Raw genomic sequence first — 72,089 nt, 5'->3', positions numbered from 1 at the left:
TTGGTTTCATGTTAGTACCCATCTGATCATAGCAGAAAAACGAAATAAAATTACATAATTAAGTAATTAAAAATAAAATAAGTTGGAACCTTGAAAAATAAAATAGATCAATGTGCGTTTCTTAGTTACCTGTGTAACAAGGGCGTAAAGAGGGAGTGTGACGTAGCTGCAAAGAATTTGAATAAGAACCCTAATAACAAAACATGTGCCAATTAGAGTTTGGAATAGGAAAAAAATTGATTGCATAAATTAACTGCCAAAACCCTTATTTCGATTAAGAGTAAATATATATTTTGATACGTGAATTTCGATTCAGCTTTAATTTAGTACTTAAGTTTTTTTAGTTTAATTACATATTTGAGCTTGACTTAAAGGTTCAATCTAGTACTTCAACTTCTTTTTGTTCAAATTTATACTTGAACTTGACTTTTTTATTCAAATAGATAGTTATGATTCATAAGCTTATTTAAACCAAAAATCTAAGTTGAGGTGCCTAATTGGATAAAAAAAAAGTTGAAGTACCAAATTGAACCTTAGAGTCAAATTCAAGTACCTAATTGAACAAAAAAAAACTTGGGTAAAGTAAACAAATGGTCACTAAACTATGCTAAAAGGGTCTTTTTGATCACCGAAGTTTTAGAATTCACAAAATGATCAATAAACTTCCCAAATAGTTACAAAATGATCATTAAACTTAAAGGAGGGTCCTTAAATCATCAAAACTTATCACTATTTTATAACATATATCAACTATTTCATAACAGTTTAATAACCATTTCGTAACTACTAAATCTTGAAACCAAATTTAGATATCAAAATATATATTAATGATTTGTATTGATTAAAAATTTGAGGAAATCAAGGAGTGATGAGATAGTTTACCCCATTGAAATCCTGATGACAACATCTTCGACATGCTCATGGAAGCAAGATTTCAATCCAAATTCATACTGCATTTCAGAAACAAAGACAATAAATTTCATTACAAAATCCCATCCAAATCATCGAATAAAGTTTGTGAAGAAAAGTACCCAAGTCCATGCAAAGAATGCAAGCTGGAAAGCATTCTGAAAAAGAGGGTGAAAAAATGTAAGCAGCAGATCATTTATGGAGCCTTGAACAAGAAGAATAATAATAAATACCTGAAAAAGAACGAAGTTGATAAGATAGAGAATGAGGCGGGGGCGGTTGAACCAGAAAAGGTCATCCCCGGGTTGAACCACCGGCACTCCTTTCACCACTTCGCCTCTCTCATGAATTCTTAGACCCATCTTTGTTATAATCACCTGCAGCTTTGTTCCCACTAGCAGTATGACCTGCCCCCACAATCACAGCCGTTAGTCTATATATTTAACTTTTATTAAAAAGATTTAACTGCATCAAAAATCCTCAAATTATGATTCTTATTTTAAATTGGTCATTAAACTTTTAAAAATTCCAATTTCATCCATAAATATGGCTCCCATTCTAAATTAATCCTCAATCTTTTGAACATTTTAATTTCATTCCCAAACTATGACCCTCATTCTATATTTATCCTCATACTTTTGAACATTTCAATTTTATCTCAAACTATCTGTATATGCTAATCACATACACTGTTAATAAAACCGTTAGACCAAACTATATTATTATATGTTTGAAAAAATTATGTTAAATTATGATTGAAACTAATTTCATATTTAGATGAAATTGAAAGATTCAAAAGTTTGGTGACCAATTTAAAATGGGGGTCATACCTTGGGGATGAAAATGAAAGGTTTAAAAGTTTGATAACCAATTTAAAATGAAGTAATAATTTAGGGACATGTGTTATAATTAACTCTTGTAGAAAAAATAACGTTGAATAGAGTAATTTAGTACGCTTACTTACAATCAATGGAATAAACGGCAGCCACAGGTAAGAATACCACCCTGCATCATATAAATAAAATTGAGTCAATTATACTATTATTATATGAAATGAAATGAAATGAAAAGGAAAAGGAAAATAATTTACCCACCATGAGTGTTAAAGAGTAGAAAGAGTACAGCCAAGAACCATATCGGGGGGCTGTAAAATTGATGGGAAAAGAAAGAGAAATTAATTTTGAATAAAGAATAAGGAGAAAGGAAAATAGGTGAAATTAATTAATTACCTAATGCCCACAACAACATTGAAATCTTCTTCCAGTGATCTGTTAATATATTTTTGAAAATCAAATTTGGTGTCGCTGTTGGGTGCCAGGTGTGCCTGAAAATATATAGTACTCAAAATTATTGAAATTTTAATTAATAAATAATAATTAGATTTAAAAATTAAAATAATTACCGTAATAAATCCGTGTCGAAGAGTTAAATAGTCAACTTTCGGAACTGACCTTACAAACTGTCTAAAGAAACAAACCTGGAAAAATCCAAAGATAAAAGGTCAAAATGTTACAAATTTGCGCATTGTTTTGCACATAATTGGATGACTTTGCCATGTGATCCTTGGCAGTTAACGACTGTAATATGCAAGTAGACAAAAGAAGTAAATATTAAAAACCAGTGATGGATAATTAATTATATTTTAGATTTATAAAAGAAGAAAAATAAAAATATTATTATTTTTAATTATATTAATTAAACTAAGATTCAATCAGAAAACGAATTAATATAACAAAATAGAAAGAAAATAATCTTACAATCCACATGAGAACGGGGTTTTTGGTCCAAAAGCTAAGATGCCTTCTTCCGAATGATGTTTCTCTGGTAAATCTGAACCGTTCCGGATCTACATCAAACCAAAATCATTTCATATCTAATTATTTTCATAAATTATTAATTTATATCAATAAATAATATTAATCACTTATATCAGTTGTTCAAAGATAATAAAATATACATGCATGGGTAATCCATGGAACACGTTTTCGGTACACTATTACATAAATCAAAATAAATCTTGGATTATATATTTATAGTTTGTACTAACCATGTGAGAACTGATATTCGATTGTTCTTGTTTCCTTTTCCCATCTCTTCCAACTCCTCATCTAAAATTAAAAACAAAAAACAAATCATTTATATATTAAAAGAATACTCGAACGACGTTATCAATAAAATAAATAATTAATAATAGAAAATTAGATTTTAGAATAAACATCGTAATACCTTAGCTCGACCCAATGCGAGTGTAAGAACACAGTAGAGGACATGGAATACAGCTAGGACGAAGATAAAAATGTGAAGTTGGTGGATTCCATCCGATGAAACAAATGGTACTTTATCCTGCAATATTAATCAATTTATGTAAGCTGGTGTCCAAAATGCACGGTTCCACGAATTTTGAGTCGGTCATGTACCTGAGCTGCACATTTGTCTTCAGAAGCTCCGGCCAATGAACGGCGGAAAACTCGACCGGTATTCGAGATCGCGAGAAGTCTCCGTCGATGTTCGGTATCAGTGTTATCTTCATGACCAGATTCATTAATCGACTTCTCTTGTTGCTTATTGCATGGATGCCAAGTAGCTGCAATTTCCTTTGATATGCATATATCTGATATTAAACCTTGTCCTACTGTTAGAAGCAAGGATATAAATCCCAGCAACATAAGCTCTACACAAACAACAAAACCAATACATATCAGTTTCTTTTTCTCTGAATTAACAAAAATTCATTAAAATAACTAGTTTACCTGATTTGATCTTTTCCAGTGCTTCATACAGTGCTCGTTTGTGTTTCTTCCTCAACCACTGCAAAAAAAAAAGTTGCAGATTCGAAGTTTAAACTTCCATTAGAGGACCTAAAAGATGAGCTTCAAAGAATTCGAGATTTTCATACGCAACTGCTTTCGTCAGTCCCTCCATCCCTTCCTGAAAACATACCTTTCCGATCATATGGATCATGTATTCAATGATTACTGAAATCAAAACCAGAACAAAACAAACAACAGCAACAGCCCATGTTGGCGTTTCCTCGAGGGATCTTCCTCGACTTGCTCCAGCCATAATAGTTTTGGAAAGAGAAGAAGAAATGAAGTAAATAGAAATAGTTCAATACATATATATAGGGGGAAGGGAAAGGAGATGTGAATAGGGATGATTCAACCCAGTGGGATGGAAGAGACTTTAATGAATTTATTGTAGTCATTTTCTTTAATAAAAAAAATGGAGATCAAAGAAAGTTTGGAGGAAGATGACTTTGACTTTGTGGACGCATAGGGGGATTGTTTCATAAAAGACGGGTTAATATATAGCGTTACCGGATACATTATAATATATTTAACAAATTCGGTTTAACACTACTGGAAATGCTGAGTAATAATAATGTAGTAGGTCTAAATCATGAAGAAATATTAAAAAATTTGACAATCTGTAAACTTAGCTTGTCGGTTTGTGTCGATACAAATGAAAAATGTATCTCTCCATAGCAATATTACAGGTAAAAATATGACAAAACCGGTAAAACTCTACCGGATATATTGAAAGTGTCGATAATTTAATATAAGTATCGACACTTTCCTTTCTGAATTTAAAAGAGAAGAAGTTATAGCGCCTAAAAAGTGTCGACACTTTATGAAATTGTATTGATCTATAACAATATAACAGCTAAAAAAATGACAAAACCAGTCTCAAAATGACAAAACAGGTAAATAACTACCGGATATGTTGAAAATGTCGATACTTTAATATAAGTATCGACACTTTTGGAATTTAAAAGAGAAGAAGTTATAGCATCTATAAAGTGTCGATACTTTAAAAAATGTATTAATCCATAACAATATTACAGATAAAAATATGACAAAATCGGTCTCAAAATGACAAAACTGGTAAAACGCTACCGGATATGTTGAAAGTGTCGATAATTTAAAATAAGTATCAACAATTTCTGAATTTAAAAGAGAAGAAGTTATAGCACCTAAAAAGTGTCGACACTTTATGAAAATGTATCGATCTATAACAATATAACAGATAATAATATGACAAAACCGGTCTCAAAATGACAAAACAAGTAAATAACTACCAGATATGTTGAAAGTGTTGATACTTTAATATAAGTATCGACACTTTGGAATTTAAAAGAGAATAAGTTATAGCGCCTATAAAGTGTGGATACTTTAAAAAAATGTATCGATCCATAACAATATAACAGATAAAAAATGACAAAACCGATCTCAAAATGACAAAACCGGTAAAACGCTACCGGATATGTTGAAATTGTCGATACTTTAATAGAAGTATCGACACTTTCTGAATTTAAAAGAGATTAAGTTATAGCGCCTAAAAAGTGTCGACACTTTATGAAAATGTATCGATTCATAACAATATAACAGCTAAAAAGATGACAAAATCGGTTTCAAAATGACAAAACAGATAAATAACTACCGGATGTGTTGAAATTATCGATACTTTCATATAAGTATCGACACTTTTGGAATTTAAAATAGAAGAAGTTATAGCGCCTATAAAGTGTCGATACTTTAAAAAATGTATCGATTCATAACAATATTACAGGTAAAAATATGAAAAAATCAGTCTCAAAATGACAAAACTGGTAAAACGCTACCGGATATGTTGAAAGTGTCGATAATTTAATATAAGTATCAACACTTTCTGAATTTAAAAGAGAAGAAATTATAGCGCCTAAAAAGTGTCGACACTTTATGAAAATGTATCGATCTATAACAATATAACAGCTAAAAATATGACAAAACCAGTCTCAAAATGACAAAACAGGTGAATAACTACCGGATATGTTGAAAGCGTCGATACTTTAATATAAGTATCGATACTTTTGGAATTTAAAAGATAAGAAGTTATAGCGCCTATAAAGTGTCGATACTTCAAAAAAAATGTATCGATCCATAACAATATAACAGGTAAAAATATGACAAAATCGGTCTCAAAATGACAAAACCGGTAAAACGCTACCGAATATGTTGAAAGTGTCGATAATTTAATATAAGTATCGACACTTTCTGAATTTAAAAGAGAAGAAGTTATAGCGCCTAAAAAGTGTCGACATTTTATGAAAATGTATCGATCTATAAAATATAACAGCTAAAAATATGACAAAACCGATCTCAAAATGACAAAAGAGATAAATAACTACCGGATATGTTGAAAGTGTCGATACTTTAATATAAGTATCGAAACGTTTGGAATTTAAAAGAGAAGAAGTTATAGCGCCTATAAATTGTCGATACTTTAAAAAAATGTATTAATCCATAACAATATAACAGGTAAAAATATGACAAAATCGATCTCAAAATAACAAAACCGGTAAAATGCTACCGGATATGTTGAAAGTGTCGATAATTTAATATAAGTATCGACACGTTCTGAATTTAAAAGAGAATAAGTTATAGCGCCTAAAAAGTGTCGACACTTTATAAAAATGTATCGATTGATAACAATATAACAACTAAAAATATGAGAAAATATTTCAACATAAAGTATCGACATTTTTTAAATTTGTGTCGATACACTTGTCCAGACGAGGTATACCCATAAACTGTCAATACATTTATAAAAAGTATCGATCCCAATACAATGAAATCGATAATTATTAACATGTTACAATGTAACCGGTAAAATTATACCGGTTAATTAACAAATATGTCTACATTATGTATCGACAATCTTTAAATATGTGCCGATACATTTAAAATTGTATCGATCCTAAAAACATTGAAACCGATAATTATAATGTAAAAGGTCAATTTACAATGTAACCGGTTGAAATTTACCGGTTTTATGAGATAATAGGTCAATATAAACGCTACATATTACATTATATAAGCGCTACCTAATATGTTATTGTACTTGATAATATTTCTGGTTAAATGCCTATTTTATTATATAAGCGCTACCTAATATGTTATTGTGCTTGATAATATTTTCAGTTAAATGATATAACATAATCGATCTAAATTTTAATCAATTACTTCTTTTATCGATCATATTATTTTTTAACAGTTTTTTAAGCGTCACACAACATAAATGCCCCGCGTGGGGGCAAGGGAGAGAGAAAATAGAAATAAATAATGGAGCCATGAGTCATATCTTATCAAATAATGCAGACCCCAGATGATCACTCACCTGTCTTCTTTCTGTTCAAATGCCAGAAACTATTTGTATGATATTATTTGATTCCTCAATCCCCTCCCGATATTTTAAGATTTTATTCTGATAAATTTGAATAGACCTTTGTGGTACACTTGATTTTAAACGTTTATGTATAAGTTTTCCAATAGAATTTTTTTTACACACATAAGGTTCTAAACTTAAAACATGCTTAAATTATATCAACTTGATTATCACTTAAATCAATTCGTTTAGTAAAAACTATTTGTATGATATCATAGAGTAAAATTGACTCATACTATATTTTTTAAGTTGATTTAGACTTTCCAAATGTAAGTTTATAAAAATGTAATTATTATTTTAATTATATTATTAAATTTAAATTATTTAGATTTATTTAAATGTAATTACATTTTAATTCTACATGTCATGTTTAATAATAAAATTATAAAATATAGTTATATAAATTTAAATTTTAAAATTATTCAAAATTACAGAAAACCCTTAAATTTTTAAAGACAAAATCAATTTAACTCTTGAAATCTTTTGTACCAAATTAAGCATTTGTAATGAAAAATTAAATTAAGCCATCGAACTATGGAAACACATCAATTAAGTTTATTGATCAATTCTTACTATGAATTCTTAGTGATTTTAAGTTATCTGTCATGCGGCACACTCTGGTGTTGATATATGACATTTTAAGATTTTTTTAAAAAAATTATAAAAAAATTATTTTTCCAAAAAATAAAAATAAAATTCTGTGAAAATTTTATTTTCTTAAGTTTTCATAAATTCTTTCAAAAGCCAATTTCGAGATTCATGATTCTCTCTTTCATAAGTATAGTTTTCAAGGTTCAAACAAGGGTTCTCTCCTTGGGAGTTCAATGGACATTAACATTCTACTCAACACTTATTGGTATATATACTTGAACTATAATATAACATAGTAGAATTTAATTTGATTGTAATTAAAGATATTTATTTTGTATAACCGCTTAATATTGAACTCTTTTATCGTCAATCCATATTTGAGTACTGCATAGTACTTTTATAATAAGAAAATTCTTGCAGTTTTATTTATTAATAACGATAAATATCCAAACTTTTGACATTGTTTAAGAAATATAATTCTAATCCTACCTAGAAGGGAGGGGAAGAGGGACTCTAGGGAAAGGAAAGAGTGTTTCTAGTAAGTCTAGAAACCATAACCTAAAGAAATATGAGAGAATAAAGATGAACAACTTAGCTAACCGGTCAAATATGCTTACTCAATAGATTGATCATCTTAAATTATCTTATCGAATAACAAAAAATAGGTTGTTCTTAACAAATCTTAATAAATGTATGTTATAATTTAAAGATTAATAATAATTGTACTTTACCCAAAAAATGGTCAAAGAAATTGAACGAAAACAATAAAAGATTATCTAACTTTACACCTAAAATTTAATTAGGGTGCAATTTATACAGCCAAAGGCTATGAACTTAGTTAAAAGAATGAGAAAATAACCTCAGTGACCAAAAATCCCAGATAATATACGATTTTGACCAATTTTTTTTGGATTTGCGAAAATGACCAACAAAATCGCAATGCGATCTTTAATTCGCATTGCGATCTCCACTATTGCAAATTCGCGTTGCATTTCGCGTTGCGATTTTTCATTTCGCGTTGCGATAGTTGAAAATCGCGTTACGATTTTCCATTTCGCGTTGCGATAGTTGAAAATCGCGTTGCTATTTTCCATTTCGCGTTGCGATTTTCTACAATGTCGTTGCGATTTTCTAAATTCGTTGCGATAGTCTACAGTTGTCGTTGCGATTTTCCAAATTCATTGCGATAGTTAAAAAAAAAGATTTTGTTTCTTAAGAATTTTCTCTAAAAAGATAGTATCCGCGCGGACGTGTCGAAGACACGTATTACCACGACCACGACCACGACCACGACCACGACCACGACCACGACCACGACCACGACCACGACCACGACCACGACCCCGAGACGAGACGAGACGGCGGCGGCGCGCGAGAGTCCTCCTTGTTCTCTATCACTCAACAAGGAAGTGGGAAAGCCAAGCCTTAAATACCATTCTCAATAGTGTTTCCAATACTATGTGGGATTTGAGCATTACCAACACTTGTTCCCAATACTATGTGGGATTGAGCCTTAAATAGTGATATTATTTTTGAATGTTTTGCTTAAAATTGCAATAATTGCGATTGATTGTAGATTGACTTTTAATTATGACATATTTAATCGTATAATACTAATGCAATTGGTTGCTGATTCAGTTGTTTTAAGGTGCATGATTGTTAATTGTTTCCTGAATAATCACATTGTATTGGAAACAAGTGTTGGTAATGCTCAATCCCACATAGTATTAGAAACACTATTGAGAATGGTATTTAAGGCTTGGCTTTCCCACTTCCTTGTTGGGTGATAGAGAACAAGGGGGACTCTCGCGCGCCGCCGCCGCCGCCGTCCGTCTCGTCTCGTCTCGTCTCGTCGTCGTGGTCGTGGTCGTGGTCGTGGTCAAACAAAATCTTTTTTTTTAACTATCACAACGAATTTGGAAAATCGCAACGACAACTGTAGACTATCGCAACAACATCGCAACGCGAAATGGAAAATCGCAACGCGATTTTCAACTATCGCAACGCGATTTTCAACTACCGCAACACGAAATGGAAAATCGCAACGCGATTTTCAACTATCGCAACGCGAAATGCAACGCGAATTTGCGATAGTGGAGATCGCAATGCGAATTAGAGATCACATTGCGATTTTGTTGGTCATTTTCGTAAATCCAAAAAAATTGGTCAAAATCATATATTATCTGAGATTTTTTGTCACTAAGGCTATTTTCTCTAAAAGAATTTAATATTTACCGAAAAATAATTAAAGAACTTTCATACTATTAAACGAACTAAATGTCGCAATTTGTATATGTTTAACAGAACTGAGATGAGGTCACTGAAGAGGACTTTTGTTTTTACGTTGGCATTTTTAAATTCAATCAATTTAGGATACAAATTCAATTAAAATTGCAACTTGTTCATCAATAAGTCAATATTAACCCAATTTATCGATTGGGTCATCATTCCTAGAAGCTAGATTATAGTACGCTATGAATGTTTTAAGTTTAATCTAAGAGTAAGCTACGCTAATGGTCATTGAACTTTTAGAATGCTTATACTTTGGTTATTGAAATCAAATTATTTTATTGGAATCAATGAATTTAAGGAATGTTTTCATTTCCGTCACTACCATCAATTGTTGTTAATATCAGTGACTAAAACGAAAGTATTTTGCCCTTATTATTAATTAACTAAATCAAAAATTCCCTATCACACAACACATTAGACGAATTAGTAATTTTTATATTTATTATAAAAACAAAAGTAATCACTTTAGTAAGTGTACATGTATAGAATAAACCTTGTTCTTTGTGCACTGATGATAATTGTGTGTTGTCCAAGAAAGGGGTATGTACAAATGGTAATTTTTGTCAAATTTGATGGATCAAATGTTTGCGGTAGAGATATGATTTAAATTAAAATTTCCCCTTCTTGTTTTAAGAAAAATTGTGGGTAGAAATAAAGAATCATAACTCATGTTCTCGGATAGGCTTATAAACGAGCCGAAGCAAGTTACTTAGTACCCAACTCAAAAAGCTTGCGAGTAATTGGGAAAAATAATATATTAAATTTTTAATTTTTAAAATTAAATTATTATTAATATTAACATTTATATGTTCTTTTTTAAATATATATATATATATATATATAACATAATACTTTCATATTCTTAAGGTTTAGGTTTAAGCTCGGGTTTAAGCTTCAATTGAGTTAAGTCTGAGAATATTTTTAGTTCGAGTCGAGCTTCAATTTTTGATTTCAAGTTGAGCTTGACAATTTTAAGCTTGCGAGCTTTCGAATCGAGCTCAATTTTACACTTTTCGAGTCGAGTCGAGCTCAACACAACTCGAACTCAACTCGACTCATTTATGCCCTAGTTAAGTTCATCATTTGACAAATTGTTCAATTAGTTGTTTGTACCATAAGTGTTGTAACAAGTATGATCCAATCTAAAAAAATTATTGTTTCAAAATCAATGAACTAAAACTATGAACTATATAATTGACTATATATTGACATTTTGGCAATTTTGCTATTAAAATTTCAAAAGTAAAATAATATTTTCAACTATTTAATCTCCCACGTTTTGTCTTTGCATGGGCTAATGATGTGAAGGCCAACGCAAAGCAGTCGGCTTAACATTATTTTTCCCTGCTAATTCCACCATATAAACCGTACGTAAAAGTCTTCTAAAAAATAAATTTATCTTTCATTTTAGTAGTTAATTCCAATGTTTCACCCAATATTATTTAATTTTTTTAATTAAATTGATGTCATGGGTTAATAAGATACTAATTCACTTGAGATACTTATTAAATTAACAATGCATACACATTCTGTAAAGATAACGGTACTTCAAATACAAAATTACTGTAGAAATCAATACTTCTTTTTACCACTAAAGACACTTAATAAGTTTCGATGCTTGTAATGTATATATGTATATTTCTTGTATCGTTAATATACCTAAAATTTTCTCTCAAAAGGTCTTTCATAGCATCAATGATTTTTTATTTTTTTTAAACAATTTCTACCTAGAGGGGAGAGAAGACAAATTTTGTTCCTGACGGGTATTAAACCTACAACCTAGGATAGATAGAAAATGTCAATGAAGAACTTTTAACTACTTGATCAATAAATTATTGAAGAGACAACTAAAAATTTAAATTTTTTTGTAAATATTTCTTTAAAATATATCGATTAATGTTATTTGAACTCACCCCTAAGGTAGATCAAACCAAGTTGTTCTGATTAAAATATAATAATTAATATTATATTAAAATGTATTAAATTAATATTATAATTCTTGTCATAGTTAAAATTTAAAATGTCAATAGTTGTGCTTGGGTTCGTATCCATGCATGGCAACAAATTTTTATCTCATTTTGTGACGTATTAAATGATCAAATATATCATCAATTCCTATAATTACTGAGATCACTTAATAATTTAATAATACTATAAAATTTAGGTGATAATTTAAGTATGTTATTATAAATTTAATTCTAATCTTACTTGGAAGGGGAGAAAAAAGAGATTTTATGGAAGGGAGAGAAAAAGGAGATTTTATGGAAGGAAGGGAAATACTCATATTTGGTCTAAAACCCGTGACTTAAAAAATACGAAAATATAAAAATGAGCAGATTGATTAACCGACTAAACGTGTATATTCATAATTTGAGTACGTTTATCTGCTATATATATTGACTTGATTAAAATTAACTAATCTAGTGGATGTAAAACCGTGGAAAGGCATTGAAATAGTAATTAAGTTGTTTTGAAAATTTAAGCACATCAGTCGGAATCTAAAGACACACGATAATCGTGAATTATATAATAAATGAAATACAAGTTGTTATGTGTAATTAAATTACATTGAAACATATTGGGAAATGATTGACTTGATGTCATGGCACATGTGATACTATTGGACAAGTTTTCATATTTTAATTCATACAAATATATATATATATAATTATCCACCTAACTTTGTTAAGTATAGAAAGGTTAAAAATTTTATTTTATTTTTATTTAATCGATTGGTTAAGCTCTCATATTCTTTTGGATCATAAGTTTTAGACTCATTAGAAGCATTTTCCTTCCTTTCACTAGTGTACCCTTCCCGTCTTCCCTAAGTAGTATTAGCATTAGATTTATAATTTATAAAAAATAATAATTAAATAAAGTCAATGGTACGTTGTTTTTAGGGTAAAATATATCTTTAGTACCTAAATTATTACTTTGGTTTTATTTAGGCACCTAAACTTTACTTTTTTCAAATCATACATAACTTTTAGTTTAGGTTTTAATTTGGTACCCCACCGTAAAAAAATTAACAGAATTGCAACGTGGTATTATTTTTATTTTTCAATGAAGACATGACATTATCTTATGATGACACGTTAACATCACCGTTAAGTTTTTAATAACGGGGTACCAAAATGAAACCTAAACTAACATCTAGATATGATTTAAAAAGAATAAATTTTAGATATCAAAATGAGAAAAATAATAATTTATGCATTAGACGTGTTGTTTATTCTATTTTTTATAAAGTCAGAGCCCTAGCTAGAGGGCTCTGCCTATAATTTGTAAATAATTTGATGCATGTGGTTGTAATGTTAATTGAGGTTTGTCAACATTAAATATATATATATATATAAGGTTAAAATTCACCTAAGAATTATTCTTTTTTTTACATGTTATAACTGAGTATTATTTTATATCACATATTTATATTACATTCGTATTATTTCCTTTATATTATGCTTTTAAGTATTTTTTGTATTGTTCTCAAATATTTTATATTATCTAACTATGAGATGAAAAGAACATGATTATGAAATCAAATTCACATTTGAAGAAATATTATATTAATAATTAATATAGGCAAACTTGATAAGTTAATAGAACTGTTTAATTAGATTGTATTTTAAAATAATTCACTTAATCTCATTTATCAAATAATAAAACCTTCAATTATTCCTAAAATTTTAAAAATAAAAATAAAATAAAAATCAACTAGCATATGTATAAAATCTAATTTCATAATCATAACAAATACATAAAGAAAGTTTGATATCCTTGCATGTTAGTCTTGTTGAAGCTGTATTTACTTATTTTGTGTTATTCGAATTTGGGCTTGTATGTTGATGTTTATTGCATTTTGGTCATGTGTGTATGTTGCCTAATTAAATTATTCTTTGCGTGATTGTTTCTGTTTTTCTTTTTGTTATTTTGGCCTCATTTTCTGCTATTTATTCATTTAGATCCTTGCATATTCATTTAAAAGTTATCATATTTTTATTTTAGTCCAAATTAGTATAATATTATCCTATGCATTTATATTCTTAATATATTGTATTTGTATTTATATATTATAGCTTTAATATAAGTTTATATATATATATATATATATATGTATAGCTTTAAATATTATATGTAGTATTGATATTTATAAATATATATTATATGTATATTTTTATGTATTAAGTATATTTATATATTCTAAATATTTTACACCAATAAATCGAGACAATCATCTTTTGTAAGAGAAATTCGTGGAAAAGTCTTTAAATTTAATGGATGTGCATTTCCGATTATTGTTTGTACGAAATAATACTATTTTATTCAAATGATTTTCAAAATTAATAAGAATATTATTTTTATAAAAGCAAGACAATGATTTTTTTAAGAGAAATCCGTGAAAAAAATATTCAAGTTTAATGAAAGTGTATTTTTGGGGGAAAATTATTACATAATATCCTTTTATATTAAGATGATTTTCAAAATTAATAAGATAATATTGTCTAGGAACCCTAACATTTTCTTTGGTATAGGATCGCCGACCAACAAGACAATTACATGTATCCAAAGTGACATATCTAATAGTTCAGATTCAAAGCCCCACGTAAGAAGAAGATAGCCTCGTATTTTCTTACATCTTTTAGTATTGCATCATAACTTCATATAATGGATCGAAAGGGACAATTATAAACGATCGACCTCTCTAAAAATTTAAAATTATTATTTTTAAAAAATTATATCTTTTATTGATAATCAATTTTGTCTATTTTAAAATTCAATAAATTTATCTACTCCTAAAATTCTAAAATTTCATTTCTCTTAATATAAAATATTAGATCGGTATCTGTTTGCATACGTTATAATGAGGGATTTTTCAAACAAGTTCAATAAAAGCTAAAGCAAGAAATTCCCGAGACTGAAAGAAGTTTGCAGTTCATGCCACTATCACATCAAAATTGCCGGTCCATCCGATTAATACAGAATTTCAACAAACTATTGAATCCAATGATTGCAATCTCTTTTTTTTTATTATTATTATTATTTAAAAGAAATGTATTGGGATAGGATTCTGGTGTTTACATTTGTCCATTTGGATTCCGTGTTGGTTATGAGTTACGGCATTGCTGAAAACTTAAAATACACTAACAAACTATGTTCATTTCAATAAAATCTATTGTTGTAGAATATGACAGCTCCTCTCTCTCTCTCTCTCTCTCTCTCTCTCTATATATATATATATATATATATATATATATATATATATATATATATATATATATATATATAAGGTTAGAATCTACTTACACATGATAAAACTCTTTAATTTATATAGATTTAAGATTGTTGGATAAGTGAAAATAAATTATTAAAATTGACTCATTATTATTTTTTCCAATAAATATATTCTCATTTTCTACCGTTAATCTCAATCATTTATTTCACTCATCCAATGGTCCTAAATCTGTATAAAACTAAAATAGTTTTACTAAAAGAGTTTTACATTGTGTAACATGATTCTATTTTATATATATATATATATATATATATGATGTTAGTAATCAATTTTTTTTAAATAATCCAGTGATCAAAATTAAAAAGATGATAATAATTGGATAATCAAATGAATAATTTATCCTAACACTTATATATTTTAATATTAGACAATAATATTATTAGCAAATATTTTATTTAAATACTTAATAAGTTTTTATTTCAATTTATAAATTTTTGTCTCAAACGCTATACAAATATGTACTCCACAATATTACGAGCAAATATGTATAACATAATAAAATTCTAAGATAAGATATCAATATAGCATCTGAAAGTGCTCTACATAGAACCATTGATCAAACCCTTGACATGATGTTTTGAAATATTATTTGAAATTGATAAAATATAATTAATTATATTTAGATAAAGTGTAAGGTCATCAAAAGATTTTTTTTTTCAATTTTGAATAATTTAAAATAATTATAATATATTTTTTATTATATTGATACAACTACTTGAATCCACATCTTTTAGGAAGAAAAATATCCTCTCCTCTATTTACAATGATTGAAAACGCAAATCCGGACAAATATTTAGATAATATAAGCTGCTGTTAACGAAGATATATTGATTATATTTCCAGGCAAGATTCATTCCGAAGCTCATCAATTATAACTAAATTTTCTTCAAATGTTTTAATTAAAAATGTAGAATCTAAGAGCATAATAATGCTGCAACCTCAACCAAAATACTTAAAATAGGATTAGGTAATGTAATTACTAACCACAACCCCTGACAAACAACACAGAGAGACAACAAGTACCTAAAGCTGGCTGCAAGTCCAGTGCATCAAATACAAGATGGGGCTCATCAGACACTTGACACCAAAATCTTCCCCAAAATTTCACCCAAATTCATCTTCCTGAGCTAGGTGAACCATCATCGTATGAAACCAGGCCCTTTCTACCATCAGGACTTCCAGAAGATGACCTTGACTTAGCTTTGTTCGCCTGCTTTGGAGACGGAGACTTCAATGAGGACCTTGATCTTGATCGGCTCCTGCTCTGAGAAGTTGACCTTCGCCTTCCAGCTTTTGGAGAATCAACTGGTGTACGTCTGCGAATAGGGGTCCGACTTCGACTTGGGCTACGGCCGCGGCTATGAGCATATCGACGATTTCGATGCCTTGGGTTAGGGGATACAGATGGACTCCTTGTCCGGCTTCTTCTGCCTCTATACCTGAAAAACATATTTTTATTAGGAATCAAGTAATCAAACCACTCAATGAAAAACGTTTAGGAAGATAGAAGAGATACTTGGTATACAGCATATCAGACCTTGGAGGAGTTCGTCCTCTTGGTGGGCTTCTATAACGCCTGGGTGAATACCTCCTGTAGCTTGAATACCTAGAATTGGCAATTAGATAAACGACATATTGTTAAACTACAAAGGTTTACCAAGAAAAAATGAGGGTCGGATAACTTAAAAAGAACCTGATGGGATGTGTACCTCTCACGATCAATCCTGCCTTCATAACGATGAGACCTAACAGGAGAATGATCCGGAGAAGGGGTTCTGTATCTTCGTGCATAGGAGTACCGCTCACTGAAACCCCGGCCCCTTCTAATACGCTTAGGTGATGCATCAGGGGAAGCACTTCTTGATATACTTCTACCTTGATCAGGTGGTGACATTACCCGTCTAACAGGGGATGGGCTCCTTGAATAACTACGACGGTAATTCCTTCTTGGTTCCCTTAATGGACTTCTGCTGATACTTCTCTTAGGAGGAGCCCTAGCAGTGCACCTACTTATGCTTCTCGGGCTTCTGCTAATGCTTCTCCTAGATCTTACGGGGCTTCTGCTAATGCTTCTCCTAGATCTTATGGGACTTCTGCTAATGCTTCTTTTTGGAAGTCTAACAGGGCTTCTACTAATTGATTTTCTTGTTGACCTAGGTGGGCTCCTACTTGAGCTTCTTCGAGAACGAGACCTTACAGGGCTTTTACTAATGCTTTTTCGAGAATTTCCTCTAACTGGGCTCCTACTGCTTCTGTTCTTTCTAGCCCTCAATGGACTTTTGCTTACGCTTCTAACAGGAGTCCTACTTACACTTCTTTCTGGAAAACGTGCGGGATTCCTACTCACACCTGGACTCCTGCTCACAGTCCGCCTCGGGCTACAACTTGGGCTCCGGCTTTGACTCCTGGGACTCGTACTCTTACTCATGGACCTTCTAGGACTTCTGCCTCTGCTCCTGCTCATCAACTTTATATAAAATACCAGATTGGGAACAACCAGTCAGTATAAAGTATAACTGAAGGAGAAGGGAAAGTAGACCTAGATTTGCTTGGGCGATCATCTACCACGTCAGGTTGTCTCTGTGCACTGCTTTCAGATTTAGCTTCTTCTTCAATGCCATTGCTCTTTCGCTCTCCATTCACCTTAGGAGCTTCACGTTCCTTCACAAGAAAATCAGCCTCTTTTATCTTTCCGTGAGGAATTGCTTTCTCTGTAGCCGAAGGGGATTGGCTCCGAACTGCAAAACATAGTCAACCTTATTAATAGTGTAGTAAAAATCAAAAACTTTAAAAACAAAGAGAACTATCCAGATCAGAAGGCTTTAGTAAACAAAGCAAAAAAAATTGGAAGCAGAAAACAACAATATCCAGATTCCACAACTCTAATATGATAGCATAACAGGGAGATTGGTGAGGCAGAATAATGTAGAATGAAGGGCATGTAATTTGCATATGAATTAATAGCAACATCAAGGGAAAAAGGGAAGGAATAATTTAGAACGACAGGTACAACGTATTCATGACCATGTCAAGAACTTCAACTCTTACCACTTTTCTGAGAAGGCTCTTTATGCTTCTGTGGTTTTCCTTGAACATCATTGTCAGTGCTGCTTTCGCTGCTAGTTTTGCTGTCCTCATCTGTAAGGCTATCAGAAGCCCTGAAACCAAGAAAGATGCAATAATTTTAAGTTCTATAAGATGCTTAATAACTAATCAGCTTATCCATGACCTTGAAGCATTTTAATCATTTTTTCATACATGGATTGCAAAAGGTTTCAGAAAATACCACAAGATACATTTGCAAAATTAATTACAGGGGGCAAAAACCATGACAATTTGTCAATAAATCACCAAGCATATGAGAAAACATGCATGCACCTACTTCAACAAAGAAACAAGTGACAACTAAATTTCAAAACTAGTATAGGAATACACAAATAAATTTTGCATCATATTTACAATCATGCATTTTATTAATTTACATACGCAACTCAAATAAAAAAAATATCAAAAAAGGAAAAAGAAAGTCTCCTAACACATGCCACAGAAGGCCAACGAAAAGTAACAGGTGAAAAAAATTTCCATTACATCTCCAAAATATTTGAGTCTCTTCATACACAGCTGATCAAATACAAAAATCAACAAAACATGCTCAGGAATCAGGTGAATTAAAAGGGTATAATTTGCCAGAAAAGAAGACACTGCTATGAAGAAAAAGAGAATAAGCAAAGAACCTTAATTTATGCTTTGATCTCTTATCACTTCGTTTTCTCTTTTTGTCACGTCGTCTATCTCTTCTTTTCCCTCGCCTATGTTTTTCTCGTTTGGAATATCTCTTCCTCTTCTTGAGCCCATCATCACTTGAACTAATATCCGAGGATGATGAGAGATATGAATCAGAATCACTATCAGACTCGGATGATTCTGTCTCTGAATCTGAAGAGCTCTCCAAATCAGATGAATAGTGTCTCCTCTTCTTCCTTTTCTCTCTTGATTTCTTATTTTTCCACTTCCTACGCGCTTCATAACTGTTAGCACCAGAAGAAGCATCTTTTCCCATTCTCAACTTATTTTTCCTCTTGTCTGCAGATAAAATAAAAAAAGTTGAAAGGCAAAATTAAAAAGGAATGAAGGTCAAGCCACATGCAGCATCATAAAAGTGCAAATTTGGCAGGTCTACAAAAGATTAGATAATTATATTCTATATTAAGAAATATAACCAACCAATAAAGTCATAATAGCCTTTACCTTCACTGAATTCACCACAATTAATAATTTTCACTGTCACAGTCGGTATTCCTTCCTCATCACCCACATTTTCAATTTTCTTCAGCACTTCAATTCCTTGCACAAGCTGTCCAAAAACAACATACTTTCTGCAACATGCCACAAGGACAAAAACTCAGGATCCAAGATGGAATCACATTTAACTGTGCAAGCTTATATTAGAAAGGTGAGGAACCGAAAACATATGCTTAAAGAAGATAAGAAACTACCTGTCAAGGTCATGTTTAGCCTTGAAGGTGACAACAAATTGTGAACCAACAGTGTCACGATCAGCAGTTGCCATGGATAAAAGACCAGGTCCATCATGCTTCAGCCTAGGTGATTCATCTGAACAAGAGTTTACATTACCCCTTGTTACTAATCAATTATCAGTGAAAAGAATAGTAACCTACAGTCACACTCTAGATGAATAACCGTAAGCATGGAATCGGTAATATCAATGGATTTCCAACAGTAAATATTCTTTCTTTCAATGCTGTCACTAGATAGTTTGTCGAATATCATAAAATGTAGTTATAATGCAGTTCTTAAATCATTTAGCCAACATGTCATTATGTTAGCACCAACTGCTTCTCAAGGATCTACAGATCATTAAGAAAAAATGCTATAAAACAAACATTGATGGTGCAAAATAAAACTTGAACAGCAATTTGGAAAATGCGTATTACTTGTCAAAAAAAAAGCTTTTCAGAAGAAGATAAGCTCACATCAAGAGTGATGAAAAGCACCTATACAATCTTATGCAAAATAAACTTTAGCAAAGATTATGAGAATGTATATGCTCTCTCAGAAAACATTTCAAGAGGCAATTATGCCCAAATTTAAAGCCAAGGAAATACCTTAATACAGTGTTCATCCTGGTACAAATAACCCTAATACCAAACCTCAAATTAGCTCCGAAAGCAAATTGATAAATTCAATACTATATAGCAAGAAACAAAAAATTGAAAATAGAGATTTGAAACTTTGACCGGTTCCAAAGAGAATATAAGAACAAACATTAAACACATATATTAGAGAACAATTATAAATTGAAAATCAAATTAGAAATTTTGACCACTTATGGAGAGTACAATACTGCGTATATTAGCATGTAAGAGCACTTCCATCATGTAAACGATTATATTCTAATTAGAATATTATTTCATGAACAAAGAGTAATTACGAACAGAAAAAGCATGTGCATAACAAAATGATTTAATTTTTAAAATATTAAACAAAAGGAAAATCTTACACCTCTTCTCTATTCATTTCCTAAACTATGATTGTAACTACAAAAGGTTGGGAAGAGATAATTCACCTGGAAACTTCCCATCATATATGCTTTCCCCACTAGTTCCTGAAAAAAGAAAACAAATAAAATATCAAATGTGGTTTTCAAGAGCGACTTCAACCAGCAGCTACATAGACTGCTCTCTCAAAGTGATCTTATCTCAAGTAACAATTAACAGACGCAAAAATAATAAAAATAGAAGTTCTGTAAGGAATACAACATACCATCCCTTCTTACAAAATCACCACCCTGCACAAAAACAAAACACTTCAGTCCACAGGTATGAAAAAAGAAAGGCATTTATGTGCAAAAAACTAGGTTGGACACGGTGATGTTTTGTAAAATTCTGAGGATTCACAACTTGGTAAATACAACCTTAAACACTACATCACAAGAAAAGCAGTCGTGACCATCAGCCCTGTTTCCTACAGAATAAACAATAGTAACAGACCAAACAATATACCACTTCTAAGAGATGTTCAACAAGAAAACAGCAAGAGAAAAATCCCAATTTGAAGTAAGACAAAACAACAAACCTGGGCCAAGGAACCTTTAATGACACGATGGAAAAAGGAACCCTTGTAGTGCAGCGGTTTTCCAGTTTTAGGACCAATTCCCTTTTCTCCTGTAGATCAAGATATCTTGAAAATCTCAGAAAAATACAAACATATAAATATACATGCATCAATATTTGCATGTATGCATCTATATGGTAAACAATTATAACCCAGAAATTATCTTGCCCCAAACCAGCAATTCCTGCTTCAAATTGAATAAAAAAAATCATAAACAACAAAACTCAAGGGTCAAGATGAAGATTTATTCTTAATACAATATTTTTTTCCAACGTGAAATCAAATGCAAAAATGAGTTGCATAAGAAATATCATAACTGTAGGAAATTAGAATATCGGAACACATTTATAACCACCTGTACAAAGGGCACGGAAATTTTCTGTAGTCTTGGGAGCAATATCAGAAAAGAGCTGAAGAATGAAAGAAACAAATAAATATAAGGGAAAAATGATCTCCAAAAACAAAACTATGTTTAGTAATTCAAAACAAAATACACAGGGAAAGAATAAAACAAAAAATTATTAAAGGTGGTTGGATTTCTTATCTCGCTCAAAACAATACCTCAAAAACCATTCTTTCAACAGGATCACCATCTATTGACACGTCCATAAAAACTAGGGGATTCTTCTTCTTTGCCATCTTTGTTCACCAGATCTACAATTCAAGCTGGCATAACCAACAATCTGATCAAACGACAAGCAGTTAGAACAGCACAATAAAAAGAATGTTAGCTCACATTAAATTGCACCACATGACAGGAACAAAAAATGACACCTAAACCTACTTCATCATTAAAGCATTTCCAAACTGACCTGCCTTCATTTACACATTATTTATTTCATTTCAATTCAAAGTTTTAAGATATAAGTGGACAAATCAGGATTTTGGCATTTTGCAAAAAAAAAATGCAACACATCGAATTGATTTTCTCATACATGGTACATATCAAGTTTGGGAAGAAGTAAATAGAAAGCATAGCAGGTATCAAAGATACCAGGAAAATATTTCTTTTGGCCTATTTCAGCTTTATACCAATCATGCTAGCATTTCCAAACGTACTGATTTGAGAAAGCACGAAAGCATGAAGAAAATCAGGTTGCAAGATTTAAAAATTTGAACCTAAGCCCTAGCCGTTAAACAAATACAGAATTAATCCATTGAATGATTGCACTGAATAAGAATCCCAGATCAGAAAAATAAAAACAAAGGATATTAGCACCTAAGCCCTAGGATTAGAGGAAATACATGATTAATCTTGTGAATAATTGCACCGAATAAGAATCCCAGATAAGAAAAAGAACAACAAAGGCTATTAGAAACATCAACACACAGTTCTAAAAACAGGCAAGCGACATAACATAACAAAATCAAGCTGAAAACCATAAAAACTAGCTAAACCAGAAGAGAAACTTAAACTACAAGCTTAAATTTAACTCTACCTTAAACTCGAAAACCGGAAAATCATAGCAAAACTAAATATACATCAACATGTGAAACAAAGTAAGCAAAAACGATACATAACAAAGAAAAATAACTACGCAAGTAATTGGATAACAAAAACTGTTCTCTAAACAATAGAGGAAAGGGGAAATTAGTGCAGAAGTAATAAGAAGTAATAAGTGATACAGGCAAAAACCTAGAACACCTGAGAAATGCAGAGCCACAGATGAAAACGGAGAGTGATGATTATATAGGAGAAAATGGAAACGAAAACCTAATGGGCTTTCGGCTTATAAAGGGAGCCTTCCCTAGATGCTTCTATTGGGCTTTGAAATTGCTGGATTATATTTATCCTGAATTTGAAGTTTTTTATTTTTTGGTTGAGCTCTCGATTTTAAAGTCTCGTGCTGATTAATCTGAGTCGATTCGTATCGCACACTTAATTCTTGTAGGTAAATATCTTAGGGAAGATTTTCTGCATACACAAGACCACAAACTCAAAGTCTACCTAAGTGATATGAAACTGCTTACCTATTAAACCAACTCTCATTGTTTGAATTTAAGTTTATTTAAACATGTTATATTTTATAATGTATTAATTATAATACCAGTCAAACTAAATTTAGTTAATAATATCTAAATTTAATTTAAATCAATAAAATCATTCAATTCAATACCATATAAATATTAAAATTTCAAAGTAATATTTATTTATATTGAATACACCATTGATATTTTTAATAGTAAAGGAAATTTTTTTCTTATGATAAAACAAGTTCACAAAATTTTATTTTTATCTATTATCAAATTAATTTATTAAATTTAAATTTCTTCCTTATAAGTTTGATGACATTTCTTAATAATTTATAATATAATAAAAAATCAAAATACAATAAATGATAAAGGGTCTATTAAAAACTTTCAAATTAGTTTTTTATTAATTATAATTATTTTATGTAAAGATAATTTAAATATATAAATATATATTATAAAAATATTTTATAAAAATATTTTATAAAAATATTTTATAAAAAATTATAATTGAATAACTATATATTATTAAAATTTATAATATGAATAGTAGTTAATTGCATAACATGTTCTCAAAGTATGACCCTCATTTTAAATTGGTCTCTGAACTTTTAACTGTTCTAATTTCATCCCTAAACTATGACTATAATTCTAAATTATTCCTCAAACTTCTGAACATTTCAATTTTATCCCCAAACTGTGACCTTCATTCTAAACTAGTTTCCAAACTTTTTAAGCATTCCAATTTCATCCCAAACTATACATATATACTAATCATACCCCTTGTTAATAAAATTGTTAGGCCAAGTTATATTACTATATTTTTAAAAAAAATTAGGTTAAATTATGGTTGAAATTAATTACATATTTGGATGAATTTGGGGATGAAATTAGAATATTCAAAAGTTTGGGGACTAATTTAGAAAGGGGGACACAATTTAGGGATGGAATTAGAATGTTCAAGAGTTTAAGGACTAATTTAGAATGAAAAACATAGTTTGGGATGAAATTGAAATATTTAAAAGTTTAATTTTAAATGAAAGTTATAATTTGAGGACATGTGGTGCAATTAACTTTATCAATATTTATATGAGTACAATTATTAAGTTTATTGGTTAAAATATATTGTTCCATATCAATTACAAAAGGTAATTAAACTCAATTTTTCATCTAAAATATTTTTAGAATTTGAATTTATTTTTTCTGTCTGGTTTTTTTTTATATAAAACGTCACTTTTAAATTTTTATAATATGATTTTTACATATCTTTAAAATGTTTTATTGTTTTTGTTAATTTAAAAAATAAAAAAAATAGTATCCATATTCATATTGAATTAAACTAAATAGAATTTTAAACCATTTTTCTTACTATATACAAAATTAAACAAATATTAAATATCAATTTATATTCATCTATAATTACATTTTCATTATAATTTAAACAATTTAAAGCTAGGGTAAACTATACCCATGACCACTTAACAATTTAAATGATGTCAATTAATTCTCTACCGTTAATATTTAACGAAAGTGTTGACGTGACAGTTGACAAGGTTGATATAATTACACATTTAATCCTTATTACATATACATTTTATCATTTATATAGTTAAGTGGTCTTATTGAAAAAATTGAAAGATTGGTGTTCAAAATGAGAAAAGGTCAATAGTTAAGTAGTCATAGGTATAGTTTACCCTTAGGGGAGTGTTTGGATCATGGAATTGAGGATTCATAGTGGGAATTTTTTTTCCTGATTAAGATACCCATGTTTGGATATGCAAGATTCCCAATAGGGGAGTAATAAAAAATTACCAACAGTAAAATTTCCCCCCTTTTACCGGGAATGTTAATCCCATGCCTTGCTTAGGTATTGTTTCCCTCTTTTCTCGTCCGTTTGCCTTTGCTTCTTCTCCCAAGCCTTGGATTTCATCAATGAAATCTCTTATCATCTTCGTTTCTGCCAAGTTCCACCGCCCACCCCTCTATTCGCTATTTGGTACTTTCTTTTTCCTTGCTTCCTTCTGTTGTTAAATTACTCGCCACGTTGTTTGATGCTTTCTTTGATCCTCAATTCCCTTTTTTCCAACATATTTTTTGTTTAGGTTTTTTTCTTGTTTCGTTTGATTGCTTAAGAAGCTAGGTTTTTAGGCATCCATGGAATTCGATTATAACCGATGTATACATTAATTTTGATTTTAGTTTCTTCCACATCCAAATCAGCTTTTTTTTTGAAAGGCTAGTGCGTAAATCTCACAGCATCTCTGGTCATCATATTCTGGTTCTGCAGTACCTTTTGTGATCTTTTTGCTAATGTATAGGGCTAAATCACATAAGAAACTAATGGCAGCTTGACATCTCTACATGGTACTGAAATGTAAAATAGTTGATGTCTAGTTTTTCAAGAGTAGCTGAAGAACGTTTATGAATTTAAGTCGTAATTGATGTGATTATTAATTATGACCTTTTAAGAACTTTAGTTGAGGAGTTGATAAGTGAATTCTGGTTTTCTTTTGGTATAGTCTGGGAAATTAGAAATTTAAAGATGAAACAAAGGTTAATACCTGGGTGAATTAATCTTATTTTCAAAGGAATCTATTTCCATAAAAATACGTACAGATGAAGAAGGAATTGAACTTTGCAAAATATGTTGGTTGCCACTTGGGTTACTCAATTGGAAAGGGAGGGTCTAAAACCCTCTCTTACTGAATCTGGGAAGATGTATAGGTGGTTGTCCTTTTCTTCCATTTATTGTGGAAAGTTGGGTAAAAATTTTATTTTGTTTGGCTAACCTCAACTGCAGTTTTTTTTGCAGCACGTGTTCATTCTCCAAACATTTTAGTAAGATCTTTTAAAATATAAATTAAAAGAAATTTGATATTTGGTTATGAAGGTGGACCATTGTTTGCTTTCCTATGGTCTTGTGCACCTAAGTGAGTTCCTTTGATATCTATCTCTATTGAGTAGTGAGGTCACTTGACCATTGAAACTATTGACAATTTCTAACCTCCACGACATTGATGTTGTTAAAAAGGGAAAACCGCAGTGAATTAATAGGACTAGGACAGGACAAACGATTAGGAAATAAGATGGAACTCTAGGAAAAATAGGGTTATAAGAACCTCCAGTTTCTACTATCGATTCAAAGATAATAATATGTTAGGAATAATTGTTTTGGCTGTAAAGCCTAAACTTATTTATATAGGCCTTCTTTCTTGCAAGCAAAGCTACTAGACCTTATTACAAATAAAGTTTTATTCTTAACCTTAGACTTAACCCTGTAAACTAATAATATTAGTTGTCCAATATATATCTAATACTTTTCAAAGGATATGACACTCCAGCAAATAGCAGATCGATCAGATACCAAGATTTCTTTAGGAGTATCATAAGAGCAGTAGTACTACTATTTCCATAAAAAATTATTGGTCTCCCTTTCAACAAAGGCTCCACTTCAGTTCCAGAATATATTTCAGTCATACTAGGACTTTCTTGTTTAGTTTCAGAATTATTAATAAAAGTCTCCTTCATACATGTTCTATGGTCACCATAAGTTCGAGTTCCTTCATAAACACCTTTCTTTCCACCAGTATTTAGAGGGATGTACTATCAACCACCATATTACTCTATGACTAAATCTTCAATAGGAATTTATCTTAAACTTGCAACATTTTTCCTTTTGGAACTTCAGAAGCAAAAAGTTTGAAACTACACCCATGAATGATGCTAAATTTAGCAAGATCAAATAAAGGTGGCCATTTGGCAGAGACACTTTAGCATTTAAAATAGCTGTTGCAGCAGTTGCATGCTGGTTTTGAAGGGATTCTGGGAAGAAAGTTCCGATCTCGTCGGAATAAAACGCAATGAAAAATTAAAAATCTTCTCCCTCAACCTGCTAAAGATCACATACGTATCCTTTGCTTTGTGAGGTTTGCTTCATATCTTTAAATGTGATGCCTTTAAAAAGACGATCGCCCTCAACAAGTATATACACTCGAAAGGTGAATGGTTAATTAGAATGCTAGTTTCTACCAAGCAAACAATGTCAGTATTAAGTAAAATAATTTTACTAACTATGCCTTGTGATGCAGCTGTATCGTTTTAATAAAAAATTAAGGTATTAATATGAAACCCGTCATCGGTGTTTAAGCATGCTTTGTTTATGGAACTGTTAAATTAGTGTTCAATTATTTTTATTGTCATGACAAACAATTGTTCTTGTTAAATATTATTATTTTCTAATATTAATATGTTTGTTCATAATAACGGTTATGGCTCGTTTACCAATGCGAAAGAAGACGCATATCACCATAATTCTTATTTTACAACTGCAAATGATGGAGATTGTGTGTCATATGCTTATGGTTATTTCAGTTATTCTTAGAAAATATAAAAATCATCCTAAAATAACTTATGCACATGAAAGACTTCATAGACATAATATTAGATCACTTAATTTACATAAAATTGTATTTGAAAGTGATCGACAAAGTGTTGATAATTGTCGAATGGATAGGAGAGCATTTCTCAAATTATGTCACCTATTACAAAGTCAAGGTGGATTAAAAGAGAGTAGATATATGTCTATAGAAGAAATGGTTATTACTTTCCTTCATATTATATCCCACCATATTAAGATTAGAGTTTTAAACGTCAAACAGTAAGATCTGGTGAAACAATTAGTAGAGTTCTCCATACAGTGTTAGTTTCAGTCTTGAAACTGCATCCGATCCTTTTTAGAAAACCAGAACCGATACAAGATAATTCAACAGACGATAAATGGAAATGGTTTAAGGTACTGTATCATAATTCTGAACTTTCTTTTAAGTTAATTGCTAATGTTTAATACATAAATGGGTAGTAATAATGCAATTTAACTTTATTTGATGAATATAGGGATGTTTGGGTGCTCTAGATGGAACGTATATTAAGGTCAATGTAGCTGCAATCGATAAACCTAGATACATAACAAGAAAAAATGAAATTGCGACAAATGTAATTGGTGTTTGCACACCAAACATCCAATTCATTTATGTTTTACCTAGGTGGGAAGGTTCTGCAGCTGATGGTAGAATACTCAGAGATGCCATTAGTAGAAAAAATGGTTTAAATGTTCCACAAGGTAAATTATTAGGTCATTAATATATATATATATATATATATATATATATATATATATATATATAAGAATGTAAAATTTTTACAAGTTTTGTATATTAATTTACTTTTTAAATTAAAATAATATAGGGTGTTACTACTTATGTGATGCCGGATACACGAATGGAGAGGGATTTCTTGCACCATATAGAGGTCAAAGATACCACTTGAATGATTGGAGAGAATGACACCAACCTACCACCCCTCAAGAATATTTCAACATGAAACATTCTCAAGCTAGGAATTGCATTGAGAGATGCTTCGGCTTATTGAAAGCGAGATGGGCAATTTTAAGGGAAAAATCATTTTATCCAGTGAAAACACAATGTAGACTCATTTCCGCTTGTTGTCTTCTCCATAATTTCATAAGATCTGAGATGCCAATCGATCCTATTGAATCTGACTATACTGAAGATAATAGGCATGTTGAAGAGATTAATGAAGTAGAAATGATCAGACATTGTGAGCCAAGCAGTGCTTGGACTGAGTGGAGAGACAAATTAGCAGAAGATATGTTTACTAGTTGGTTGGCGTCACGTACTTTAGGATAGATGTTATTTTATGTTATGTATGACTTTCACCTTATATTTTATCTAATGTTAGTGGTCATTACTTTCTTGTATTTGTCATCTTTATATTTTATGGAATAAATGATACATGCACCACATGCCCTAAAGCTAAGGATGATGAATTTACTATACCACTTGGCCCTATCACACGAGGTCGGACCAAACTTCTTAAAGACAAGCTTCAAATCGCAGTTCAAGCATTCATCCGGAAGGGTCTAATAGTAGCAGATTTGCAACAACTTTTTGAAGGGGATCCAGTTGTTATCCGGTCAACATGTCTTCTAGAGATACAACCTTCTGTCTCTTATCTTTTCAAAAGTTCTTGAATCGTATCAATCCGATATCGAGAACTCAAGATATGGTCATTTTACTGAAGACGGTGCATGCAAGAAATCCTATACGGGATTAATACGTTATTTTGTAAATATTACGAATTTTCAATATTTATATTGATTATTTGTAATATAATTTAATATAGGATGATTAATTATCTTTTAGGATCAGATTTATTATTTTATTAGGAATTAAGGTTGGGTTAAAACAATATTTTTAGTTATTATTATTTTATTAGGAATTAGAGTTAAAACATGTTTAGTTTATTAATATTTTATTCTTTAGTTATTTAGGACCTTTAGAATTCAGCCCCTATATAAAGGAGGCTTCATTCAACTTTGTAAATCAGATTTCTTTGATCAATAATACAACGAGAGTTTGTTTTTGCAAGTGTTGATTGCCTTGTGCCTTCGAAGCTTCTTCTCCTGGAGTTCTTTCAAGTTCTTGTGAGGGAGATTAATCTTCACACTCCAATTTGCCTTTTCATCGCGACTAGGAGGGTTGGTTAGAGCCATATTATCGTGTTTGCCTTTTCATTGCGACTAGGAGGGCTCGATAGGACATTATCCATCGATTTTCCACATCCATCCACGCCATCAATCATCTTTACCGTTCACTTTCATAAGGGAGATCTTTGATTTCTTGGTTATTTTCTCTATTTTTAATTCCTTTATCTTTTGTTTATCTTATTTTAATCTTGTTTTTTTTCTTGTTTCCAGCACTAAAAGAAACCCTAAAGAACCCTAGCTATTGCTGCCACCTTCCTCATTCATTCCTTATTGTTCTTCATCGAGTCTAGAGCTTTTCTAGGTTTGATTTTTCAACAAGAGCAACGTTCATCAATCCTCCACCGCTTCCCTATCAATTGGTATCAGATTTGGGCCGATTCTTGGAAAGAAGCAAGCAATTTTGCTTATTCTTGCACACAAAACCGTCAAGGTACCCCAACGGAGCTAGTTCAGAGAAGATTCATCGTTTCAGGTTCTTTTTATTTAATTTTAATTTAGATTCAAATCCTTCTTGTTAGTTTGTTATTTTAAAAAAAAACAAAAAAAAGGCAAAAAAATGCAAAAAAAAAACAAAAAAGCCAAAATTTCAAAAAAAATTGCAAACGAAGGTATTTAGGGCTGATTTTTTGCAGATATCATATCCATCTTAATTTTAATTTCCATTCCAAAATTCACTTAAATCAAAGTTCATTAGAGCCTTCAAATACATCATTCAAGTTTTATCAGCAGATTCGGTCTAGAATATTGTCGAATTTCTTGAAAATTATACAGGAGGAATTTTGTGGTGAAAATTTCCAGATTGAAACGTCATATATTGGAGATTATTCACACAAAATATCAAAATTTTTGGAGATCAAGAACAACTTCGAAAAAAGTGATCAAGAAAAACAGATTGTTTGAGGACTCACCGTTCAACAGAGTCTACTGGATACTACTGAAGGTATTTGGTTCTGAAATTTTACAGATGGTCTTGACGCATCGAAAGACATTCAAGAAATTTTTCAGAATTTTTGGACACCGGTAACCCCCTCAAAAACGTTGTTCAAGTTGATCCAGCATTTTCTAGGTTTTCTGGTTTGGTCCCTTTTTCTTTGACTCTTAGTGCTTTAAGTTCTTTTGTTTTTCCTTGTTATTGTTCTTTTGCATTATCTAACACATTATTTTCTTTGTGTTAGTAGGACTAAAGAGTTTGCATACTTCTTCATTCTTTGCATTCTCGTTCTCTTTGAGTCTAACCTTTGTTTGGCCTCTTAGAGCTTTTAGGTTTTTCTTATCGCCTTTGCTAGTAATCAAACTCCGATACGAACTGTGAAAGACTACTTGGTAAAGTGAGTTTTAAAGAGTACAAGATCGGCTTACTTGCCTCTCGTTGTGTTACTTTATTGGAGTGACTTGATGGGCGACAATAACAATGAGACACTTACGGCTATCTTAGCCGCACTTGAACGACTCACAACTCAATTTGATCAACTTAACAATGCCTTGAGAGAACGGCAAGAACTACAACTGGATCTACCAAACCAGAATCCAAGGCCAAACAATGTTGAACTTTTGGCCCCCAGGCAAGCACAACCACGTTTTCAAACACCCGAACTCTTTGCAAAACCAAAGTTCACGATCCCGTCTTTTAAAGGAGACTACGACCCAGACAAGTACATCGATTGGGAAGGAAAAGTTAATCTCTTGTTCGCATACCATGACTGCCCCCAAGCTGAACAAGTTCCCCTCATTACCTTGGAATTCGAAGGATATGATCACACTTGGTGGATGCAAACAAGGAAAAAGATCGACAACTACCAAATTCAACCAATCACGTCTTGGACCGAACTCAAACATGCCATGAGGAACCGATTCCTACCGACACATTATACACGAGAAGTTAAACAACGACTACACCGACTTCGACAAGGTAGAAGTTCAGTTGAAGATTACTACAAGGAGATGCAGTCATTACTCAATAGGGTTAACATAACTGAAGAAGAAGAGGACACCATGTCAAGATTCGTCGTTGGCTTAAACTCAAACATCACTGATCTTCTTGATCTCCATGGGTACAAAAACCTCGAAGATACACTAAAGAAAGCAATGACAATCGAAGCACAAATACAAAGGAGATTCCGATTCAGAGAACATTACCAAGGTACTTCATTCTCTTACCAAGGTAATCCTTCAAATCCTTCCTCATCTTCTACTCCATCTTCTCAAAAAAAGTCGAGAGATGACAAACTCGACAAAGAAAAACAACGACCAGCGAAGAATGAGACACTTCCAGCCCCTAAAGACGACACCCGAGAAAGAGACATCAAGTGTTTTAAATGCTTAAGAAGAGGCCATATCAGCCGCAATTGTCCAAACACGAGGACCTTAACCATACTAGGTGATGGATCTTACAATTCTGACTCCGATGACAACATCGCTGACATTCTAGCACATGCCGAAGCCAAAGAATACAGTGATGACTATGGAAGCGATGAGTACAATGGCACAATCTTGGTGATCTGTCATACATTGAACATCCAAACATCCGACGAGTCTGACATACAACGTTCCAACATCTTCCACACACGCTGCCTAATCAAGGAACAACCATTCTCCATCATCATTGATAATGGTAGTTGTGTCAACGTCATTAGCTCCAACGTTGTTGAATCGCTCAAACTTCCTTGCCAACGACATCTGAAACCTTATTGCTTATAATGGCTTAATGAGAGTGCCGAGATGAAGGTGGTTAAACAATGCCTCATTAATATCAAGATGGGAAAGTATTGTGACGACGTATGATGTGATGTAATTCCGATGCAAGCATCCCACATTCTCTTAGGACGACCTTGGCAATACGACAACGACGTCACATATTATGGTCGAAAGAACATTTACACAATTCCAATAAAAGGTAAACCGTTCCGACTTAACCCCCTACCCCCCAAAGAGATTCTCATAGATCAACAACGAATTCTCAAGAAAACAGGGAATTTGAAACAAAAGACAAAAGAGGTCACAACCGATAAAAGCCAAACAAATGACCCACGGGTGGTGAGTGAACCTCAATGTGAAAATAAAAGAGTGTCTCAAAACATTTATGCGAGTGCAAAAGACATGAGAGATACCCTTTTTCAAAATAGGCCGTGCATTCTAGTCCGTTTCAAGGACTCCATTTTATCAACTATCACTAACATCACAGATTTGCCTAGTGTGTTTTCTTCTCTATTACAGGAGTTTCAAGATGTCTTAAGCAACCCACCGGATGGTTTACCACCTACAAGAGGAATCGAACATCAAATCGACTTCGTCCTTGTATCAACCATACCAAACCGCCCCGTTTACCGATGCAATCCTGAGGAAACGAAGGAATTGGAACGATAAATAGATTTATTATTACAAAAAGGACACATCCGTGAGAGTCTTCGTCCCGTCATTCTAGTTCCAAACAAAGATGGCACATTCCGAATGTGTGTAGATTGTCGACCTATCAATCGGATAACAATCAAGTATAGGCATCCTATTCCACGCCTAGATGATATGTTGGATGAACTACATGGTGCAAGTATCTTCACCAAAATTGACTTGAAGAGTGGTTACCATCAAATTCGAATGAAAGAAGGTGACGAATGGAAAACAACATTCAAGACAAAGTTCAGCTTGTATGAATGGCTTGTTATGCCCTTTGGACTCACAAACGCTCCAAGCACCTTCATGAGATTAATGAATCACGTTCTTAAGGAGTTTATAGGTAAATTTGTTGTCGTTTACTTTGATGACATTCTTATATGCTCATCTTCTTTTGATTCTCATGTCATTCACGTTCGAATGGTTCTCGAAGTTCTTCGACGAGAACATTTATATGCTAACATGGATAAGTGTGTGTTTTGCAGTGATAAGCTTATGTTTTTAGGCTTTATAGTTAGTGTACAGGGTATTCATGTAGATAAAGAGAAGGTCAAGGCAATTCAAGAATGGCCCACGCCTACTTCCATCACCGAGGTAAGATCTTTTCATGGTTTGGCAAGTTTCTACCGTTGCTTTGTCAAAGATTTCTCAACCATTGTTGCACCATTAACCGAGATCATCAAAAAGTCAGTTGAATTCAAATGGGGACCACTACAACAAAAAGCTTTTGAACTTCTTAAAGATAAGTTATGTTCTGCCCCTATTCTTCGTCTTCCCAATTTTTCTAACACCTTTGAGCTAGAATGTGATGCTTCAGGCATAGGCATTGGTGCCGTCCTCATGCAAGAAAGACAACCTATCGCTTACTTTAGTGAAAAGTTAAAAGGTGCACAATTGAACTACTCTACCTACGACAAGGAACTTCTTGCACTCGTCCGAGCACTCGAAGTGTGGCAACACTATCTTCTCCCTAAATAGTTTGTCATTCACACGGACCATGAATCACTCAAATGGTTAAATGGACAAGGTAAGTTAAACAAACGACATGCTCGATGGGTTGAGTTCATTGAATCTTTTCCTTACATCATCAAATACAAACAAGGGAAAGATAACATCGTAGCTGATGCATTATCCCGACAATACACACTTATCACTCGAATGCATGCTACTGTTCTGGGTTTTGAACATATCAAAGAACTTTATCCTAACGATCCAGATTTTTCTGAGATTTATAAACAATGTGTAAAAGGTGCTTTTAATAAGTTTTATCTTGTAGATGGCTTTCTTTTTCGCATGAACAAGTTGTGTATACCACAAGGCTCTTTGCGAGAGTTCTTGGTTCACGAGTCACATGCCGGAGAACTTATGGGACACTTCGGTATTCACAAAACACTTGATATGGTCATGGAACACTTCTTTTGGCCACACATGCGTAAAACAGTGGAAAAGATTTGTGCATCATGCATCACGTGCAAACAAGCAAAGTCAAAGGTAAATCCTAATGGTTTGTATACGCCTTTACCAATTTCTTCTTCTCCTTGGAACGATTTATCGATGGATTTTATACTTGGCTTACCCCGCACTAAAAAAGGATGAGATAGTATTTTTGTGGTTGTGGATAGATTCTCAAAGATGGCATACTTCATTCCTTGCCATAAAACGGACGATGCCACACATATTGCTAATTTATTCTTTCGAGAAATAGTCCGCCTTCATGGCATTCCTCACACCATTGTGTCCGATCGTGACACTAAGTTCATAAGCCACTTTTGGAAGGTATTATGGGGTAAGATTGGCACAAAACTTCTCTATTCCACTTCTTGTCATCCTCAAACCGATGGACAAACCGAAGTAATAAATCGGATTCTAAGATCTTTGCTAAGAACTGTGGTAGGTAAGAATACCCGTAATTGGGAAGAATGTTTACCTTTTGTTGAGTTTGCTTATAATCGATCCATTCACTCCACAACAGGTTATTCACCATTCGAAATAGTTTATGGTTTTAACCCACTAACTATTTTGGATCTTATTCCCTTACCTTTAGATCAGGTTACCAGTTTAGATGGTGAAAAGAAGGCTGCCCTTGTCAAATACATTCACGCCAAAGCCAAACTCAAGATGGAGAAAACCTATGAGGCAATCGCAAACCGAGTTAACAAGGGCCGACGACATGTCACCTTTGAACCAGGAGATTGGGTATGGGTTCACATGAGAAAAGAAAGGTTCCCGACACAAAGGAAATCCAAGCTAGACCCACGAGGCGATGGCCCATTCCAAGTTCTTGAACGAATCAATGACAACGCCTACCGCATTGATCTTCCCGGTGAGTATAACGTGAGTACATCCTTTAATGTTTCTGACTTATCTCCTTTTGATATTTCAGATTCGAGGACGAATCCTTTTAAGGAAGGGGGAGATGATACATGCACCACATGCCCTAAAGCTAAGGATGATGAATTTACTATACCACTTGGCCCTATCACACGAGGCCGGACCAAACTTCTTAAAGACAAGCTTCAAATCGCAGTTCAAGCATTCATCCGGAAGGGTCTAATAGCAGCAGATTTGCAACAACATTTTGAAGGGGATCCAGTATTTATCCGGTCGACATGTCTTCTATAGATACAACCGTCTGTCTCTTATCTTTTCAACGATTCTTGAATCGCATCAATCCGATATCGGAAACTCAAGATATGGTCATTTTACTGAAGACGGTGCATGCAGGAAATCCTATACGGGATTAATACGTTATTTTGTAAATATTACGAATTTTCAATATTTATATTGATTATTTGTAATATAATTTAATATAGGATGATTAATTATATTTTAGGATCAGATTTATTATTTTATTAGGAATTAAGGTTGGGTTAAAACAATATTTTTAGTTATTATTATTTTATTAGGAATTAGAGTTAAAACATGTTTAGTTTATTAATATTTTATTCTTTAGTTATTTAGGACCTTTAAAATTAAGCCCCTATATAAAGGAGGCTTCATTCAACTTTGTAAATCAGATTTCTTTGATCAATAATACAACGAGAGTTTGTTTTTGCAAGTGCTGATTGCCTTGTGCCTTCGAAGCTTCTTCTCCTGGAGTTCTTTCAAGTTCTTGCGAGGGAGATTAATCTTCACACTCCAATTTGCCATTTCATCGCGACTAGGAGGGTTGGTTAGAGCCATATTATCGTGTTTGCCTTTTCATTGCGACTAGGAGGGCTCGATAGGACATTATCCATCGATTTTCCACATCCATCAACGCCATCAATCATCTTTACCGTTCACTTTCATAAGGGAGATCTTTGATTTCTTGGTTATTTTCTCTATTTTTAATTCCTTTATCTTTTGTTTATCTTATTTTAATCTTGTTTCTTTTCTTGTTTCCAGCACTAAAAGAAACCCTAAAGAACCCTAGCTATTGCCGCCACCTTCCTCATTCATTCCTTATTGTTCTTCATCGAGTTTAGAGCTTTTCTAGGTTTGATTCTTCAACAAGAGCAACGTTCATCAATCCGCCACCGCTTCCCTATCAATAAACTTTATTAAATTTTATGTATTTATCTCCTATAAAATTCAAATTTTATTTGTTATGGCCATTCATTACTTATGTCATTCACTACATTTGATTTATATTATGTTACTATTTTAAATTTCATTTATGATTAGTATTGATAATGATTGTTTATATACATCTTCTTAGATTGTTTCGAAGAGCAATATGTCAACATCAAATATGGAATCTCAAAGAGGGGAAAAACCGATATCTAGAAAGGTTAAGTCTTTAGGAACTAAAAGGACATGGACTAAAGAGGAGGATGCTACACTTGTTGAATGTTTACACATTTTGGCTGAAGACCCACATTGGAAAGCTGATAATGGAACATTTAGATCAGGTTATCTATCTAACCTTGAAAAGATGTTAGAAATCAAGCTTCCAATATCACAAATTAGGGCCCATCCACATATTGAATCTAGAGTGAAGCTACTCAAAAGACAATACAATGCTTTATCTGAAATGCTGAATATTGGAAGTGGATTCGGTTGGAATGAAGAAGAAAAATGTTTAACTGCACCAAAGGATGTGTTTGATGATTGGGTTAGAGTAAGTATTTTAATTGAATTTATCTTCTTTCTATACTCTTTGTTATTTACTTAGCTTTGTAAGATTTATTAAATTTGCGATTTTATTATATTGTAGAGTCATCCAACTGCTGCTGGATTGAGAAACAAGTCATTTCTATTCTTTGATGACTTTGTTCATATATTTGGAAAAGAAAGAGCTACAGGAACAGCAGCGGAGACAATAGCTGATGCAGTGAAACATATTGATGTAGAAGACAATGCACTTATAGATGCATTACTTGAAGAAGATGGAGTAAGAGATTATGAATCAAGAGAGGATGTTGGTGCTTTAACTTGCCAAACATCTGATGCTACTGGCTCTACCCCTACAATGAAAAAAGTAGCTAGCAAGAAAAGGTCTCAAAGTGATGATGGGTTAACCGAGCTTGTACAGGAGATAAGTAAGTTCGGTGCTGCATACCGAGAAACAGCCAAAGAAATTAAGGATATTACTGCTTTATTGAAAAAAGAGGCAGAAGGAAATGATCGAAGAATGTCGATTTTCACTGAAATCATGAAAATTGAAGGACTGTCCGCTGATGAAATGCTTACTACAGGAGAGTATATTAGCAAAGATGTGCACAATGCAGATTTCTTCTTTTCTTAGCCAAAAGAATTCAAGCAAGATTATGTGATTAAGCAATTGGTTGAATGCCGTCAATTTAGACCATCATTTTGACCGTCGTCCTTCTACAATTATGTCGATCTCTTTTTGATTGTGACTTTAGAATATGGTCCCAACTTTTTTGTGTAGCTTAGCCAAGTATATGTCAATCTTTTGACTTGAAGAATTTTGTGTGTATATAATATATCCAACATATATGATTACGTTTAGAATGTCATGGCTATTATCTTTTGTAAGTCTGAACATTGTACAATCTTTTGATGGTTAATGTTATACTTCTTTTTGTTATGTAGTATATGAGTTGCAAGTAATGTGCTAGTTTTCTAATAAGTTTTTTTTTCATTGAAAGCATTGCAGTTTTGATCTTGGTATTGTTCGAGTGATGTTGTTTGGGAGGAATAGTGGGATCTGACTTTATAGTTCTATCGTAACTTGGGATTGTTCTGCTGGTGCCCAAGTTGAGTTTTCAGTTCTGAAGGTTGTGGCTCATTGTGCAGGGTGTTGTACCATTGAAAATTTTACCTTGGTTTGGGGTGAGTGACGCTCGTCTGCTGGTTTTGGAAGGTTCATCGTTCTAAGGTCTCCTACAGCTTTACTGACGAGTGTAGTGTTAGGTTCGCTGTTGGTTCTAGATGATTGGATTGACATGAGTAGAAATTATTCAGGCAGTAGGAAGTGGGAAGGAAGCATTGTACAAACAATGCACTTATGCATAGGTTGGCATATAGTTTACGTTATGAGATTAAACATACAAACTCAAGAAAATTTTCAGACATTTTCTAAAAGGTAGAAAAACAGAATTTTAGAAGTTCCAATTATCAAAACCAAAAATTGATGCACGTGAATGCTTCATAGTTGCAATCGAGGCGAGGAGATGCACAGAAAGAGACGGATTGTGTGCCTGAGTATTTTACCTGTATTTCCCAAGATGGTTATGATAGACTTGTTAGAGTCTGGTGTCAGATTCAACTGTGTCGTATCCTGAAACACAAAACATTTAGAAAATCGGCCATGATCCTTATTCACGTTTAATGCACAAAAAACTTGTTACAACATACAAACATACCAAAGAATCCACGAATTTGAGATAAGTATTCCTTACTGAATGAATAAATAATATAAATCATCAACCAATTACCTTTCCCATTTGCACTATGGAAAATCCCCCAACAAAAAGTGCAGATGCGGATCCAGAAACATGGCTATGTTCTTTCAATGAAGCATTGATGGAAACATAAATATAAGGTTTCATGTTCTTCAACTTGGGTGCGGTGCGGACCAAATGCTCTGGAGAGTAAGGGAAGAATAGGCAAATGAATTACCAGTATCAATATCCACCCAAGGCTTTGCATAGCTGCAGAGAACAAAAATCATTACATATAGCACGATTCTTATATGCTAGATCAACATTCAAACTAGAATGAGAGAAAGAGAGATACCCGACAGAATGAGGGTCTACCCTACAATCATATGGAGCTCCTTCACTGCTTCCAATGGTGTTGATCTTGTCATTTGCATCACTGGCGTATGGTAGAGTTAAAAAATTTGCTTATTCACCGTTATTTGTTTTGCTCAAAACACAGCTAAACAAAGTAATAATGCTGGCAATGTAATAATGTTCGTAAGGTGGATTTGCCGTAAGTTGTCTTCTTAACCACTTAAAATTTTAGAATAACCATTCTGAGTCAAGTTGCAAGTTGATATAACGCGCTTAAAAACAATAATTAAATTACATACCTATGCATATCTATGAAGAATTTCCATAAATATGTTTTTGTAATATAAATTAATGAGATAAATAATAATGATAAAGTATGCATAATTAAGTATAAATATAAAAGATAAATAAATAAATTATTGTATATAGAAGATATAATAAATATTATATCATATATAACAAAAATAATATACATCTATTTATTATTATGAATATCTATGAAGAATTTCCACAATGTAAATATTTAGTTAAATGTTGATGTAAAATTTTAATATATTTTTACATAAATTATGTAAAATTTAATATTAATTAAAATAAAAATAATACATGATATATTTAAATACTCAAGTAATATATTATCAAAAAATAGAATTTTTATATAAATAGTTTTTATTTAAATATTTAGAATTTCACTTATTAAAAAACAAATATAGAACAAGGACAATTTGATAAAATATACATTCTAGTAATCTTTTATTCCTCCAATCAAACACTGTAATCTTACATTCCTGCCAAACCAACCAAACACAGTAATGTCACATTCCCAGTAATCCTATTCCCTGGTAATCTTTTATTTCCATTGGTAATCTTACATTCTGTGAACCAAACACACCCTTAAATCTATAAACCCCAAATGTTTAGTACTAAAATTGAATCAATTTAAAATTTAGTTGTAAAACCGGGAAACCCTTAAAGGAATAGTGACAATTTAGAGTAGTTTACCCTTATTATTATTAACTAAATTTTATGGGGAAATTACATTACATGTCACTCTATTTATAAATTGTAACAACATGCCACTTTGCCTTATAAAAAGAAAGTGACTCCATTATTACTTTTTGGAATGAGATGACCTAAATTTAAATGTACTTACAATACAGTGACCAGTTCTGTAGTTGTTAATTTTATTCGATGACCGATTGACCGTTCAAAATCTGGGTTTCGACGTCAAGCTATTTGCCAAAAAGAAAAGAGAGGGAATCAAGCTCTGGTCCGACTGTCTGCCGAGGAAGATGAAGTCTCCATTAAAAAATCTTTCATCCATTCCACCTTTCCTTCTCCGTTATTTCTCAAGCCCCAAACACCTCTGCTCTCATCCCCAAACACCAATTCCCCACACTCCAAATCCGACGGCCACCATTTCCCCTGAGAAAATCACCTCAGATTCGCACCCCACCAGTAAACAACCCTTTTCGGATTCCGAGAACCCCCATTTACCATCATCCTCGTCGGAAGATACAAGCTTGACCCAAACCCATGTGATAAACACTCTCCTATCCCACAAAAACGATTCCGTATCGGCTTTGAAGTACTTTCGTTCCATCGAAAAGAAGAGATGTTTTGTCGATAGCATTGATGGCTTGTGTGTACTGCTTCACATTTTGGTAGGTTCTTCACAGACCCATAAGCATGCTCAATATTTGCTTAACAATAATTTTGGTTCGGACCATTCAGGACCTGCCCCATTTGTTTTCTTAGATCACTTGGTTGATACATCGAAAAGATTTGATTTTGAGTTGAATTCGCGAGCTTTTAATTATTTGTTAAACAGTTATGTTAGAGTGAACAGGTTTGATGATGCCGTGGATTGTTTTAATGGGATGCTTGAGCGTGATATAGTTCCCTGGATTCCCTATATGAATATTCTTTTAACAGCATTGGTTAGGAGGAGTTTGATGGATAAAGCTAGGGAATTGTATGGTAAGATGGTTTCCATTGGAGTTAGAGGTGATTGTTTTACGGTTTATGCGATGATGCGTGCTTTTTTGAAAGAAGGGAAGCCTTGGGAAGGTGAGGAGTTTTTTAGGGAGGCTAAGACTCAAGGGATAGACCTTGATGCTGCAGTTTATAGGATTTCTATTCATGTTGCTTGTCGGAAACCTGATTTGAACATGTCTACAGAGTTATTGAGGAAAATGGAGGGTAGGGGATGGGTTCCTTCTGAGAGTTCATACACAACTGTCATTGGCGCTTTCATAAAACAGGGAAATTTGGCAGAGGCGTTGAGGCTCAAGGATGAGATGTTGAGTTCTGGGAAGCCGTTGAATTTGGTGGCGGCGACTAGTTTAATGAAGGGATATTGCAAGCAAGGTGATATTGATCAGGCTTTGGATTTGTTCAATAAGATTAAGGATGACGGCCTTGCTCCTAACAAGGTTACCTATACAGTTTTGATTTAAGGGTGTTGTAGGAATAGGTTTGTTAAAAAGGCATATGAGCTTTATGAAGAAATGAAAATCATGGGTATTCAACCTAGTGTTTTTAATATGAATTCCTTGATTCATGGGTTCTTAAAAGCTTGCTCGCTGAATGAGGCATCTAGTTTGTTTGATGAGGCAGTTGAGGCTGGCATTGCCAATGTTTTTACATACAATATTTTCTTATACCATTTCTCTAAGGATGGTAAAGTGAAAGAAGCTTGCAGTTTATGGAAGAGAATGGTGGCTAATGGCCTTGTACCTAGTAATGTTTCTTATAATAACATGAAACTTGCCAACTGTAAAGCGGGGAATATGGATATGGCACATACTATAATTTCAGATATGGTTGAACATGGCTTTAAACCTAATACCATCACGTATTCTATATTAATTGATGGACGTTTCAGAAAAGGTGATGCTGAACGGGCCTTAGATGAGTTTGATGAAATGGTGGGTTTGCAGGTTTCCCCCTCAGACTTCACATTCAACATAATCATTAATGGTTTGAGCATAGTTGGTCGTACATGTGAGGCTAGGGATATGTTGAAGATGTTTGTCCTAAAGGGTTTTACCCCTATATGTTTGACATAAAATAGCATTATTAATGGATTTGTTAAAGAGGGTGCCATGGACTCTGCCTTTGGAGTTTATAGAGAATGAAAGTGGAGTTTCTCCTAATGTCATCACATATACCACCTTGGTGAATGGATTTTGCAAAAGCAATAACTTGGATCTTGCTTTGAAAATGCATTATGAGATGAAAAGCAAGGGTCTGCAATTGGATGTTCTTGCATTCAGTGCCCTCATTGATGGGTTTTGCAAGAAGCGAGACATGGTCAGAGCATGTGATCTTTTTTCCGAACTCCAACAAGTTGGGTTATCTCCAAATAAAATCGTTTACAGCAGCATGATTAGTGGGTTTAGGAATGTAAATAATATGGAAGCAGCTATTGACTTGCACAAGAAAATGATAAACGAGGGTATTCCTTGTGATCTACATATTTACACTACATTAATTGATGGATATTTGAGAGAGAGTAAATTACTCCTTGCTTCCGATCTTTACTCAGAGATGCTTGCCAAGGGTATTGTGCCTGATATAGTCACGTATACTATTCTGTTGAATGGTCTTTGTAATAAAGGACAGCTTGAGAATGCTCACAAGATTTTGGAAGAGATGGATAGAGAGGGCATTACTCCTAATGTTCTTATATATAATGCTTTGATTGCTGGACACTTTAGAGAAGGGAATCTAGAAGAGGCTTTGAGATTGCATAATGAAATGCTTGATAGAGGTCCTGTACCTGATGACACTACTTATGATATACTTGTAAATGGAAAAGCCAAGGGTGAAAATCTGTCTACTTTAGTTTCATGTGCATAAATAGCCAACAAATATGTACTTTTAAGGTGTTCCATATTTCAAATGATCTCGAAGACTGTTGAAAAAAAGCATACAGTGAATTCCATGTTTCAATGTAAGTGTTGATTTTAACTTTTTGAAATCCAAGTCCATCTTCTTTTTGCTTGGTCAGTTTGTCTAATTAAGTTGTTAAGGATTTTGCAGTAGGCTCGTGCATGGCCGCATCAATCGCCCAGGTTGTCTTAGGGTCATGTGGGATCTATATAAAAGGCTGCAATCTTCCAATGATATGGTAATGACATATTCTCATAAAAGTGACTTTTGACATATAGTTCTTAGTTACTTCAGAAATTGTGATGTACGAATAAGTTTTTCGAAATCCAAGTCCCTCCCATCTTCTTTCTGCTTGGTCGGTTGGTTAATATGTTGTGAACTAGTGATATTATTTTTCTCTTCATGCCTGCCTCTTGCTTACATAGACAAAATATTTGTTTTCAGTGTTCGAGTTCCACCCTCAAATCCTCCTTTTCTTTTTCTGTTTACGTTTGGCGTCAAGTAATGTCTTCATTTGTGCTTCATTATAGAAGTAACCCGGATAGATGACATAGTTCGGCCAGAAACACTGTTGTCCGTCGACTAATTGTTAAGCAAAGATATGATCTGAATTCTCAGGGCAAGGAAAAAGATTGAGCTGCAGTGCATTTTGAGCTTATAGCCTTATATTCCCTCTACATTAGCCCCTTCTTTAAACTCATTAGAATTTGGATTTCAATGTTGAAAGTTTCTCTTCCATGATTTATATATAAATGTAAAACATTAAAAAGAATATAAATGAAAAGCATGACTTAACGAAATCTGCATGGCTTGATTGGAGCATTTGATGACAATTTTGTTTTCTGTTTTATAATTTTATTAACTATTTTTATGTAATATATTTTGTGTTAAATCATTCGCATAATGAATCGTTAACTATTTTTTTCTCATTTATTATTATATGATAAAATACATAAACTATTAAATCATAGTAGTATACCACCCTCATATTAATAGTATTATATATGTTTATATTGTCCGATTAATAGGCTAATTAAGCTCACACAACATGCCAAAAAAAAGGAAAAATGAACATTCTTAGAATAGAAAAAGATTCAATTTATCCAGATTCAGGGTCATATCTAACTTGCTTCATTGACGTTTATAATGATAGAGGTCGATGATGACCAAGGTTTTTGGGGATTCCGGATGCTCAAAAGCTTCACATCATCGATGACTGGGCCACACAGGGAAGAGAAGTCATCACTCCTCATGGTGTAAAACGTGCTAAGGAACATGATTCTTGTTCGGTTGGAAACAGCCTTGAATTTAAGCTCGGCGCGCTTGAATCCACCTTTGCCTTTCGACTCATATGGGACTTTGAGTGTGTCTTTGCCAGCGAATGCCTCGACAACCAGAGAGCCTGCACAAGAGTTGTTAGCATCACCTACGGCAAACAAGAGCCTGTACATTTTGCCGATGATGGTCCTGACTATTTGAGCGATGGCACTCTCTTTTCCGGCAACTAGCTCCACTGCTCTTCGCCCTTGAGGCACGAAGTAATGTTCCGAATCAATGTATTTGACGGCCTTAAGGGATTCAACTATCCAAGCAGGGAGAGGAGAGTGATCATCCTCGATGTTGGGTGCGACTAAGACACCCCATGGAGTGTTGGGGAATATGTATGGACCTTCTTCGAAACCTCCATTTTTCGCGATGTTCCCTGCGGAAATAGAAAAACTCGAATAATCAGTAGTTGAATTCACTCTATCATGACACAATGTACTATTAGAACAGCATTGAATGATGCCATGTGAAAGGGGCCCAAGGTGTTTGTTAGGTATAGCAGTAGCTAGTTTCTTAAATGAAATTGTCTGCAACAATCAGCTGGCTTAAATCTGAATCATAATTCTGAAAACAATTGCCACCCCACATTTTATTGTAAAAATTACCATCCGGGGTTAAAAAAAGAAGACTTACTATTGGTTGGTCTAGGAGGATATAAAGCCTTGATTGCAACAGCATCAATGAGTGGTCCACAAGCCGGATCTTCCTCCACTCCTGGATTGTGAATAATCAACTCCGCAACATCGGATATTGTTTTGAAGGCCCATGCGTAGTTGTCCCAACCACTGCTGCTGTACACCGTCTGGATCGGCATCACGCCGGAATCGGGCGCCACTGTAACGTTCAACTTCTCCTCTTGAGCGCAAGTCCGAGCCGCGCTGAACGTTATGGAGTAATACATCCCCGGGATAACCTTTATTTTCTGCTTGATGGATGCCTCGTTCCCGAGCCTAACGGCATAGGCCCCTTCGGGCACCACGAGCAACATGTCCCCTTGCTTTTGTCCGGACTTTATGTACTCCACAAAACCGTTGTTCACCCACCCTGGTATCGCGTAGCGTCCCATTACCACGGTGCCTTTCATGTCTGTTGCATTTGGGGCGTTCTCAAAGTTCCCATTTTCCAGTAGTCCTGAATCCCATTATCATGTTAAAAAAGGCACAGAAGTATTAAGGCTTAAACTAAAAATAAGTCCTTAAACTATGTTTTTTTCTCTTTTAAGTTCCTAAACTATTTTTTGTCAAACAAGTATCTAATTTTGTGAGGTATAACAACATCTTATTGGTTGAAAAAAAATTGTAACTGAAAAAAGATGACGGGACTTAGAATAGTTAAATATAATATTTTAAATATTTATTTTAATCTAAACATAGTGTTAGAGCTTAAAGCAAAAAATGACATAAGGGTTTATATTTAGTTTAAGCCAAGTATTAAAGGGTCAAAAAGTCACTTTTTTTTACCACCAAAGGTCCAAAATGGTAAAAAAATTCTGCCTGAGGTTGGTACCTATCTGCGAACGCCTTAAATTCTTCCACTAGCTCAGTATCCTATAGGGATTTGTCTTATTAAATTAAACTATTTATGACTTATAACAATTAAAAAAACTAACCAAACCAAAAAATGAATACCCATATTCCATAGAATTCAGCTAATTAATGCAAGGAAAAAGGATTTTTAGAGCCCTGCAAACTGCTTAAACCAGAACACAAACAGCCTGCTAAACACTATAGTTTCTTTTCCTTTCCTCTTCATTTCGACAAATGCATGAATTTATGTATTCTTACCGTCGGCCACCGTACCGTTCCTGGCGGTACTATCGGTTACGGCGAGGGTGAAACGGCAGGTGACGCAAAGGAGCACCAACAATAAGACCAGCCCTCTCATTGCTGCGAGTTTAGTATGTGGTTTTTGACAAAAATTATGAACAAGAAGGAATGAAGAAAAGGAGGAAGATGTGTCCGGTGAAGCTAGGAGAGAGGATGGGGTTATATGCATGGGAAGGTATAAGAAATACCTTGGATTTTGGCAAAATAACCAAGTTGACATTGGTGATTCCACCTTCACATGGGGGGCCGTAAAGAATGAAATCAGCTAAAATGGTGTTAAAGTTTAAAAGACAAAAACTGTTGAATGTCACATGGGGATGGGGTTCAGTTGAATCCCTATTGCCGAGCCACGACACATGGTGCTTCTGACCACCTCGTCATTTCTTACATATGGATTTTACTTTTGTCTATAATTAATTACAATGATTTCTAACCAAGATTTTATGAATTTGTTGATGGAAAGAATGAGATTACGATTATTTATGATGTTTTTTTTACGGAGAATTATGAATAATAATTGGTGAGAGTTGAGAGAGAATTTGATTAGATGAAAAAGATGATAAAAAGAGTCTTGAGATTCTCCTATCCATCTTGCATAGTGATATATATATATATATATTACATTATGTCGTATCTAGAAATAATTTTTAGAATGAACATATAAGAGAGTAGGCACACACAAAATTTTAATGTAAACATAAATAATAAAATAAATAACTAATTGAATAAAATTTAGATTTCAGGGTGAACACTTGTCTATCATAAACCACACATATCCGCCATTGTCCTTAGTGTTGATGTTAGACTTTGAGTAATTATGACTATTCGTTAGTAGACAGGAAAAATAGATTTACCTGTATATGGTAAATTTAGTTAGAAAATTATAGAAATCTGTCAATGATCACGTTAAGTAATTGACCGAAAGATATAAAACTCAATACAATTTTAAAAAAACTAGAAGTTTAGAAAAACATTGAAAATTTTCAAAAGAGATACAACAATCACTAAAACTTAGTACAAATTTAATGTGACAAATTATTATATAAAATACATAAAAATTTATATTTTAAATAATTGGATCAATTTTTGTTATAAAAATTATAATTCTATAATTTAACCCAATAAGCTTTTACATGTGCTTGCAAACTCCCTACTACTCACACCTGTCATTGCAACAGCCATTAAAAACATATAGAAAGGAAATTACAAATTAATGACATATATATATATATATATATAATTTTTTTTTATTTAGAAAGAGTTTATTAAATCTTGTGCCGACCCCTTCGTTTTCTCTCTTGAAAAGTAAAATAAAGGGGGGAAAGAAAGTTATACTTTTTTTTTATTAATTTATGGTAAATACACGTAAGTATTTATTTAAAGATATTATTTTTGGAATTAAGTTAAAATTGATTACAAAGTAATATATGTTTTAAATATTTTCAATCATTTAACAATAAATATTCAATTACCCATGTAGTCGCTGGTCCTTGAACTCATGATCTCTAAGAACAACAACGATTATTTTAATATTGAACGTTTATACTCTTAATATTTATGTACTTAAACCCAAGACTTTAAAGAATAATAATAATTTCTTTATTACCGAAGTCGTTTAGTTCGTGAGGGAAGAAAATCATATGTTAAACATTTAGGGTTGTATTTTATATGATTGAATGGAAAAAAAATTAGGATTATATATGGCCCATTTGAATGTGATTTCCATTTGCTACTGTCTGCTACAAAAGACCAGATGCCATGATTTGAGGAAGCTGATGACTCTTGTCCTTGAATCGTGACCTGATTCACCACTCAATTTACGTTATGAGTATATATCTTCATAAAAAAAAATTAACTAATTTTTTTAATATATATCTTACAGACACAGTTGCTCAAATTAAATATTTTTTAAAAATTATTATTTTTAATTACTCAGATCACTTAATTTATCAATACAAACCATATTAGGATCGACTCCAAATACGTTTAAATTAGAGTATTACATCAATTGCTAGTGTAATTGTACCATGTAATAGTTAACTTAATAGTAATTGAGAGAAACAATGATATATAGAGCATCAACAAAAAAAATAATTTGGATTAAAAAGATTATTCTTATCTGTAGTATATAATTTAAATTAATTGATTAATAGATTAAATATAACTGATATATATATATATAAACTAATCCACTGTTGCACCGCCCACATCCAAGAAGAATATCCATATATGTGAAAGTGAAGAGTTGTCTTTTATTTTAAATTAAAAATTCTACTAAATCATTTTTATAAGCATTTTGTACTAATAAAAAATTGTCTTTTTCTTTTAATTTAATAGAAAATAGTAAAAAAATACAAGATATAAGAAACATATCACGAGGAGTAGTGGTCTGATGGGGCTACTCATGGGGGAAGTAGTGAAAACCCCAGCCGACCTACTACTACTGCTAATAATATTTCATCATCATCATCCTTATTATTTTCTATATATATACATAACATTTTAATTAAACTAATGTTATAAATTAATTTGATATTAATTTATTTATAGTAATTATAATATTTTTAAATTTTACTATTTTATATCAATATTTAGAATAAATTATTTTAGATACCATTAGACTTTAGGTAATATATCATTTATGCAATTGAACTTTTAACTTTAACATTGAATATTGGTTTTTCAATTATACTGTTAAGCAGTTAAATTTTAACGACATGATAACATAGGGAAATCTTTCTATCATTGTAACAATATAGATAAAATAATGTTGTTTTAACGAGGACTATTGATACTTAAAACGACGTCGTTTTAGACATTAAACTTTAAGAATGTATCGATTTTGTCAATAAATTTTTAAATAATTTACTTTTTGACATTGCACCTTTTAAGTCATCAACAGCTAATCATTATCTATCACCAATCACTTTTCGTGATAAGATCGGTATAAAAATATTCGCATTTCATACATAGTTCTTCTCTTATGATTAGTTTTTCAAGAAGACCACTTAAAATTGACGAAAACCCATTTAAGAGTTCGACAAGCTAATACTCTGATATCTTTCGATGACTGTTCGACGAGACTAGTTTTGACATATGTTATTTATCTTTTTGAAATAATATTTCTCACTGTTTGAATTTTTGAACAAACAACAAAAATCCTAAAATCTAAGAAATTCTCGAACCCCCTAAAAATGATATATATATATATATATATATATATATTAATTTTGTTGATTTTGAGTGAATTTCTTGAAAAATCAATCCTATGTAAATAAAGAAGATTGAAATGCGGACGTTTTAGTACCGATTTTACAGCGAAAATGATTGGTGATGGGCAATGATTGATTGTATGTAGTGGCCATAGTGTCAAAAAATGAATTATTTAAAAAATTAATAGTAAGATCAATCTATCTCTAAAATTTAGTACCTAAAACGACGTTGTTTTATGCATAAATAATTACATGGAAACCATGTTGTTTTTTTTTCCAATTCATCTCATTATTTTGGATTTTAACGATATTGTAGCATAATTAAAATCAAAATTCATTGCTATAACCGAAATATTATTAAAATATACTAAAAATATTATTAAAATGTTAATTAAATTTGATATCATGTGTTAACTAGTCATTAATTTAGATAAAAAATTATTAAATCATTTATTAAAATAAAAATTATTATTATTATAAGGATCTTTTTACCTTTTATAATTTTATATAATATTGAAAACTAAAAATTAATACGTATAAATCACATATGAAATTAATATATTTGCAAACTATTTAATTATTATTTCAATCATAATTATTTGTTTAATTTCTATAAACAAATTTATTGACATAAAATATTTTCATTCATCCATTATAATATAATCTAATTAATTATTATCTGGTTCAGTATTTTGTAATTAAGCTATTAAATTTTTTATTATTTAATTGATAACAATAGACAAATGTTAAAATTGTTGTTATTATTATTATTATTCAAAGATATGTAATATATTATTATTATTTTAAAAAAATTGAAGGGTGAAGAACTTATTAAGTGATCTTAGTGGTAAAAGATATGCATATTTTAAATGATGTATAGATCATGTGCTATTTTTTTAAAATGGGTCCCTAAAATATTTTATAATAAGGATTAATTTGTTAAAATTGAAATTATGAGAGATCTACGATATTTTTTTTACCAAAATTCAACATGGAAAACGATTAAATATATTATCAAAATATTTGTTTCCAACTTTATCTGTCATTTTCTAAAGAACCAAATATAAAATTTATTTCCCTTCGAATGAAAATGTAATTAGAGTACAAAATTATACATGGATGAGCTTAAATAACATTCATGTATAGTGCTCCCAAATTTTGGGGTCATATGATGTGTTACAAGCTACACTTGTATATAAACGGGCCTAGTAAAAGAGAATATTACGAAGTCCTAAGTTCAAGTAACTGTGTATGTAGAATATGTATATTATCAATTCATTAATAAAATTTTGAACAAATATTATTTTATGATTACCGAGATTATTCCTTAAAAAATTAAGTGGGAATCGTGGTATATTTCTGGGCTTTCATGAAGAAGAGGGAGGTGGGTCCGTATCTCCTTAAAAACAAATAATTAGTGAAATGGGCCGACCAGAATCTCAGCCTTATCCTTTTCTCCTCACCTTCATGCATCTGGACGGCCTAGATTCTGCACCATATCAATGGCCCCTTTACAGATCACCGGTTCGATTTTCTAAAAAAAAGCAAAAACAAAAACATTTCAAAAATTATATTTTGATCAAATTAAAAAAATAAATTATTTAATATGACAAGAACCTTGAATTACATCAATTAAATTCATAACAGTTGATTAATTAATTAATTAATTAAATTTTATTTTAGTTTGGGACAAAAGAAATTATTACCAATGGATTTGGTTTTGCAAGGTTTATAACCTTGTCGGCTGGAGGACAACACCAATACTACTTTTTGTTTCTTAAAATTGTGCTCAATCATTGAAGCGGTAATTATTTATTTTTGAATTTAAACATTTTATATTTAGGTTAAAAAAGAGAAAATTTTAGTTCTTAAATTTATATTCAAAAATATTATTGAATACATGAACCAATATACTTTAGTGATTAAAAGAATAATTGTTATTCTTAGAGATTTTGAGTTTAAATATGACAACTGTATGGGTATTTAATCGTTCATAGGCCTTGTCCCAATAGATTTGGAGGTCATGTGCTACATTTTTAAAATGAAATCCTTAAAATATTTTATAATGCAACAAAATTGTAAAATATCAAAATCAAGATATTTGGAAGTTACGTGCTACATATGAAACTAAGACAATATCACAAAACAACTCTATAATTATAATATTTTATTTAAAAAATGTCATCATTCGAACGCTCTTAAAATTAAAATTAATATATATTTTAAAGTAAGGGGCCTTTAAATTTTGGGACCTTGTGACTATTATATGTCACACTTGTATATGGACGACCCTAAATGTTTATTATTAAATAATTAAAAGTCTTTCGAACAATTATTGTTTTATATCACTTTAGGCTAATGAAAAATATATTATGGAGTAAACATATCATTGAATTAATCATTTATAAAGTAATCGTATGAAGTTGGATTAAATACTATAATTGCTCCTTAAAAATTTTAAATGTTTATATATTTTAGATATTATGTAGTATATATATTTTTAAAAAATATGTATTGTCTCCTAAATTTTTTTAAATTTATTTTTTTAATTTAAAATTTGTGTTTATTTCTAATTGCGACGGTAATTAATTGAAACTTGTTTTTATAAGAAGCTGGATAAGGTTAAAAGGACAAGGCACAAATGTGGAGAACCGCTTTTGGGGTTCATTATATCGTGCGTGCATGTTGCATGACCGGGGGCGTTGAAACCCTGTTCTTGAAGGTGACAATAATACCATTTTCTCTTGGATGGAGTACTAAGAAACAGAAATGAAATAATCTCGTACCAATGCGGGTAACCCTATCTAGAGGTATCACATTAAGGTCACTGGAGCAAATCATCGTAAAAATCCCGAAAAAAAATTAAAATTTATATTAAAACACGTAAAATCGTAAAACAATTTATATATTAAAAGTAGAATTTAACAATATCCAGAAATAAAACAGGTTTCATACTCGGATATAAAAACAGAATACCACTTACATGCCCCCTAATCACATGCACCGTACTCCGCAAGCAATGCCGGTGAAACTCATATATTGATGTCGATAGTTGCACTTATTCAATTCTTTTAACCCGAAACGATGAGTAAAATAGTGAGTTTTGGGAAGCTCTGTAATACAAAACCATTAAGTGATGCTGAAGGACATGCAGATAAATGGAAAAGCATAATTTTTCCTTATTGATTCAGACGTCTATAGGTTTCCGGGATGAGCTGAGGTTCCACTGATATTTCTTCGAGTAAAAGACATGAAAATTTCAGTTCAGAGGAAACATTCAGAGGACCAAGTTCAAGAGATCTGAATAGAATATCTAGTGTGTTCCAACCAAAATCAGTGAAAAGGTACAAATCTTTTTAAAACAGTAACAATTAAAACATATTTTTAAAACCATAGTAAAACCCTCAAACCGAACACCTCTACGCGATTCCCCAGAACTGCATCCATAAAGACTTACCCTAAGCACACATCAAATGAGTCACCCTAAGGGAGTACCTTAGGGCCTATGGGCCTACCCAAGGGTCTTCTTTGGTCCGTAAGGAATTACCAGCTTGATCAAAGATGAACCTCCATACTTCATAATACTATCTATACAATATCTAGTAGAAATAAAATTTAATAGTAAACTGTAATATCAGGATCGTGATCGAGTAAAATCTTGTATAAGTGACAATGAAATAAACAACATAATTACCCTCCACCCGTACACCATATGTAGTCGCATGATTTACCCAAGGGAGTGCCTTGGGGCCTTAAAGCCTACCTAAGGTCACCTTAGGTCTGTAAGGAATTGCCAACTTGATCAGAGTTGAACCTCCATACTCCATCCTACCCAGATAATATCCCAATAAAGTAATTATAGTAGTAATCAATAAATCCCATGATCCATAAATAATGAACGATTATATTTTTCGGTAAAAATAGGAGATTAAAGAACACATATCATGTATTTGTAGTTCATTAACAGTAAATCAAAACATCAGTAAATCCGTAATTTTAGAAAATCACGTTTTAAAACAGGTAAACATTTACATGTCACATAAGGAACACACTAGATGATCCATTATTTCTTCGGAGGTATTTAGTATTTATCACGTAGGGAACCATGAAACTTTTCTAAATTGATAGGATTTCATAATCAAGATCATATTGTATTCGGGTATTTTTCAGAGGCATTAAGTAGTCAAGAAGGTACTTAGAATCTTTTGCATCATAGTTACTTATGATTTCAAGCATGTCAAGAGTGATTCTGTTATTATGAAAAACAAGTGTATTTTAGACATTTTGATTCTTAGAGGATTATCAGTAATTTAACTCAATAAGGGTAGAGCAATGATTCATGGTAAATAATATTCATGTCGATTTATCAGGATATTGAGTTAACTTGAACTTAACAAATCCTAGCACCGTGATATCTACCAACCAGTCAAACCGATGCACTTCAAGGATATTCACACTTTAATATTGACATCACTAGCTGAACTGATCATCTTTCGAATCATCGTTGAAAATATCTTAAGAAGATGAACAAGTATTCCCTCTGTTGAGTTAATCGATCGATGAATATGGCTAAGAGGGGGTGAATTGGCAAATAAAAATTCTGGTGGAAGCTTATACAAAAATTTGAAAGTAATTGCGCAGCGATTTAGAGTGGTTCGACTTTCTCAACCAAAGTCTACGTCCACTACCTTAGCTATCCACACTAAGGATTTTCCACAAATTCACTAATTTGTCTTTCTTTTAAGGACAAAGAGTAATCTTACAAATCCCTCAAGAATTATACCCCAAATTCTTGATATCACACTCTCCCAAAGAGAACGATACAAATTTTGCAAACTTACAAGAAAATCCTCACAAGGCAAGATGTTTGCACAATTCTAGAACAAAGAAAGAACACTCAAGAATAATACAATTGAGCACAATAAGTGTTCTTGAAAGCAAAAATGAATATTGAATGAAATAGACTTGAAAATGCTCAAACTTGAGGTTTGATGCTTTCTCTTTGATTCTCTCTTGATTCTTGTTGATACTTGTTTCTTGTTATTGATCAATGGCTTCTAAGCTTGTTTAAATACACCTTCAAATGATTATGAACGTTGGGGATGATTAGTGGAGTCAATAGAGCCGTTTTAGTATGAAATCAATTAATAAAATAGCTTGGAGCGTGGGGGGAATCGATACCCCCTCATGGGGAATCGGTTCCCTAAGTGTAAAATTCAAATATTTCGACTGTTGATCAAGGGGAATCAGTACCCTCCGAGCATTCTGTTTTTCTCGGAGCCAAACCATTCATGGGGGAATCGGTACCCCCTTGGGGGGGGAATCGGTTCCCTCTAGACATTCTGGAATTTTTGGCTTTGAAACGGTTCGAAATACTTTGTAAAATTATTTTGAAATAATTTTAAGATTAAAACTTAATTTTACACTTGAGTAAGGATTAAAAATGACTTTTGAAAGATTTGGAGTAATATTTTGATATTCGAATAATTATATCGAATATACTTAGAAAATCTTTTTGGAAAATCTTAAAATTCATTTATCTTAATTTGTTATATCGAAATATCAAAATGTTTTCAAGATTCTCCCCCTTTTTGATATAACAAAACATTTTAGTAATTTTAAGATTTTGAAATCAAGTTTTGAAATTACTCCCCCTTACTCTAACACTTCTCCCCTTTAAACACTTTAACATTTCTCCCATTTTTTGTTAAATCAAAAAGACCTTTAAAATATTTTAAACAAGTTTTTGAAAAACAATTAGCCAATTGATAGCTAAATATAGCGTAAGCTGCTAAGATCATAATCAAGAGAAAGATTAGCCATTAGTTCCATAATTCAATATTCATAAACAATGTGAAATGACAAAAATTGGTCATAATGCAACTAATATGTAAATGATGCAAAAATAAACATTAAGTTCAAATGAAAGTGAAAATCAAACCAAATATATAAGCATGTAAGTTCAAATATCCAATTATCCAACAAATTCAAACACCCAAAATAAAACAATCCATGAACATCAAAATGTTTCACAATTAAAAGTTATGAGTTCGGGACGATAAACCCATTGACCCAAAGACCGAGTTTGATAAACAAATTACTAAATAGACAACCATAAACCAAGGTTTCTATATTCTTGGAAAGAACAATGTTTATGGAAACTCACTAAAGATGATCTGTGGCAAATTAATCTTCTTTTTATGTTGGATACAATATATCCACCATATATCTATGTTCCTAAGGGAGGAGTACCTACCTCCGGATGGTCTAAACCACCAAGAGATCAAATAATGAAGGAATCTATCACGATGAGTTCTTAGGGTACTCTCACTATCCTTATACTTATAGGGTGAATCCACAGTCTCTTTTTCATTAAACCTGAGTTATCTAGTCCAAAATGGGTAGCGATTGTGCCGGAGTCAATAAAAAAGAATTGTCCTAAAAGATAGGATCGAATTCCTATAGTTTCAGATCGACGCTCGTTTTTGACACATACCACATTGGAATAGAAAAATGCGGACTAATTTATGATAAACTAAAGGTTTGTGTTTAAAGAGTTTATCAAACTTCTAGGATTTAAGAGTATGATGATATTGGAAGTCCATATCTTCTATAGCTTGGATCGAAGGGACACGCTCTTCCCATATTTTGTATGACTCAATACAAGTATGGTACATATGGTATTGATCTTGTCCACAACCAGGTACGTTGAAACAAGAGTTCATAATGGTCATATTTGGGTTATTTGGATTGGGTGGAGGAATAAGAGGTCGATTTTGACTTGAGCTACTAGACGATGTCCTAGGTCGTTTAGGATTTGACATGGTTTAAGAATCAGAATAGAATATGTAACCTGTAAATTTAAACACATGTATGTAATATAATCAAACCCAAAACTCAAATGAGTCTTCAATATTTCAAGGTTCTCTAAACCAAATCCTAAAGGGCAATGTTTTGAAAAACTATTTGGAAAATAATGTTTGAAAATCAGAATACGTATAGTTTTTATGAAAACATAATTGAATCAAAAACATCAATTAAAAAATAATTTTCTATTTTTTTTATTTCAAAATTTAAAGATAGTTTTGAAAAATTGAGTGTTTTTGACGAAATTGGTTGTAAAATCATCATATAACCAATGCCCGATGTAATGTTCATCTTAGAACTAATCAAAACTAGTCCTAAGTTCAAAAATCAATGAAATAGAGGATTTTGAAATATTACCTTGAAAATTTGGATTTTATGAGAATGTGATGTTGTTTGCAAGGATTAGAAGTTGAAGAACGATCTAATTCTGACTTGTATTTGATGATTTTGGCAAAAATGGAGATTTAGAGAGAAAGAGAGGATGAACGACGTTTAAGAAAGAAGAGAGGTTTTGAGAGAATGGGTTTTCTGGTCGTGATATATCCAGAATCCGTGGGGGGTATCAATTCCCTCAAGGAGGGAATCGGTTCCCATTCAAAGGGGGAATCGGTTCCCCTTCAAGGGGGTATCGATTCCCTCTGCACTAAAACTGCTAAAATTTGATTTTAAACACTCAAAATGCTAAATTAATTTTCTCTAGTGGTTTTGGCAACTCATATTACGAAAAATTAACTATGTTCAATCAATTAAATTTATCATTAAAATTTATTTGAACATATAATCAATTTGTCACAAAGAATCATAAACTCCCCCTAACTAATAGCAAAGAATGCAATCAAAATTTATTATAAGCATTTTTCATTTATTCTTAAAAGAGCTAAAATTATTTTAAACACTAAGTGAAGATAGGTCAGTTAAACCTAATTCTCTCCTAAGTGTCCAACATCTTTCCTTGTCTAAAGGTTTTGTAAAGATATCCGCTAATTGGTGCAAAGTATCAATAAATTCTAGAACTACATTTTCCTTAGCGACATGGTCTCTAATGAAGCGATGTCTAATTTCAATGTGCTTAGTTCTAGAGTGTTGGATGGGATTTTTAGTGAGACAAATAGCACTATTATTGTCACACTTAGTAGGAATGGTACCTACTTCAATTCCATAATCAAAAAGTTGTTGTTTCATCGATAAAACTTGTGCACAACAGCTACCAGCTGAAATGTATTCGGCTTCAGTGGTAGATAATGCAACACAATTTTGTTTCTTTGAAAACCAAGAAATCATCATATTTCCAAGGAATTGGCAAGTACCGGAGGTGTTTTTCCTATCTAATTTGCATCCTACATAATTCGCATCAGAAAAGGCATGCAAGCTAAAGCTAGAGTCTCTAGGATACCAAAGTCATAAACTAGGAGTGTCCTTAAGGTATCTAAAGATTCTCTTGACAGCTAGTAAATGTGATTCCTTAGGGCATGATTGAAATCTAGTACATAAGCAAACACTAAACATAATGTCCGATCTACTTGTTAGATAGAGCAAAAAACCAATCATTGACCTATATAATTTAACATCCACACATTTATCTCCTTCATCCAAGTCAAGCTTTGTAGAATAGCTCATTGGAGTGTCATGAGGTTTCCCATTTTCCAGTCCAAACTTTTTGAGCATATCTTTGACGTATTTAGCTTGATTGATGAAGATGCCATCTTTTCTTTGCTTGATTTGGAGTCCCAAGAAAATAAGAGCTCCCCCATCATGCTCATCTCGAATTCACTTTGCATTAGCTTAGAAAATTCTTGGCAAAGAACATCATTAGTAGAACCAAATATTATATTATCAACATAAATTTGAACTACTAATAAATCTTTACCTTTATGCTTTAAAAACAATGTAGTGTCAACCTTCCCTTTTGAAAAACCTTTTTCAATTAAAAATTTTGACAATCTTTTATACCAAGCTCTAGGAGCTTGTTTTAAAACATAAAGTGCTTTTGTCAATTAAAGAACATGATTTGGAAATTTTAAATCTTCAAAACCAGGATGTTGTTCCACATACACTTCTTCCTTTATAAAATCATTTAAAAATGCACTTTTAACATCAATTTGATATAATTTAAATTCATGAAAACATGCAAATGCTAATAACATTCTAATTGCTTCCATCCTAGCTATGGGAGGGTATGTTTCATCATAGTCTATGCCCTCTTCTTGAGTATACCCTTGAGCAACAAGTCTAGCCTTGTTTCTCACTATATTACCACTTTCATCAAGCCTATTCCTAAATACCCATCTAGTACCTATAGTAGATTTATTACTAGGCCTTTCAAATAATGTCCATACTTTACTCCTCTCAAATTGATTTAACTCTTGTTGCATAGCCATAATCCAATGTTCATCTTTTAATGCTTCTTTAATATTCTTAGGCTCTATGCATGAGATAAATGTCACATAATTACAAATATTTCTAAGAGAGGATCGAGTTGTTACCCCTTTGGATGGATCACCTATGATTTCACCATCCTTGACATAGTTGTACTCTCTTGGGTAAGATACTTCCCTTTCTTCAATGGTTGGATTCTCGAGAGGATCATGAGTTTCCTCATCTTTCGTTTCTTCCTTTGATGATGGTTCTCCAACGTCATGTCTAACGTCATTTGTATTTATAATACCTACAGCATCATTCAAGCAAGAATCCTTCCTCGAAAGGAGATTATCATCGAAAACAACATGTATAGACTCTTCTACAACTAAAGTTCTTTTATTAAATACTCGATAAGCTTTAGAACTTAAGGAATAACCCAAAAAAATTCCTTCATCACTTTTAGCATCAAATTTGCCAAGATTGTCTTTACCGTTGTTTAAAACAAAACATTTACATCCAAAAGGATGAAAATAACTAATGTTAGGCTTTTTATTTTTTAAAAGTTCATATGGAGTTTTCTTCAAAATAGGCCTAATCACTACTCGATTAATAACAAGCAGTATTTTTGGGTTCCGCCCAAAAATATTTTGGCAAATTATTTTCACAAAGCATGGTTCTAGCCATTTCTTCTAAAGTTTGATTTTTCCTTTCAACAAATCCATTTTGTTGAGGGGTTCTAGGTGCTGAAAAATTATGACTAAGACCATTAGAATTACAAAATTCAGTAAATCCAAGATTTTCAAATTCAGTTCCATGATCACTCCTAACACTAGTTATAGAGTAACCTTTTTCGTTTTGGATTACTTTTGAAAATGTGATGAATTTTTCTAATGCTTCATCTTTAGTACTTAGGAATAGAACCCAAGTATATCTAGAATAGTTATCTACCAAGACAAATGCATATTGTTTTCCACCCAAGCTAGTAGTTCTAGATGGCCCAAAAAGATCTAAATGGATCAATTGTAATACTCTACTAGTTGATACATCATTAATGGATTTAAAAGAAACTCGCTTTTGTTTTCCTTTAGCACAAGCATCACATATTTTATCATTATCAAATTTTAGTTTAGGCAGCCCTCGAACCAAATCTCCTTGAATTAACCGTTGCAAGACACTCATACTAGCATGTCCTAGTCTCCTATGTCATAACCAACTATCATGCTCATCCTTAGCAACTAGGCATAAATTAGTCATATCTATAGAGTCTAAGTGCACCATGTAAATGTTTCCTATTCTATGACCAACAAGCATAATCAAAATAGATGCAATATCAATCAATTTTGCAAACACTTAATTTAAAAATAAGACATTGTATCTTTTGTCAAATTTATGTAATCAGATTATGCTTTAATCCATTCACATACAAAACATTATGCAATGTTGATTATCGAGATTAAAAACACATGCATAAAGTTTTTGAAAATGTTATGCATTAAAACTGTATAAAATTAAAAAAAATCTATGCATAAACATTAAGAAAAATGTATGGTCAAAATTTTGTAAAACCAAAGTTCTTGAAAAATCGATATCAATTGTTAAAGAGATTTCAATTACATTTTAAAAACCAATTTTGACCCAAAAAAAATTAATATGATGAACTAGAGTTTATAAAACATTACCAAAAATTACTATGTTCATCATACAATATTTTTCAACATAAACGTGATAAAACATAATCATTTAAAATTATTCAACATTTAAAACCTCATGCATGCATAAACTAAATGAGCAACCAAATAAAATAAAAACATTAAGTTTAGAGGTTACCCATTCATTTTTTATATGTGGCTAGAGCATCTTGAATATCATCATCTTCATCACCATTGCTCCCACACACCTACAAGAGACATTTAAGTAGATTTTGGTATCCAAATTGCTTTGGATCCTTTAACATTAGTTTCAAAACCTCTTGTTCCTTTTGGAACCCATACTTGTCTAATTTTAAATCGTTTTCATTTCTTTAAAGGACAAGTATGTTCCTTATGACCATGATAATGACAATGCGAACATATTGTCATTATTGAACTAAATGAATTATTTAAAATGATCTCTTTTTCTTTTGTTAAGCATTCAAGCTTAACTTTCAAATCGAAGTTTTCATTTTTAATACTTTCAAATTTCATTTTTGAAAGCTCTAAATCCTTCTTCAAGATTTCATTTTTATTTTCAAAATCCATTTTCGTTTCTAGAAGAAGTTTGTTTAATTTGAAAATTTCTTTTTCAAAGTTTTCATATTTTATTTTTGAAAGCTCTAACTCCTTTCTCAACATTTCATTTTGATTTTCCAAGTCTATTTTAGCTTTAAAAAGAAGATCATTTTTAGCAATAAATTTATAAATCAGTTTTTTATATCTGGAGTTCATGGTCTCAAACTCCGAAAATAATTCATCATAAGCATCTTGTAACTCATTAAAAGATTTTGAATTTAATCTATTTGAGTTAGAAGATACATTTGGCTCTGTGAGAGCTAATAGAGACATCATCTTTATTGGTTCTTCTTCCTCCTTGTCTCTATAGATCTCCTCAAGCTTATCCCACATCTCCTTGGCATTTGAACAAGAAAAAACTTCTTTATATACATTAGGATCAATTGCACAACACAACATGTGCATAACCTTTGTGTTTTGTTGAGGTTTCTTCCGTTCTTGATCACTCCACTTCTTTGCCTTCTTTGTAGGAGAAGAATATCCTTTATCGATCATCATCCAAGCTTCCATATCAAATGCTTGGATAAATATCATCATAAGCTTCTTCCAAAGATGATAATTTGTTCCATTGAAGTGTGGAGGCACATCAATTGTTCTGGATTCTTCCATGGAGAATGAACCGGAAGTGGACGCCATTTTTATCGATTTAACTCTTCCTGGATCTACTCAAGAGGCGGTTAAACCTTCAAATGAGTCAAGATCTGATGCCAATTATTGAGTTAATCGATCGATGAATATGGCCAAGAGGGGGGTGAATTGGCAAATAAAAATTCTGGTGGAAGCTTATGCAGAAATTTGAAAGTAATTGCGCAGCGATTTAGAGTGGTTCGACTTTCTCAACCAAAGTCTACATCCACTACCTTAGCTATCCACCCTAAGGATTTTCCACAAATTCACTAATTTGTCTTTCTTTTGAGGACAAAGAGTAACCTTACAAATCCCTCAAGAATTATACCCCAAATTCTTGAGAACACTCTCTCCCAAAAAGAACGATACAAATTTTGCAAACTTACAAGAAAATTGTAACACCCTTAACTCATATCCGACCCGAATACAAGTCCGAGGTGTCACATTGACTTTTCAAATCTTTGACTCTTACAGAAAATCCCGGGAATTTTTAAAACTTTCATTAAAACGAAATACATTAATTTACATAAGACCATAAAATACAAAATCGATCAGAGTATTCGTAATTAACACTTATTACATACCAACACTCTATACATAATCAAATACATACTTTGTCAATTACTTCTGATCTGATCTCTTAGTAGTATTGCTGCCTGTGCTACTTCTATTTCCACTCTTCCTGATTCTTGGTACCTACGTGTAAATCACTTACACGCTAAGTCATAGACTTAGTGAGGCAATAAATGAATATGCAACGATAAACTTATGAATGTTCATACTTACCATTGGATCATGACATTTCAATGTGCATTTATTTGTCACATGATAACATATATAATCATATAATGCACATACGAAACTTACCTTCTTGTATCACTTTCACTGTAAATCGGTATTTCAATTTCATTGCCCATGTATATTATTGAGAATAGAGGTACGTAAGTACATTGAGGTTGTGCACTAATGTTGTCACCACAGCTCGTATCAATTCCCTCATGGGGCACCGAACCTTAGTTCAGTATTCATCCCGTAGGACTATTATCTATGTCCTGTAGGACCATTACATCCCGAAGGACTACATCCCGAAGGACTATTATACCCTCGACTCTTGGCATGCCAACTACACCTATAGTTCTCATATCGTATACTATGGGCATTATTCTTATTTTTCATATGTTCATGTACTCATCTCATTTCTCTTGTGATCATATATCTCATATCACTTCATATCGTGTTCTCATATCACATGTCATATCACATATCATATCACATGAACATATACATGTCTTATGCATGTATTACAATAATTATCATGTATGCATGTTCACAACTATTGTATTATAAACATAAACATAGGGATTAGACTTATCACAAGTCTTATTCCATTATAATATACATCTAGTATGCGCTAACCTTAGCTTTGCTTTGTTTCGATTCTAATCCTTTGATCGTTCCGGAATAAGCTTACTTTTAATATCTACATAATCACACATGGATATATATATCAGTATTATAATTAATATACTCTAATGGTTCACTCTTTAGACTAAAAGAAAAGTCAATTTCATCTTTTAATGAAGGTATACATCGATGCACTACTGATGCATCGGTGCATCAAAGGTATTCGATGTAGTATTATTGTTGGGATGCATCGATGCACTCCTTATGCATCGATGCACCAATTGCATTCGATGTTTCATTATTAACGGGATGCATCGATGCACTACTTATGCATCGATGCACGAATTACATTCGATATTTTTATTTTAAAAGAGTGCATCGATGCACTACCAATGCATCGATGCACATTCATACAATTTCTGGGTTTTATCCTTTATGCATCGATGCACCATGAATGTGCATCGGTGCACTCTGCCCAGAATCCTCTTTTTGAACCCGAAAATTCATTCATTTGGATTAAATCCTTCATGTTTAATCCCCTTTTTCATTCTTAACTCTAGTACACATCCTTAAACCAATTTATACTCATTTATTTCATCTTTAACCTTCAAATCCTATCCTTCATATGAAATTCAAGAATTACATCAATAATCCAACATGTTTGAATTCCGTTTTTAACACTTCATATATCTTAACTAGATTGATGACAAGTCAAATATAACTTTCAATTCTAGTTATGAGCTCTATTCCAAGATTTCCTTTAAGAACTTCAAATCTTAAATCTCTCCTAACTCAATCATCCTTTGATGTTAAGATAACTTAAGCTTTCCTTAATCTTAGTTATCATCTAATAATCAAAACCCAATATTAAATTTAACAAGAAACTCAATAATCAGAAATCTTACCTTTGCTTTGGTTCACGCGTACAAGGAAGAAAGAAGAAGAAGATAAGTCTGGAAGCCTTTGGTTCTCTCCTTTTCATCCCACTTGTACTCATATATATCCTTATCCCTTCTTTAATTAATTGATCCTTGCAATGACTCTTTTGCCCTTCCATTCCTACTTCCTTTCCATTCAATCCTACACAATCATTTACATATATATCTTTATACTATTCATTCATTCTATTTTAATCACCAAAATTTGAAACTTTCCAATTTAGTCACTAACCCGGTATTGAGGATGTTACAAAAATCTCCCCCTTAAGAAAATTCGTCCTCGAATTTTCATTATGTAAAGAGGTAGGGATACTTAATCCTTATGTCCTCTTAACGTTCCCATGTTGCTTCCTCTACTTTGTGATTTCTCCACAAGACTTTAACCAATGGAATAGTCTTGTTCCTTAATTGCTTGATTTCATAAGCTAATATTTGAACAGGTTCTTCCTCATAAGTTAAATCTGGTCGAATCTCAATTTCTTCAGTAGTCACAACGTGAGATGGATCAGATCTATATTTCCTAAGCATTGAGACATGAAAAACATTGTGTATCTTTTCCATTTCAGGTGGCAAAACTAGCTGATATGCTACTGATCCTACCCTCCTAGTAATCTCATAAGGTCCAATGAACCGAGGACTCAACTTTCCTTTACGTCCAAACCTCAATATTTTCTTCCACGGAGACACTTTCAAGAACACTTTATCTCCGACTTGAAATTCAATTTCTTTCCTTTTTAAATCAGCATACGATTTTGTCTATCAGCTGCAGCTTTTAGATTATTCTGAATTACTTGAACTTTCTCTTCCGTATTCTGAATCAACTCAGGACCAATAACTTCTCGATCCTTAAGTTCATACCAGTTCAAGGGCGTACGACATCTTCTTCCGTAAAGAGCTTCATAGGGAGCCATTTTGATGCTTGACTGATAACTATTGTTGTATGCAAATTCAGCAAGTGGTAAATATTTTTCCCATGATCCTTTGAATTCAATGACACTCGCTCTAAGCATATCCTCCAGAATTTGGATAGTTCGCTCTGATTGACCATCAGTTTGAGGATGAAACGATGTACTGAAGTTTAACCGAGTTCCCAATGCTCCATGTAATGACTTCCAAAACCGTGATGTGAATCTAGGATCCCGATCAGAAACTATAGAAATAGGTATACCATGCAAACGTATAATCTCTCTTATATACAATTCAGCATACCTATCCATGGAGAAATCAGTTCGTACTGGAATAAAATGGGCTGACTTAGTCAATCTATCCACGATTACCCAGATTGAATCCTTTTTGTTCGGAGTTAAAGGCAAACCCGTCACAAAATCCATCGTTATGTTTTCCCATTTCCATTGAGGAATTGAAATTGGTTGTAACAATCCTGACGGAACTTGATGCTCAGCTTTGACTTGCTGACAAGTCAAACACTTTGATACAAATTCCGTAATGTCTTTCTTCATTCTCGGCCACCAATATCGACTCTTGAGATCCATATACATTTTGTTCCCTCCTGGATGCATGGTCAATGGGCTACAATGAGCTTCCGTCAACAAATCATTCTTTAATTCATCATCATCTGGAATTACTAATCTTTCTCGATAATACAAGTTCTCATCAGACTTAATCTCATAATCCGTACCCTCTCCATTCTTTATCTGTTGTATTCTCTTTAAACACTTTTCATCTTTAACTTGCAATTCTTTAATTCGATTTAGCCATACTGGCTTGACAGTCAGTTCTGCACAAATTGCACCATCTCCTCTTAACGATAATCTAGCATCAAGAGCTCGCAAAGCTGCAAACATCTTTCGACTCAAGGCATCAGCTACCACATTTGCCTTTCCAGGATGGAAATCAATCACCACATCATAATCTTTGAGAAATTCCACCACCTTCTTTGTCTTAGATTCAACTCTTTCTGAGTCATCAAGTACTTTAAACTCTTGTGATCCGTATACAAGTAGCACTTTTCACCATACAAGTAGTGATGCCATATTTTTAGAGCGAACACTACTGCAGCCATCTCTAAATCGTGTGTCAGATAATTCTTCTCATGAGGTTTTAATTGCCTCGAAGCGTAGGCCACCACCTTGCCTTCTTGCATTAACACGCATCCTAAGCCATTATGAGACGCATCACTATACACTACAAAATCCTTGCCAGACTCAGGTTGAACTAACACTGGAGCTTCTGTAAGAATCTTCTTTAACTTTTCAAAACTCTCTTGACATTCTTGAGTCCAAACAAATTTTATTTCCTTTTTCAACAGTTTAGTCAGGGGTAATGCTATAATCGAAAAGTTTTTAACAAACCTTCGATAATAACCAGCTAACCCCAGAAAACTTCTAACTTCCGATATATTCTTTGGAACTTACCACTCCAGAATAGCTTTAATCTTTTGGGGATCCACTCGAACTCCTTCTGCCGAAATTACATGTCCAAGGAATGCCACTTCATTCAACCAGAATTCACATTTAGAAAATTTAGCATAAAGCTTTTTATCTCGTAATATATGTAAGACAATCCTCAAATGTGAACTATGCTCTTCCTCTGACTTTGAATATATTAAAATATCATCAATGAACACCATAGCAAACTGATCCAAATACGGTTGGAAAATTATGTTCATTAAATCCATAAAAGCAGCTGGTGCATTCGTAACTCCAAACGGCATCACGATAAATTCATAGTGACCATATCTTGTTCTAAACGCTGTTTTTGAAATGTCTTTTTCTTGAATCTTTAATTGATGATAACTCGAACTTAAATCAATTTTTGAGAACACTGAAGCTTCCTTTAATTGATCAAATAAATTATCGATTCGGGGAAGTGGATACTTGTTCTTGATGGTTACTTTATTGAGTTGTCTATAATCGATACAAAGACGCATGGACCCATCTTTCTTCTTAACAAATAAAACTGGAGCTCCCCAAGGTGATACACTTGGTCTAATAAACCCTTTGTCCAATAGCTCCTTTAATTGAATCTTTAATTCTTGCAATTCTTTTGGAGCCATTCTGTATGGTGCCATTGCAATGGACGCTGTTCCTGGTATTATCTCAATCTGAAATTCTACCTCTCGGTCAGGAGGTAAACCTGGCAACTCTGCAGGAAATACATCGAGAAACTCTCTGACTATAGGAATCCCTTCAATCCCTTTCTCCTTGGTTCTAACATCCAGTACATTAGCAATAAACCCTTGACATCCCTGTAGCAATAACTTCTTTGCAGTCATCACTGAAATCACATTTGCTAATGGATTCCATCTTTCACTAAATACAATAATTTCTACTCCTTCGGAACTTCTCAACGTCACTCTTTTCAATCTACAATCGACATCAGCGTAATAACGATATAACCAATCCATACCCAATATCACTTCGAATTCATCAAAAGGTAATTCCATCAGATTAGCAGGGAATTCAATTCCCTGAATCCGTATGGGACACCCTCGGCTCACCATATTTACTCGGGCACTGTGCCCTAATGGATTCGTCACTATCACCTCCTTGCTAGTAATTTCTAACGGAATGTTCAATTCTTTCACTAACTTACTAGTAATGTATGAATATGTAGACCCTGGATCAATCAATACAATAACACCTTTGTCAAACAATAGAAAGGTACCTGTTATAATATCTGGGTCATCACAATCATCATTGGTCTTGAGGTTTTACACCCGAGCAGTGGAGTGTATCTCTTGTTGAGCAGAGGACTCTGACTGACTTCTTCCTCTGCCTCTACCTCTTCCCCTCTGGGTTACAGAAACAGACCTCTCAGACTGTACAGGTTCACTAGTTGACATTGGACAGTCTCGAACGAAGTGTCCGGCGTCTCCACATCTAAAGCAGACTCCAGAAATCATCCGGCATACCCCTAAATGATTCTTTCCACAATGCGAACATTGTCTGGCTTGACTCTGATTAGTTCTCCCAGCTCCCGATCCTGCTGATTGAGTTTGTTTGCCTCTCATCGGATTTGATCCTCTAGCTGAGGATACCACTGACTCCGATTTAGCTTGAGGTCGAGAACCAGCATCTCTACCTCTTTTTGATGGTGCGGAACTCGAAGAAGCACCTATTCTCTTGACTGTTTGAGTCCTTGAATTTTCAAATCTCTCATTCTGAGCTCTTTCCAAAGCTTTGGCACGATTGACTACCTCTTGAAATGAGGATAGATTCAATACAATCAACATCTCCTTCAACCGAGGACGTAATCCCTCTACGAACCACTCACAAGCATCCTTCTCATTAGGAACAAGCTCGGCAGCAAAGCGACTTAACTTATTGAATTCACACTCGTACTCATATACAGTGTGATTCTATTGTTTCAGATTCATGAACTCTTGCTTCATTTGACGAACAAATTGATCTCCGATGTACTTATGTTTGAATTCTTCTAAAAACAATGACCAAGTTACTTGGGCGTTAGTCATCCTCAATGTAACATTAGTCCACCAGATCCTTGCTTGTCCTCTCAACAAGAAAATTACTCCATCTAGCTTCTCGGCATCGGAACAATGAAGTCCCGTAAGCATGACCTTCAAGTCATTAAGCCAAAGGTCCGTAGTAACAGGACCTTCATTAGCTTCCCCTTTAAACTCTGGAGCTCCCAATCCCTTCAACTCTTTCGCAACATTTATTTTTGGAGTTGAAATAACAGGAGGTTGGAAACGCGTCAATACCGCGTCTAACGTTCTAAAGTATATATCTTGATCATTGACAGGCATTCCAGAGGATGTCTGTTCTTCACTCTGCCTGGCCGGGGCAGGTGAATTACTGCTTTCAGCGGATCTATCGTCTCCCGCTTCATTTCTAGATCTACCTTGTCCGGACATCTATAAAAATACAACCATATAGTTCTATTAGCAAAACAACATACTTACTATTCCATCACATCAGAAGTTTCCACTATTTGTTGGCATGTATACCTTATAAGACACTCTAGACTTCAGTTTATGCCGAGAATCGACTAAACCGTAGCTCTGATACCATTAAATGTAACACCCTTAACTCATATCCGACCCGAATACAAGTCCGAGGTGTCACATTGACTTTTCAAATCTTTGACTCTTACAGAAAATCCCGGGAATTTTTAAAACTTTCATTAAAACGAAATACATTAATTTACATAAGACCATAAAATACAAAATCGATCAGAGTATTCGTAATTAACACTTATTACATACCAACACTCTATACATAATCAAATACATACTTTGTCAATTACTTCTGATCTGATCTCTTAGTAGTATTGCTGCCTGTGCTACTTCTATTTCCACTCTTCCTGATTCTTGGTACCTACGTGTAAATCACTTACACGCTAAGTCATAGACTTAGTGAGGCAATAAATGAATATGCAACGATAAACTTATGAATGTTCATACTTACCATTGGATCATGACATTTCAATGTGCATTTATTTGTCACATGATAACATATATAATCATATAATGCACATACGAAACTTACCTTCTTGTATCACTTTCACTGTAAATCGGTATTTCAATTTCATTGCCCATGTATATTATTGAGAATAGAGGTATGTGAGTACATTGAGGTTGTGCACTAATGCTGTCACCACAGCTCGTATCAATTCCCTCATGGGGCACCGAACCTTAGTTCAGTATTCATCCCGTAGGACTATTATCTATGTCCCGTAGGACCATTACATCCCGAAGGACTACATCCCGAAGGACTACATCCCGAAGGACTATTATACCCTCGACTCTTGGCATGCCAACTACACCTATAGTTCTCATATCGTATACTATGGGCATTATTCTTATTTTTCATATGTTCATGTACTCATCTCATTTCTCTTGTGATCATGTATCTCATATCACTTCATATCGTGTTCTCATATCACATGTCATATCACATATCATATCACATGAACATATACATGTCTTATGCATGTATTACAATAATTATCATGTATGCATGTTCACAACTATTGTATTATAAACATAAACATAGGGATTAGACTTATCACAAGTCTTATTCCATTATAATATACATCTAGTATGCGCTCACCTTAGCTTTGCTTTGTTTCGATTCTAATCCTTTGATCGTTCCGGAATAAGCTTACTTTTAATATCTACATAATCACACATGGATATATATATCAGTATTATAATTAATATACTCTAATGGTTCACTCTTTAGACTAAAAGAAAAGTCAATTTCATCTTTTAATGAAGGTATGCATCGATGCACTACTGATGCATCGGTGCATCAAAGGTATTCGATGTAGTATTATTGTTGGGATGCATCGATGCACTCCTTATGCATCGATGCACCAATTGCATTCGATGTTTCATTATTAACGGGATGCATCGATGCACTACTTATGCATCGATGCACGAATTACATTCGATGTTTTTATTTTAAAAGAGTGCATCGATGCACTACCAATGCATCGATGCACATTCATACAATTTCTGGGTTTTATCCTTTATGCATCGATGCACCATGAATGTGCATCGGTGCACTCTGCCCAAAATCCTCTTTTTGAACCCAAAAATTCATTCATTTGGATTAAATCCTTCATGTTTAATCCCCTTTTTCATTCTTAACTCTAGTACACATCCTTAAACCAATTTATACTCATTTATTTCATCTTTAACCTTCAAATCCTATCCTTCATATGAAATTCAAGAATTACATCAATAATCCAACATGTTTGAATTTCGTTTTTAACACTTCATATATCTTAACTAGATTGATGACAAGTCAAATATAACTTTCAATTCTAGTTATGAGCTCTATTCCAAGATTTCCTTTAAGAACTTCAAATATTAAATCTCTCCTAACTCAATCATCCTTTGATGTTAAGATAACTTAAGCTTTCCTTAATCTTAGTTATCATCTAATAATCAAAACCCAATATTAAATTTAACAAGAAACTCAATAATCAGAAATCTTACGTTTGCTTTGGTTCACGCGCACAAGGAAGAAATAAGAAGAAGATAAGTCTGGAAGCCTTTGGTTCTCTCCTTTTCATCCCACTTGTACTCATATATATCCTTATCCATTCTTTAATTAATTGATCCTTGCAATGACTCTTTTGCCCTTCCATTCCTACTTCATTTCCATTCAATCCTACACAATCATTTACATATATATCTTTATACTATTCATTCAGTCTATTTTAATCACCAAAATTTAAAACTTTCCAATTTAGTCACTAACCCGGTATTGAGGATGTTACAAAAATCCTCACAAGTCAAGATGTTTGCACAATTCTAGAACAAAGAAAGAACAGTCAAGAATAATACAATTGAGCACAATAAGTGTTCTTGAAAGCAAAAATGAATATTGAATGAAATAGGCTTGAAAATGCTCAAACTTGAGGTTTGATGCTTTCTCTTTGATTCTCTCTTGATTCTTGTTGATACTTATTTATTGTTATTGATCAATGGCTTATAAGCTTGTTTAAATACACCTTCAAATGATTCTGAACATTGGGGATGATTAGTGGAGTCAATAGAGCCGTTTTAGTGTGAAATCAATTAATAAAACAACTTGGAGCTTGGGGGGAATTGGTACCCCCTCATGGGGAATCAGTTCCCTAAGTGTAAAATTCAAATATTTTGACCATTGATCAGGGGGAATCGGTACCCTCCGAGCATTCTGTTTTTCTCGGAGCCAAACCATTCAGGGGGAATCGGTACCCCCTTGGGGGGAATCAGTTCCCTCTGGACATTCTGGAATTTTTGGCTTTGAAACGGTTCGGAATACTTTGTAAAATTATTTTGAAATAATTTTAAGATTAAAACTTAATTTTACACTTGAGTAAGGATTAAAAATGACTTTTGAAAGATTTGGAGTAAT

General features: G+C 32.7%; 2 protein-coding genes, 1 long non-coding RNA gene and 2 pseudogenes across 5 annotated transcripts; 1 reads left to right on the top strand and 4 right to left on the bottom strand.

Annotated features, from left to right (window-relative positions):
• LOC120150228 overlaps positions 1-3,990 on the bottom strand; it is a 4,422-nt pseudogene extending 432 nt beyond the window's left edge.
• Positions 3,991-16,228: 12,238 nt separating this feature from the next.
• On the bottom strand, positions 16,229-23,129 carry LOC120150407 (peptidyl-prolyl cis-trans isomerase CYP95-like). Of its 3 annotated transcripts, none has more exons than XM_039163087.1 (14): positions 23,063-23,129; positions 21,986-22,132; positions 21,780-21,834; positions 21,386-21,474; positions 21,074-21,098; positions 20,877-20,915; positions 19,786-19,903; positions 19,538-19,665; positions 19,024-19,372; positions 18,338-18,447; positions 17,829-18,027; positions 16,999-17,745; positions 16,806-16,895; positions 16,229-16,728 (listed from the first exon to the last, which is right to left on the bottom strand). In XM_039163087.1, exons 2-14 carry the CDS (start codon positions 22,061-22,063, stop codon positions 16,404-16,406), a joined length of 2,352 nt encoding a protein of 783 aa, XP_039019018.1. In that variant the 5' UTR covers positions 22,064-22,132; positions 23,063-23,129; the 3' UTR covers positions 16,229-16,403. The 3 variants fall into 3 exon arrangements, with proteins under 3 accessions (XP_039019018.1, XP_039019019.1, XP_039019021.1); XM_039163088.1 differs by having other exon boundaries at positions 16,827-16,895; positions 18,338-18,450; positions 23,063-23,128; XM_039163090.1 differs by lacking the exon at positions 23,063-23,129 and having other exon boundaries at positions 16,827-16,895; positions 21,986-22,101.
• Positions 23,130-39,008: 15,879 nt separating this feature from the next.
• On the bottom strand, positions 39,009-39,617 carry LOC120150343. Its single transcript, XR_005518519.1, has 3 exons — positions 39,559-39,617; positions 39,233-39,448; positions 39,009-39,075 (listed from the first exon to the last, which is right to left on the bottom strand). It is a non-coding gene; the product is annotated as an uncharacterized LOC120150343 (long non-coding RNA).
• A 1,177-nt stretch (positions 39,618-40,794) lies between these two features.
• Positions 40,795-44,126, top strand: LOC120150575 (annotated as a pseudogene).
• A 262-nt stretch (positions 44,127-44,388) lies between these two features.
• On the bottom strand, positions 44,389-46,714 carry LOC120150566. The gene is made up of 3 exons (XM_039163234.1): positions 46,540-46,714; positions 45,389-45,886; positions 44,389-45,131 (listed from the first exon to the last, which is right to left on the bottom strand). Exons 1-3 carry the CDS (start codon positions 46,637-46,639, stop codon positions 44,551-44,553), a joined length of 1,179 nt encoding a protein of 392 aa, XP_039019165.1. The 5' UTR covers positions 46,640-46,714; the 3' UTR covers positions 44,389-44,550.
• Between the last annotated feature and the right edge of the window lie 25,375 nt (positions 46,715-72,089).

Source organism: Hibiscus syriacus, unplaced genomic scaffold (assembly GCF_006381635.1).
Source record: "Hibiscus syriacus cultivar Baekdansim isolate YM2019G1 unplaced genomic scaffold, ASM638163v2 tig00111022_pilon, whole genome shotgun sequence".
In the NCBI taxonomy this organism is placed as follows: domain Eukaryota; kingdom Viridiplantae; phylum Streptophyta; class Magnoliopsida; order Malvales; family Malvaceae; genus Hibiscus; species Hibiscus syriacus.
Note: the sequence above shows the minus strand (reverse complement) of the source record. Positions and strands in the feature narration are given on the sequence as shown.

Bases quoted from the DNA above. Each gene is read 5' to 3' on its own strand.
- LOC120150407 (XM_039163087.1), bottom strand. From the start codon at position 22,063: ATGGCAAAGAAGAAGAATCCCCTAGTTTTTATGGACGTGTCAATAGAT. The intron at 21,835-21,985 runs GTATTGTTTTGA...TTCATTCTTCAG, and splicing joins TTGAAAGAATGGTTTTTGAG to CTCTTTTCTGATATTGCTCC. The intron at 16,896-16,998 runs GTACACATCCCA...TGCCAATTCTAG, and splicing joins GGCAGGATTGATCGTGAGAG to GTATTCAAGCTACAGGAGGT.
- LOC120150566 (XM_039163234.1), bottom strand. From the start codon at position 46,639: ATGAGAGGGCTGGTCTTATTGTTGGTGCTCCTTTGCGTCACCTGCCGT. The intron at 45,887-46,539 runs GTAAGAATACAT...AATGGGATTCAG, and splicing joins GAACGGTACGGTGGCCGACG to GACTACTGGAAAATGGGAAC. The intron at 45,132-45,388 runs GTAAGTCTTCTT...CTATTTCCGCAG, and splicing joins TCCTCCTAGACCAACCAATA to GGAACATCGCGAAAAATGGA.